At 31.9% G+C, this 53,820-nt stretch overlaps 4 protein-coding genes and 1 pseudogene across 10 annotated transcripts; 4 read left to right on the top strand and 1 right to left on the bottom strand.

Moving 5' to 3' along the window:
• The first annotated feature begins 2,948 nt into the window (after positions 1 to 2,948).
• On the top strand, positions 2,949 to 5,233 carry LOC111296466 (GDSL esterase/lipase At5g33370-like). Its single transcript, XM_022890784.2, has 5 exons — positions 2,949 to 3,302; positions 3,424 to 3,551; positions 3,660 to 3,902; positions 3,987 to 4,239; positions 4,828 to 5,233. The coding sequence occupies exons 1-5, from the start codon at positions 3,056 to 3,058 to the stop codon at positions 5,064 to 5,066; spliced, it is 1,110 nt and encodes a 369-aa protein (XP_022746519.2). The 5' UTR covers positions 2,949 to 3,055; the 3' UTR covers positions 5,067 to 5,233.
• Positions 5,234 to 18,388: 13,155 nt separating this feature from the next.
• Positions 18,389 to 34,355, top strand: PIR121 (transcription activator). Its single transcript, XM_089768969.1, has 30 exons — positions 18,389 to 18,603; positions 18,875 to 18,947; positions 19,299 to 19,363; positions 19,509 to 19,586; positions 20,113 to 20,232; positions 20,323 to 20,393; positions 20,586 to 20,678; positions 21,428 to 21,497; positions 21,603 to 21,667; positions 21,928 to 22,123; positions 22,257 to 22,415; positions 22,813 to 22,899; positions 23,016 to 23,231; positions 23,583 to 23,794; positions 24,268 to 24,415; positions 25,005 to 25,173; positions 26,259 to 26,335; positions 27,211 to 27,381; positions 27,513 to 27,589; positions 27,675 to 27,777; positions 28,582 to 28,701; positions 28,782 to 28,925; positions 29,021 to 29,170; positions 29,331 to 29,474; positions 29,760 to 29,847; positions 30,785 to 30,912; positions 31,518 to 31,722; positions 32,216 to 32,388; positions 33,329 to 33,535; positions 33,974 to 34,355. The coding sequence occupies exons 1-30, from the start codon at positions 18,547 to 18,549 to the stop codon at positions 34,166 to 34,168; spliced, it is 3,861 nt and encodes a 1,286-aa protein (XP_089625095.1). The 5' UTR covers positions 18,389 to 18,546; the 3' UTR covers positions 34,169 to 34,355.
• A 7,784-nt stretch (positions 34,356 to 42,139) lies between these two features.
• Positions 42,140 to 46,582, top strand: LOC111296173 (uncharacterized). 6 transcript variants are annotated; one of them, XM_022890293.2, is made up of 4 exons: positions 42,140 to 42,376; positions 42,621 to 42,655; positions 42,796 to 45,856; positions 46,041 to 46,582. In XM_022890293.2, exons 3-4 carry the CDS (start codon positions 42,901 to 42,903, stop codon positions 46,400 to 46,402), a joined length of 3,318 nt encoding a protein of 1,105 aa, XP_022746028.2. In that variant the 5' UTR covers positions 42,140 to 42,376; positions 42,621 to 42,655; positions 42,796 to 42,900; the 3' UTR covers positions 46,403 to 46,582. The 6 variants fall into 6 exon arrangements, with proteins under 6 accessions (XP_022746028.2, XP_022746031.2, XP_089625096.1 ...); XM_022890296.2 differs by having other exon boundaries at positions 42,809 to 45,856; XM_022890292.2 differs by having other exon boundaries at positions 42,186 to 42,376; positions 42,618 to 42,655.
• LOC149515546 (uncharacterized) lies at positions 45,803 to 48,265 on the bottom strand (annotated as a pseudogene). The gene is made up of 2 exons (XR_016346807.1): positions 47,257 to 48,265; positions 45,803 to 45,931 (listed from the first exon to the last, which is right to left on the bottom strand). The product of XR_016346807.1 is annotated as an uncharacterized LOC149515546 (transcript).
• A 2,332-nt stretch (positions 48,266 to 50,597) lies between these two features.
• Positions 50,598 to 51,556, top strand: LOC111297398 (germin-like protein subfamily 1 member 13). Its single transcript, XM_022892150.2, has 2 exons — positions 50,598 to 50,721; positions 51,006 to 51,556. Exons 1-2 carry the CDS (start codon positions 50,598 to 50,600, stop codon positions 51,554 to 51,556), a joined length of 675 nt encoding a protein of 224 aa, XP_022747885.2.
• The last annotated feature ends 2,264 nt before the right edge of the window (positions 51,557 to 53,820 follow it).

Raw genomic sequence — 53,820 nt, forward strand, 5'->3', positions numbered from 1 at the left:
ATCTAGCTAGAACATATTTGATGAAAATATTTTGCATAATATGCACTGAAACAAAAAATAATTGTGGTTGTACAGGAGTGTGAATATGGTTCAATCAAAGAGTAGGGACAAGATTTTCATACCCATGCTTTTCTGGAATTTAAGAGCCTGAAAAGCAGGTTGAGGATTAATAATAGCTGTTAAATTAGTATGAAAACTTGGGTGAAAGTGGTTAGTTGAGCCTTTTTCCAACTAAGTAAGGCTTGCATATTTTTCTAGAATAGATGGATTTTTTTTTCTTTTTGTTTAAGTATATCTAATAATTTTAGATATCACACAAAAATAATACAAATAAAAAACACATAAAAGTGATATAATTTAAAATTTTAGTAAAAATAAAAATATATATAATGTATTTGATATGTCGACATAAATTATGATACGATAATTTTCATATTTAATACAAAATAAATATAATATAAATATACAAATTATCAAATTTAATTTTGAGTAAGTCATTGATATTTTTAAAGCTTTAAAGATCTTTTAATTTATATATATATATATATCTCTTTTTGCACATTTAAGTTTTAGTGGTCCAAAAATCTATTTTTTGAACAATTGTAAGCACAATATTTTCAGATGTTTATTTGTAATAGTGGATGGAGCTATCATTTTATAATTTTTTAAGCACATTTCATTTTAGTGGTCCAATTATAGCTTTTTTAAACCAATTTTATGTTTATGGTATATAATATATATATATATATATATAGTAATAGAAGAACTATCAAAATTAAAGGAACTTTAATTAATCAACACTTTTGATTGACAAGTCTTTGATGCTATGTTTATGATTTATGAAAGAATCGACTGTTAAAATTATATTAATGCATTTTTTTCAATTGATAAATATATTATTCTATACATTATCTATTATCCACAAATTATTTACTTACTTTAAAAAAAAAAACTTTGATGAGGTTGAAATTTATATATCACATAAAAAATTTTAATTTATCTCATGAAATATAAAATAAAATATTTAAACATTTGAGATATTGGATTCATGGCTTTAATATTATTTCATTATAAAAATTAATGATAATTATTTAAAAAAAAAAAAAACCTGGCCTTTTTCCATGCATTCTTTATCATGGTTTACTTTGATCAAGACAACCATCCCTGAATTTGTATTTTTTTCCTTAATTTTCTTGCTTTTTTTTTTTTTTTTTTTGCAATTTAGAAATAAGTGAAAGTTGTTGTAATTAAGCCACAAAAAATTATTGTTAGTATTATTTTTTACATAATTGCATTTCAATTTTCCTATCAGTTCCCATTCATATTGCTCACATGACAACTTGACCCTATGTCTTATCTCTTCCTTTAACCTTCTTTTATTACCATCAAATCAAAGGACTTAAATTTATTGTATTAATCATCAATATGCCAAATGTCAAGCCTTTTTTTTTTTTTTTTTTGGTGCTAGAGGGAGTCTTTCCAATTGAAAGATCTAACAAAAAAGAAGGTCCACAGCAATAAAAACCGACAATGGCAGTCCTGTTGTGAATTTTTTTGGGGTCCAAATAAGTTTGATCAGTTGATGTACCTTTGTGGGTGAATTTCGATGAAGATCTATCCCAAAGAACTTCTGCAAGTCTTGGTCAATATGTCAATGTCACTATGAACTTATAACTCTTACATGTAGGCCCTAGAGTTTGGATAAAAATTCCAAGAATTAAACCCTATTACTTCTATTTGTTTTTTTTTTTCGAAAATTGGGTTGAACAAATGATTCTCATTTTAGATGAACATCTTTATTATTACTAGGTTAAGCCTTAAAAAAAAAAAAATTAAAATGACTAAAAATAAAAATTCAACAATGAATAAGAAACTCAATTGATTAAGTCAATTATCTTTATTATGCTACTCATTAGGTTTAGAGTTTAAATTTTAATTGTTTGCAATTATTTTTTAATTTTTAGATTGCGAATTTTTTTATAAAAAAATTTATTTTTATTTTTCCCAAATAAAATATAACACTTGCTAAAACCCTGTATATTTTAATAAATTATATAATCAATTCTCACCTATCTGAATTCTCCATTATGAGAGCTTGCCTTGTGGTGCAAAATGCCTATAGCAAATTGTTCTGTTGATAAAAAAATGCAGAAGTACTAAGAAGTAAATTGATGCCATAGGAGTTTCAGATAATAGTATTAATTAAGCAATGGATCGTAGAGGGAACAAATAAAGTAACCATGTAGTACAATGTTAGACTTTAAATTATTAAACTACTGATAAAAAGTCAGTTGGTGCCACTGCCATTTGAGCAGCTATAGTACTGAATGACTGCCCCATTTAACACCATTTCGATTATTCCATATCAAATGAACAAACATGAGTAGTTGAAACTTGAAAGTGACTAATCAAAATTTTGGAAAACAAAGTTTCAAGGATTGTAAAAGTTAAAGCACAAGGAACAAAAAATTTGTTGTGGTAATATTTTGTACTTGAGCATTTTCATGGCTTTTTTTTTTTTTTTTGTCAAAAACAAATTTAGGGTGAAGGAGGTTTTTCTATTCCAGGATTAGGGTAGATCGTAGGTGTAAGAAATGATTTATATTGTATTTACAAATCTCTTATCAAAGAAGATTGCTGACAGTGAAATTTGAATTTATGTTTTACAAGCTTATCAATTTAACAAACTTTTTTGGGGAACATTTTCATGTTCAAGAACCGTTGAAAAGGATAGATTTCAGGAGAGAAACCTACCATTTTGAAATTTATGGCAAAGCTAACCCAAATACCATTTTCAAGCTTTAAAAAATTGAATTAAAAGTAGATGATTCAATTGGAAAAGGGGAGGGGGAGAGGCGGGGGGGTCAGTGGTGAGCTCATAGCATTGTCAAACACAACTACCAGTAGTACATTGCTTTTGTTTATGTAGGCCATGTTTTTTCTCCATTGACAAGAACCCCTACCTATATAAGCACTGCCTATCCCTTCGTTCACATGCAAAGACAAAGTCTCCAATAAAGAAATAGCTTAGTGTATTATTTTCCTTCTGCTTTCCATGGCAAGTTCAGTGGTTGTAGCTTCATGGATGGTTTTGTTTTTAGGCCTTGTCATGGCAATTTCGACTACTCAAGTTGAAGCTGCCAGGGCATTTTTTGTATTTGGTGATTCTCTGGTTGACAATGGCAACAACAATTATCTGGCAACCTCTGCTAGAGCAGATGCACCTCCTTATGGCATTGATACTCCTAGTCGCCGCCCCACTGGCCGCTTCTCCAATGGCAAAAACATTCCTGATTTTATCAGTTCGGATTTCTTGCTGTTACTTTGTTTCTCCCTTGTATTTTCAAAGCTGTCTATTTCATGTTAATTGAATTGACTTAATGTGTATATATATATATATATATATATATATATATATACCAGGTGATGCACTTGGCTCAGAGCCAACTTTGCCATATTTGAGTCCAGAACTCACGGGAGATAAGCTACTTATTGGTGCCAACTTTGCTTCTGCTGGTATTGGAATCCTTAATGACACTGGAATCCAATTTGTAAGAACAAAAATTTCTTACTCAATCTTCTCAAAACCCACATTTGCTTGACATTTATACAGTTCCAAGTCAATATGACAATGTCTAATGTCCATTCTGAATTGGCAGATAAACATTATAAGAATGTACAAGCAATTGGAATACTTTGAACAATACCAGAGACGGTTGGCTGACCTTGTCGGATATGATGAAGCACAGCGGATTGTAAGCAATTCTCTAGTCCTCATCACCGTCGGTGGCAATGATTTTGTGAACAATTACTTCTTGGTGCCTTTCTCTGCAAGATCTCGCCAATTCAGGCTACCAGATTACGTTAGATATCTCATCTCCGAGTACAGAAAACTTCTAGTGGTAAATTTTTTTCACCCCTTGATATAAATTTGTGTCATGGTAACATAAAAATGCACTTCAAAACTGTCAAAAATTATGTTGCAGAGACTACATGATCTAGGAGCTCGGAGGGTTCTGGTGACCGGGACTGGACCGTTGGGTTGTGTCCCGGCGGAATTGGCCTTGAGGAGCCCAAGTGGTCATTGTGACCCTCAGCTGCAACAAGCTGCAGCATTGTATAATCCACAACTGGTTCAAATGATAAATGGACTCAATGATGAATATGGTGAAAACATTTTCATTGCTGCTAATACACAGCAACAAACCAATGATTTCGTTAATAACCCTGGAGCCCATGGTAAGTAAATCCACATTGCTTCAATGTTTGATCACTTTTTATTTGACCAAAATAATACATATTTTTGTCGCAAAAAATGAACCCTAACAATTAAGAGTAATGAATGAGGCATTAATGAGATAAGACTGGGAAGAATTGATAGAAGGCAGATTGAGAAAGAGAGATGAGAGAGGATGAAGAACTACAGAGTGTGACATTTTGTTGACCTATTTAAAAAAAAAAAAAAAAAAACCCAATTTTTATTATTAAAGCAACCTACCCCCCATGTACAATCACCATGAAATTATGATGAAAGCCACCAAAGAATTTGGATTTTGCTCCAAAATTTTCTCCTTCAAAATGGGCAATATTTATTATAAAAAATATAAAAAATTCATCTCGATTGTAAATTTAATGTACTTGTTATTTTGTGAATTTTACAAACAGAATTAATATGATAATATATATTTTATGTTATAATTAAAAATAAAAAATCAATTAAAAATATAATTGATCGATATCTTTAAAGCTCAGATTTTATCTGGATCTAATCTCCTTTCTAAACACAAATATCTTAGTGTTTTTGAGTGCTATATTTCTTCTTTGCAGGATTTACTACATCAAAGGTAGCTTGTTGTGGCCAAGGACCCTTCAATGGTCTGGGATTATGCACTATGCTATCAAATTTGTGCCCGAACCGCGACGAGTATGCTTTCTGGGATGGATTCCATCCATCAGAAAGGGCTAGTGGAATTATTGTTGACATGATCTTGAATGGTTCACCAAATCACATGAGCCCCATGAATCTCAGCACCCTCTTGGCTTTGGACACCATGACCAGGACTTAGTTATTTCATTCTAATAAGGATCAAACAGCCTTGTGTTTTACCATTGTTGTTTGATTGCCATGCATTTGATTATTATGTTGTTCTTATGGTTTGAATTGTTTTCTTAATAAATTGTAATGGAATGTTTATTTTATGAGTAAATAAGTAGTTGCCAATTTATTTTTCAATATCTCTTTACGTTTGAAATTTCAAATCACGTTAATTATTTGTTATTGTAAAAAAAAAATGAAAATTGATACTATATCTTCTAAAATATTCATTTTTAGTGTCTGTTTGATCTCAAATTAAAAAAAAAAAATTTTGCTTAAAATTACTAAAAATAAATAATTTGAATAAATATGTTAAACTTAGCATTCATTATGTGGGTGAATAACAAAATTATTTTTTATATATAAAAATATGAATTTTAAAAATATTAAAAGTGCACGACATAAATATTTTTATAATTTTTTAAATTAATAAATTTACTTTTAAATATGCATAATTTTTATTAATTTTTTTTAAAAAAATTTGATGCCATTGATTTGTGACACCAATTCAATCAAAAATATCTTTATAATTTTTTTTAAACTGTTGTTTAGCATTTATTACTTTTTTTTTGGCCAATAATCAATAAGCTAGCTTAAGGAGTCGATATCGAAATTATTTTAAGTACCAAACCAAACCAACTTATCATTTTCAAGTTTGGTTTTATTTTAAATTTTTTATTTTCCTCAAATCTATGTTTGCATTGAAAACTTGGTTTCATGAATTGGACATCAACATGATATTAATTTGGATAATTACATTTCAGACTACAACGTTCATGTCTTTATCATCACCGCTTAATTTCAAATTAAGCACCTTATATGAAATAGACTAAGCATTTAATAAATTTTAATGAAGTGTTTGGCTTAACGTGTCGAGGAAAGTGGATGACTAAATTGACTAGATGATAGAGAAACTTTTTCATTTTCAAACATTTTTTTTATTAGGAAAATAAAATTATTTTTATTTATTTTAAATTATTTCATAATTTTTTAATGAGTCCATCATCAAAATTTTTAAATTTTCCCATTAGATAAAAACTTTATAAGTTATAAATTTAAAATTTAACTCAATTAATTAATATAAGTATCTAATAAATTTTAAATTCAAATTTTAACGTTTATAACTCTTTTGATTTTATTTTCAAGTTGCGATATCTTTTATTAAAAAAAAAAAATTTTTGTAGTTTATATGGAAATTTCTATATGTTTACGTGAATGCATGAATGTTGTCAAGAATCATTGAATCAAAACTTAGCTAGCCTTTATTAGCATCCACCAACCATTATTATAATATTGAGCAATAAATAAAATGAGGGATGGATTTGATCAAATACAAAATGGCATTTGAATGGTGGGTAGAGCAGGTTGCTTGGTAGGGATGGCATTAAGCTTAGACCAGCTGGAGAAACTAGCTTAGTATTAAATGTTATTGAAACATCAATGGTCGTCCTATGGCCAGAAAGGCAAAGACAAAAAACACGATTGGGAAAATCCTTATGGCCGAGAGTTAGATGAAATAAACAACAATCACCGTTCAAACATATCTTTTTTAAAAAATAATGGACCAATGCGACGTCTCATTACTTTGGTTACTAACATTAAAGGAAGAACATGCCAATTAAACATTAACTTAAATGATATGTAAGGATGTTAAGAGATAAAGTATGGGTAGAGTCGAGTATTCTCCATTCTTATCTCCAGATTTTTGTATTGTATTCATATCGAATAGATATTTAAATTTATCTTTATTTTTATTCTCATGGATATTTAATGGGTATGGGTAATTTTCATATCTATAACTTTTAACAAAAAATAAAAAACTAAATTTTTTTTAATTTTTTAATTTTTATCTTGTATATTTAGGTCATTTTTATAAATATATATTAATATTTTTTTTCAATAAAAATATTAATATTAATTAATCTAAAATACTAATTTATATTATTAATAAAAATCCATATACTAAATATATAAAAATATATATGTAAAGTATAGATACGGGACGGATATTATATTACCTATCCTTATCCTTATCTCATTACATAATAAAAATTTAAAATCATACACATCCTCATTCTTATACTCACAATGTGATATTTATTTCCATCTTTATTCGAATAAAAAATCAAAATTTTTATTGAATATGGATAAAATTGATATTTCTAATGATATGCATGTTAGAGAGAATTTTAAAAATTGCAAGTTTGATAAAATTTAAATATGTAATGTAAATAAATGTTGGAAGACTTTTAAAAATTGCGAGCATAATGTAAATAAAGGCTGAAAGATTAAAAAGTATATTAAAAAATGAAAAAAAAAATGAACATAGGCTACTTGGTATGCAATGTGAATGGCATTTAATATTTAATGTTTTTTGTCATGAAGCTACTTGGTATGCAATGTGAATGGCATTTAATATTTAATGTTTTTCATCACTTCAATGATTCCAAACACATCATAAACAGGCCTAAGGATCAATCTTGGCCCCTTGTAATTAAATTGTAGTCATCTACTCTCCATCTTTTGCTTATTTATTATTATTATTATTATTTAAAGTTTTTCCTCTACATTTCTACTAACAGGTTTGTTAAATGAGTCGAATTTGATTATTTTGTTAGTTTAATAATTTAAATTTTAACATTTATAATTTTTTTTATTTTAACATATGATCTCCATATAAAAAAAATAAATTAAAACTTGAAAAATGATGTTCCAAAAATGTGCATTGAGCATTTTTTTTTTAGAACATATCAAATGTTAGAAGTGGAAATTTTGAGAAAATTAAAAATCAATTTAAAATCAGTTCAAATTAAATTTAAAATCAGTGTATGGTTCAATTTTGATTTTTTTATTGATTCAAATTAATATATTAAATTCGAATCGAATTTTGAATCAAAATGTGAAAAAAAAAGAGACTAAATCGAATTATATATTTTTATTAGGTTTTATATATTTTTTATATTTTTGTAAAATAAAAATAATTATTTTATATTTAAATATATTAAAAATTATATTAAAATAATATATAAAAAATTAAAATTTTAAAAACCAATGAATCAAATTAAATTGATGGAATTCAATTTGGATCATATTAATTTAAAAAAAATTAATTTGAATTCGGATTAAATTTTAAAAATTTATAATATTATACATTATAAAAAAAATTAAACCAAATCGAATTTAATTCTAATCGATATCACCCTATCAAATGCTATACCTTTATAAACCACTGATCAATCATACTTAAAAGCATGATTTATTGAGTCATTCGTGCATTTGTTCAATATTAATGTCGTCTATATTATTTACTTTAGACATCGTGGCATGGCTTATTTTGCCAAAAAATTTTCTATTATCATTTACAATTTGTGCAGTCAATAAATTGATCATTGATGATGCTAATTGATAATGCTATTCTCCATCTTGTTTGTATGAATTTTGGACATTGGCTGATGCTTTGATGATTCTAATTTAATTTCTAAAACAAAAAAAGGGCTTTCTTTGAAAACCAAGCATATTGAAGATGATGGGCTTCCCAAGATCATACTAATAGTAAGTTACTATAGTGAAAGATATATCTCTATAAAAATCAGGCCACCAGTTCGACGTTAAGCCAGGAAGGCACCAGAGTCTTGAACACCGGCTAGAATATCTTAGTTATATGTCTGATCTATGGAATACTTATGTTTGATATTATCTTGATAAGTTAACCGATCCATACGCTGTTGAAAAATAGTATCAGATAGTATTGTCACGACTCTATCACCCGGAGAGCCCGAAACTGAAGCCGTCAGTTTCCAGAGCCTTGGCACTACTACCTGCTGTCTTCCTGGCTTAACGTCGAACTGGTAGCCTAACTTTTATAGAGATATATCTTTCACTATAGTAACTTATTATTAGTATGATCTTGGTTCAGTATAACTTTTTTTAGCTGAAGGAAAGGATCAATGATTTGTTTAACAGCTTAACAAGAATTTCTGATGCAGAGGATCCATAATATTATGGCAACTGCAGAGCATACTCAACTTGTATCACTGTAAACTATGGAATAGCTTGAAGAAAACATGAAGCTAAAGCTTTAACTATGGAAGAAAAGAGAAAGAATTACCAAAAAAAAAGAGAGGTTTTTTAGCGAAATATATTTTTATAAAGAAAATTTAGGGAAAGTTAACTAAACTTGTTCGAGACTTCAAGATTTGTTTCTTCATAGAGAAGGAACTTACAATTTATACATGAAAAAAGTAAAAGAATAGTAACATAATAAGACAAAGCTAAGACAAAGTATAATTACAACTTTACAAATAATTTAACATAAAATTAAAGTAAGATGACTCATCACTTATTTGACATAAAGTAAAGATAACTCGTGACATAAAGTTGTCATGATTTGACTAGACATAAAGGTGACTTAACTTGACATAAAGTTGATGAAGACTTAACATAAAATTATCTTGATGTGAAAGCATCATTATCAATTTTTAGAGTCTTATGGAGAAACTGAAAATATTACATGTAATTATACATAATTAGACTGAAATAGGGAATCTTTTGTCTTAGAGCACCATGAGTGAGCATCATTAGTTGAGAGAACGATAAGTGTGTTTTAAAAAAAGGTTGAGGTGCGAGTTGTCTACTCCTGGTGTGAAATCATAGCCTATGGTTTCTAACCATTGATCTGGATCAAAATCTTCAAAAGGGTCTTGAAATTCTTGTCATTCCATTTGTTGTAGAACTTCAGAAGATTTTCAGTAAGGATTCCATTCTACTGGTCCTATATGGTCAAGTTCAAATCTAGTAGTTTCAGGAAGAGGTTCTATCCAAGCATCATCAAGTCTGGTTTCATAAATCTTTTTTATCAATTTTGAGTTTGTAGTTGTATTTCGAAGGATAGTTTCCCCATGAAACTTCATCTTAGAGCTCTGAACAATTTTGCTTGGGAATTTTATGATTCATTTCATAAATTTATCTCTGAAATTTAATGTATTCAGTTGGGTGATTAAAAAGAGAATCAAACGGTGAATAACTCTAGGAGCTATAAATTGTTGCATATAGTACTAGGATTTTTTTGTCAAACAACTGTAAGATCTGTGAAAGATTAAAATAATATGAGGATCAGGAATAACTTTTATATATCTCTCATAGGTTTTGATCCATTAAATTCAGATTGGAATAGGTCTAAACCAGGTGAAAAAAAATTTGAGATGTTACTGACTAAGGTCCAGCTAGTGTTTGATAGGGTTGATGGTTGACTGCTGAAAAAGGTGAAGAAGAGTTTTAAGCTTTTGCTAGGAAGATTTTTTTTTCTTTTGCTTTTTTGAAACATCATCATCATCATCCAAGAATCTTCTATATATGTTTATCTAGCATTCTTTGCATTTGTAATTTATGTCCCAATAACAATATCTTTGTGAAGATCTGTATACGTATACAAGATTTTCATTGGACTGAAAGTGTGTGACTAAAATATCAAGGAGATCAACTTGACATCTTTGCATCATGAATTATGTTGAAAAGATTGTTGGAAGAGGAACATCTTTTTCTTTGTTGTTATCAAACTTAATTGTGACAGTACCATCCTGATTTGTCTTATAGGTTGGATCAAAATGTTGAATTGGTTCATCTTGCTTTCAAATCTTTTGATAACTTATCATCCATGTCTTTGGGAGAAGGGTGGCAAGTTTTTCATTTGAGATTTACTTTGAAATGTGAACATTCTAAGAGTTCGATCTGCTGCTTCTATTTTGACAAAGACAACATCATCAGAGTGTGAAAGAGATAAGTTAATGGCATGGTCTTGAACTCTATATGCCATATGGTAATGAATGGTTGCCTGGAGTCCTTTCATCTCTATGCCTACGATTTGGACTTAAACTTTTAAAGCATCTAACGGTGTTAGATCATGAAGAGACATATTATAATTTGGAAAAACTGTGAAAAAAATAGTTTTTGCATTGAGCATTGTCTCAACTATGTCAAGGACTGCATGCTTGTATTCTTTGAATCTTGTGTCCAATAAAGCCATTTTGGTACATACAGGAATACCATTTCGATCATAGAAGGTTAAGAATATTCTGATAGTACCAAAGTAGATATAAGTGTATCCTTGTTCTGACCACCATTAAAAAAATTCTTCTGAGATCTAAAGAGTAATAAAGTACTCTTGAGGTCTTGCTGGAAGAATGTATTAATCAAAGTTTGTGGCTTGAATATACTTTTTTGGAGCTTGGTATTTTGGTTTTAAAAGAGTTTTTAAAGATCTAGTAAGAGAAGGAGAGAAGTTTGAGAAAATTGTATAAGGATTTACAAGGGGAAGAACTATTTGTTGAGTTTTTTTTTTTCTTCTGGGATATAATCTACTTCATATAAGAACTTGAACTTAAAAGAGAAAGACTTTTTAAATACAAGAGAAGGATAAAAAGACAAACTAAAAGAAAATTTAGAAGAATAGGGTTGAGAACTAAAATTACTAGTAGTTGATAAATCTATGAAAGTAAGACTCTCTTTTGACTTTTCCTATCCAACTTCAATAATCAAGAATTAAAAACATATTCTCTTCTCGTTATCTTGGCAAGCTTCAAGCTCTGATACCATTTCTATACACATACAGGTCAGAGTGAGATTGGAAGAGGGTAAAATTATCATGGAGTTCACAAAAGTAGTGGAAGAAAAAGATAACATGATAATGTTAGGGAAGATGTTTGATGGCAAAATACCAAGTATGGAGGGGTTTAAACCATTTCAAGAAAATTTTTAAATGAATATTAGCTTCATAAAGGAAATCATTATTGGCAAAAGTGACAATGACGAAATTGAGTTCAAAGGAGTTAAACTTAATGGCAATGGTGTAGAGTTGGCATAAATATCATAAAAGAACCAAAGCTTCTTTGAATAAACCTATTGTATAAGGGAGTTATTTTTTTTCTTAGGATAGATGACATAATAGTCAAACTTTCCTGAGGGTTCACCAAGGAGATCAACTTATGGGTTTCCATTCTTATATCTTTCTTTGAGTTTTTATCTAAGATGATAAGTTAGCTATGTAAGATCTGAAAGAAATTCACTCATGTAATTGACTACACTAAGAAATTGTTGTACTTGCTTTTTTTAAAGATTTTCATCAAGAAAATCTACAAGTGTCTGAGCAATATGAGGTTGAGCTATGTACTGTCTATCTTGTAGATGCATGCCTAAAAAATTAATTTTTGAGGCACCAATATCATCTTTTTCTCTGAAAGTATTATTTCATACTGTTAAACAATTTGCTAAAACTTATCCAATAGCTGTGTATGAGATATGACATCTGGAGAGAACAGGAAGATATCATCAATGTAAATTAAGACATTATCAAAAATTGGAGCAAATATCTTCGTCATTACTTTCTAGAACAGTGAATGAGTAACTTTTAATCCAAAAGGCATTACTGTCCACTAGAAATGGTGTTGAGAAATGCAAAATGTCATTTTGTATCTGTCCTGTGGATGAATACCTAATTGCCAAAATCTTGTTTTGAGGACAAACTTTGAGAAGACTTTTGCATTTACCAAATTTACAAACAAAGTTTTTCTATCTTGAAGGTCTGAATCTTCTGAAGTGCTTCTTTTTCTTGTTGTTGTAAAATCGCTGATGAGAATGTATTCTCTACAGACTTTATCATCAACTCTGTTACCCTTCAAATTTTTTCAGGCTGTCAAATAACTCAAAAGATTTTAAGATCTCCACTTCCCTAGAAAGACCTTGTTATTGGTTTTGATATCATAACTAATATACCAGGCTAAAACTTAGTGGAAAATGTATAAAATTTGAAAGTTATTTCAGACCTTGGAAAAACTTTCCCAATCTCTTCACCCTAACCATTCAACCAGATGTTTTTCAAAAATTTAGACAAAAATTCATTCACTTCTCATGTGTAGAAAATCATTCAAAATTCTTCCAAAAATATGACCACTTACTTTGGAAAAATGTTAGATTTTTTATTACCCTTCTTTTCAAAAAAGATGAAAATGTGAATCCCACAAAAGTAAGTTATTTAGGCATGAACCCATATCATTTCAAGCAGGCAATCCAAGAATGTTCACTTCTCTAGACTCAAGGATTAATTGAACAAACCTTTTCTCTATGGGCATGTGAAGCGTTTTATGTCAACAAACTTTCAGAACAAGTTTGTGAAAAATTAAGATTGGTGATTAATTACAAGCCTCTTAACAATTTTCTTACAAATGATAAGTTCTTTCTTCCAGACAAAAAAACTTTGTTTACAAATTTGACAAATGCAAAAGTCTTCTCAAAGTTTGACCTCAAAGTAAAATTTTGGCAATTAGGTATACATCCACAGGATAGATACAAAATGACGTTTTGTATTCGTCAACACCATTTTTAGTGGACAGTAATACCTTTTGGATTAAAAGTTACTCCTTCACTATTTTAAAAAGCAATAACGAAAATATTTGCTATAATTCTTGATAATGCCATAATTTACATTAATGATATCTTATTATTTTTTTCAGATGTCACGTATCATACACAGTTATTGGATAAGTTTTAACAGATTGTTTAATAGTATGAGATAATGCTCTTAGAGAAAAAGATGATCATTGGTGCCTCAAAAATTAATTTTTTAGACAAGTATCTAAAAGATGGATAATACATAGCTCAACCCTACATTGCTCAAACACGTGTAGATTTTTTTGATCAAAATCTTTCAAAAAAGTAAGTACAACAATTCTTTGGTGTAGTTAATTACATGAGTGAATTTCTCTCAGATCTTGCACAGCTAACTCATCCTCTTAGATAGATGCTCAAGAAAGAACTACCCACGTGATCTCAGAAGCAAACAAATGCAGTACAGACCTTAAAGATAAAAGCAAAGTCACTTTCAACTTTAAAGATTCTTTCAGATGAAAAAAAAGATATTGCAGACAGATGTAAGTGAGCAGTTTTGGTCAATAATTCTTTTAGAAAAAAAGATGAAACCAGATAAATCTGTGATTACAAGAGTGAAAAATTCAAAGATTCAAAACTTCATTATCACTCTACACTAAAAAAGATTTTAGCTGTAAAGTATGAAATCCAAATATTTGAATTTCACCTCATTGGATATTATTTTCTTGTGAAATTAGATATGTCAACCTTTAATCAGATGCTCAATTTTAAAAAAAAAAAGATGCCAAATGCTCAGTTACTCAGGCTATCACAGTGGTTCTCACAGTATTCCTTCACTATAGCACATATAAAAGGTAAAGATAACCTCATTTTAAACATACTTACAAGATTTTCTCTAAAACTTCCTTCAAACACCTTGTAGATAATTCCAGTTATTTTCATGATGAACCCAACACCCTCTTATTCACAAGCGTTATCCTTTAAAAGTTCTCTTTTTCCTTCTTTTCAAAAATCTCACCTTGATGATGAATTTGATTTACCTAAAGAATTTTTTAACCTTTCAATGAAAAATCTTCCTCCAGAGTTACCAAAACTTCTTACCACTAAAACTTTTGACCAAAAGGCCCCACACCTTTTGCTCAAATACTAGTTCAAAATACTCAGAAAGTTTGAAGACACCTCCATTCAATCTCTTGGTATACACCCTAAATATCCCTCCATCCATCTCTTCAAATTCTCTGACCCACTTTGTTTCCCAAAAGAAATAGTTTATTTCATATGGTACCTTTGTCACCTTTACTATATTGCTATAGAATTCCCACTCCCAAAGCTCAAAACTCTTCTTCATTTTTTCCAGCAGTCAACCATCAACCCTGCCAAACACCAGCTGGACCCCAGTTAGCAACATCTCAAGTTTTTCTTCACTTGGTTCAAACCTATTCCAATCTGGATTCAATGGATCAAAACCTATGAGAGATACACAAAAGTTTTTTCTGATCCTCATATTATTTTAATCTTTCACAGATCTTGCAACTATTTGACAAAAGAACCCCAGTACTTTTCATATGCAGCAATTTATAGCTCACAAGGTTATTCACTGTTTGATTCTCTTTTTGATCACCCAGTTGAATACACTAAATTTCAGAGATAAATTTATGAAATGAATCATAAAATTCCTAAGCAAAATTGGCCAAAGCTCTAAAATGAAGTTTCATGGAGAAACTATCTTTCGGAATACAACTACCAGCTTAAAATTGATAAAAAGATTTATGAAATCAGACTTGATGGTGTTTGGACAGAACTTTTTCCTAAAACTACTAGATTTGAACTTGACTATGCAGGACTAGAAGAATGAAATCCTTATTGAAAACCTCATAAAATTTTACAACAAATGAAACGGTAAGAATCCCAAGACCATTTTGAAGATTTTAATCTAGATCAATGATTAGAAATCATAGGCTATGATTTCACACCAGGAGTAGACAACTCACACCTCAACCTTTCTCTAGAACACACTTATCATTCTCTCAAATAATGATGCTCACTCATGGTACTTCAAGACAAAAGATTCTCTATTTTAGTCCAATTATATATAATTACGTGTGATAATTTTTAGTTTCTTCAAAAGATTCTAAAAGTTGAAAATGATGCCTCAACATCAAGATAACTTTATATCAAGTTTTATCAACTTTATGTCAAGTCAAGTCGCTTTTATGTCTGTCAAATCATGACAACTTTATGTCATGAGTCATATTTATTTTATGTCAAATAAATGATGAGTTATCTTACTTTAACTTTATGTCAAGTCGTTTATAAAATTGTAATTATGCTTTGTCCTATTAGGTTACTATTCTTTTACTTTTTTCATGTATAAATTGTAAGCTCTTTATCTAGGAAGGAACAAGTCTTGAAGTCTCGAACAAGTTAAGTTAACTTTTCCTAAGTTTTCTTTATAAAAATATGTTTGACTAAAAAGCCTCTCTTTTCTTTTGGTAATTCATTTTCCCTTCTTCCATAGTTAAAACTTTAGCTTCATGTTTTTTTAAAGCTATTTCATAGTTTGCAGTGATACAAATTGAGTATGCTCTGCAGTTATCATAATATTATGAATACTCTGCATAAAAAATTCTTGTTAAGCTATTAAACAGATCATTGATCCTTTCCCTCAGCCAAAAAAAAGTTATACTGAACTAAGATCATACTAATAGTAAGTTACTATAGTGAAAGACATATCTCCATAAAAATCAGGCCATCAGTTCAATGTTAAGCCAGGAGGGTGCCAGAGTTTTGAACACCGGTTAAAATATCTTGGTTATAGGTATAATCTATGAAACGTTTATGTTTGGTATTATCTTGACAAGTTAACCAATCTGCACACTATCAAAAAATAGTATAAGATAGTATTATCATGATTCTACCACCCGAAGAGCCCGAAACTGAAGCCATTAGTTGTCAGAGCCTTGGCACTACTACTTGCCGCTGTGTATAGAAATGGTATCAGAGTAAAGGAAATGATGTTACTCTTCCAACAATCTTTCCAACATAATTCATTTTGATCTCTTTGATGTTTCAGTCACATACTTTCAGTCTAATAAAAATCTCGTATATGCATACAGATCTCCACAAGGACATTGTTATTGGGACATAAATTACAAATGCAAAGAATGCGAGATAGACGAATATAAAAGCTTCATGGATGATGATGATGATGTTCCAAAAAAGCAAAAGAATAAAAAGTCTTCCCAGTAAAAGTTCAAAGAAAGATATGAGAATGGAGACCCTAAAGTTGATCTTCACATGATTATTATAAAAAAAAAAGAGCAAAAATACCTAACGTGTACAATTCACGTTATCTAAACTTATAATTTAAAATATGATATAATAATATGATAAAAATACAATACGAATATAAAATACGATTTAAAATTTTAACAATAATTATATCTAAATTTAACAAAAACAAATAAATATATTTTATGTTTTCATATTGATATGAATTATAACATGTGATTTTCATATAAAACATAATATAAATATACAAATTTTATTATTTTATAGGTAACGAATATACGAATCACCAAATCTAATAAGAACTCGCATAAGTAATTCACATAATTAAAAACTTATCAAAAATTAATAATTTAATAGTGATTTTGTAATTTTGTTAAATTTTGAAAATGATATTTTATATTTGGAAAAATACACGGACTAAATTTTTTTAAAAGTTATTATATATTTAAATAAGTATAGAAATTAATCTCATAATTTTTTAAATATTTAGAGGTAAATTTGATAATATAAAACACGATATAAATACGATACGAAAATAAAAAATAAACATGATATAATTTAAAATTTTAACAATAACTATATACAAATTTAATAAAATTAAAAAATATATTTCATATTATTATGTCTATATAAATTATAACATATAATTTTTATATAAAATATAATATAAATATAAAAATTTTAATATCTTATATAAACATTTTCAATGGTACAAAATTTAGGGTTCTTTAGGAAGAACCCTAAATTTTTTAAAATATTTTGTTAATAATAGTACACTAATTTCAATCCAAGCAAATATTCATGATTTGTAAATGTACATTTAAATCGTGGTCTCAGCTAACTCTAAAAAGTCAACAAGGTTGTTATTAGTTAGACTTAATTCAATAAAAGAAAAAGTACATGTAGAAAACATTTTAAAAATGTATTATTTTTTTTATTTTGTTAAATCATTTGTTTTTGCTTCAATTACACACCTACTCAATTAGTGGCAGCTCAGTTTTCTTTGTTTTTGATTTGATCCATGCTTGACCTCAAAGCTAGCTAAAATCAAATAAAATTGTTCCTAAAGTTAAAAAAAAAAAAAAAAGAAAGTAAGAAAAGAATGAAAGAAAGTGCGTGACTGTGAAGTTAGTATTATGTTAGTATATAATACTATAAAAATAAATAAAATAAAATTTCATTTAATTAATTAAAATAATTATTTATAAAAAAAAAAATTAAATTGCAACATATATAATTTATTTTTTAATTTTCACAAAATATTTGTATCAAAAATAAAATAAAATATACTCTTTACCATAAAAATAAAAATAAAATAAGCCTACCAAATCCTAACTACTCTTCTAGAGCACCATGGTTGGTTTTTTTATTTTTTAATTTTAATATTGACTAAAAATGAAAAATATAAAAGAGTAAAATTGTTGCAAATAAATGCATGTAATTTCCTTTTTCTTTTTTCTATTAATTTATAATATATTCTTTTAATAATAAAAATAAAAAAGAAAAACAATTAATATTTTTAATGGCATTCACGTAATTTAACAAATACAACATGTCCAATCTAGTAAAAACAACCTAACGCTGCTAGCTCTACCAAACGTTGAAGACTCGACTCATCAACTCAATCTCCGACACTTTTTCCCGATTCCGACTCGCTGGGGTTCGATTTTTCTAACCTTCAAAAATAAAAAATCAGTTAAAAAAAATGTTGTTTTGAAAAGGCAAAAAGGCTGAAATATTTCAACAGATTTTTGGGAAATTTTCAATCAATTTCTTTGAAAATGGCAGCAGTTCCAGTTGAAGAAGCCATTGCAGCTTTATCCACATTCTCTCTAGAGGTAATTTATTACTTAAAATGTAACTATTTTTCTTTCATTTTTAGCTCTGCTTTGATTAATTTGCTTCTAAAGATGTTAAATTTAATTTCTGAAGATTTGTGTCCAAAATGGGTTTTCTCTGGAAACATAAAGAATCCATTTTAGAAGCAAATTTGAAGAAATTAAATTTAACTTCTTTGCTAGCAAATTAATGAAGAAAATTACATTTAATGCTTTTTTCCAATAAACCCATAATTTTCATGGCTCAAATTTGTTTTTTTTTTTTTTAAAGGATGAGCAACCAGAAGTACAAGGACCGGCAGTGTTGGTGTCAACTGAAAGAGGAGCAACTATCAGTCCCATTGGTATTCCTCTCTCTTAGATTTAAGGTTTTTTTTTTTTTTTTTTTTTAATGATGAGTGGTTTTAATTTTTAGTTAAAGAATGAAAATCTATGTTCATTACAATGCTTGAACTTCAAGTTTTGGAATTTTGATTTGTATGAAATATTAACTTGTGAATTTCTTTTGGGATTAGTAAAGAGGATGGGCTTGGAATAGATGCAATGCCTAAGGAGAGTGGTTGTTCAGTGATTCTTTTTTATTGGTTTTTGTGGTATTGAAGTTGCTTGATTTCTCTTTTATTGTTTTTTTCCCTCCATAGTTGTGTTCTCTTTCCATTCCTCATGCATAACTGATGAAATTTTTGTTTTTTCAGAGTATAGTGATGTTTCTGCTTATCGTCTGTCTCTTTCAGAGGACACGAAAGCTCTTAATCAGCTTGTATGTTGATTTTGTTTGCTACTTTTGGCTTTTCTCATAAATATTTTTGCCTGAGCTATTTGGAGTCTAAAGTTATTTGAAATATTTTGATAATTTTGTAATGTTTTCTTTTTGTATCTGAATTTATATTTTGATGGTATGCCAGAACACACTTATCCATGAAGGGAAGGAGATGGCATCGGTACTTTATACATATCGCAGTTGTGTCAAAGCACTTCCTCAGGTACTTTGGCATTGGTTAAGGATCCAAAGGAAAAGAAAAAAAATACTTTTGAGTATATCATCATGACCATCATCATAACAATTATCATCATATGGGAGAATATTCCTTTAATAAGAAAGACTAAAGGGTCAAAAGAACCCTTGAACAAAAAATTAATAAGCATCTTAGCCCCTATCATTTTATTGCAATCAATTAAGCCCTCAAACATCTATTTTCACCAATTGAGCCCTTATTAGAAGAAAATAAGGTTAACTTTCAACACCGATTTCCATCTAATCTTTGGCTTAATTGGGTGAAAATAGATGTTTAACTGTTCAATTGGGTGAAAATAGATGTTTAAGGGTTCAACTGATTCGAAATAAAAAGTTCAAGGCTTGATTGATTGTAATAAAATATTAGGGCTTAAATAATTATTGAATTTTTGTTTGAGGGCTCCTTTTACCCTTCTGCCAATAAGAAAACCTCATTACTTTTGAAATTTGGTTCTCTTTTGCAATTGTGTCACTTATTGTGTATGATGTCACAGCTTCCTGATTCTATGAAGCATAGTCAAGCTGACTTATATCTCGAAACATATCAAGTTCTGGACTTGGAGATGAGTCGATTGCGTGAAATTCAGCGATGGCAAGCATCAGCTGCATCTAAAGTATATATCCCGTTACTCCATTTTAATACTCTGTTTTTTCTTAATGTTGCAGTCTTGTCACTTATTCATGACTGTTAATTTGTAACTCAGCTAGCAGCTGATATGCAACGTTTTTCTAGGCCTGAGAGACGCATTAATGGCCCTACAATAACTCACCTTTGGTATGTTGTGATGGTTCCTTTTTTTTCCTTTAAGAAGCATGTCTTGTTTTCTTTTTCTGTAACTACCTATTGGACTGCTGAATATTTTAATATGCAAACTTCTCATCAAAATTTAAATGCTGATATTAGAATAAGTTCTTCTCATAAGATGCCTTACTTATGCTTAGTATATTATTTTCTTTTTGTGTCTAGGTCTATGTTGAAGTTGCTCGATGTTTTAGTGCAACTTGATCATCTCAAAAATGCTAAAGCAAGCATACCTAATGACTTCTCTTGGTACAAGAGGTAAGAATTATTTTTAGTTATTGCATATTGCTTGATTTGGGTTGTGTTTCTCTCTTAGCTTGCAACATAGATTTGGATTTGGTTGTAGGCTGTGTAATTTGAGTAGGATCTTAAAAAATGCAGCAAGTTATTATCAGGTTTGATGCTGAATGGGTTATCATCAATCAGATTTTGGGGAATGTAATTGCATATTTAAGTTGTTTATCAAGGGCTTTAGGAGTGGTTCGGTTTAAACAGCAGATTAAATTTGTCTACAAAGGTACCATAAAGGTGAGGACAATGATAAATAGAGAGGATTAGGGATAAGAACTTAGGTTGCTTAAATGTCTCATTCACTCTCTTTTTGGTTTCAGCTGATTCATATCTGTTGCAAATAAATGAGTACTTATAGATAGACTGTTGTAGTAATGCAGCTAATGATATATGGAAAAAAAAAAAAAACTTTTATGCAATCAATGTGTTTCAGATGCATACTTGAGTGACAAACAATAACTGGTGAATCAAAACCTGGAGAAAGAGAAAGCTAAAAAACAAGCAGAAAACCAGTAATTAAGGTCTGAGAATTTTGAAAGTTCAAACTTACCAGTTGATCATCAAAGTTCAAATTCAGTATTTAATGGTTTTAAAATTTGATATTGTTGGTATTCAAGAAATCAGTAGAATTGAGTTTAGTCTTGGGCAATCTCCTTCAAAGAGATTTTTAACAAAGTTTAACATCATTCTCTTTTGACCTATTCCCACTTCGACAGGACATTCACGCAAGTGAGTGTTCAATGGCCAGATACAGATTCTATGAGGGAGGAATTGGATGATTTACAGGTGTGTCTTTGTGATCTGCTAGGATGATGCTTTCCTTTCACTTGAATTTTTGCTTACTATTTTTGTTGTGATAACTAATACTTTTTTTATTGTTTTCTGTTACAGATTTTCTTAAGCACAAGGTGGGCTATCTTACTGAACTTGCACGTGGAAATGTTCCGCGTGAACAAGTATCCTGTCTAATACATGTTTGTGGTGAATGCAGTATCTATTAATGCATCACCTGCATGATACCTTAAAAGAACAATTATACTATTTTGTATTCAAGTTGAACCTTGTTCGACAAATGTTTGGTATGTTGCCAGGTCTTAGAGGAAAGTATTATGCCTTTTACTATTCTTGCCTCATTTAGAATCCATGATAAAATCTTTTTTATTTGTTTTTTGGACAATTCTTTTCAATGCTTATTGAGGACCTTGACTGAATATAGTGTGGAAGACATTCTTCAAGTTCTTATAGTCTTTGCCGTTGAGTCTTTGGAATTGGATTTTGCCCTTCTGTTTCCTGAGCGGCACATTCTTCTCCGAGTATTGCCTGTTCTTGTTGTCATGGCAACATCATCAGAGAAAGATAGTGAATCACTCTACAAGAGGGTGAAAATCAACAGACTAATCAATATGTTTAAGGTATTGTGTCTCAGTGCTGGTTTACAATGCCATATGGGAAGCAAAACTATTGATTATATATTTTCTTTCTGCTTGAATTTTTTGACAACAAGTTGGCATAATTAAATTAATAGCTTTCTATTTCTTGGTGTAGAATGATCCAGTAATTCCTGCATTCCCAGATCTTCATCTTTCTCCTGCTGCAATTTTGAAAGAATTGACAGTGTACTTCCCAAAATTTTCCAGCCAAACTCGTCTTCTCGCTCTTCCAGCACCTCATGAACTCCCACCCCGGGAAGCACAAGAATATCCTGTGGACTTTTCTGAAACATTGTTATGTTTTGCTTAATGCTTATCACAATTTTTTTTTTTGTTTTGGTCTAGTGAACTTTTTTTAGATCTTTACATGATATAAGAAATGAACTAAAAATGGTTGTGATGATCTCTGCTTTTAGATGCATATTAAGTAATTATTTTAACTGACAGCAAACAGGATGAATGGCTTAGGTCCAAGAGTAAGACAATGATGTTAAACCCTAAACATTGAGTTTTGGTTATTAAGCTATGTGGTCCTCGATATCACATTAATATTTCTTGTGTGTCTATTGTTCAAAACCCTTATGAAATGTCTTGTGACATATCTATCAGTTTGTTCTGTGCAAATATATTTGCTCTTTCCTTGGTAAAACCTTGACATAATCACTTATCAGAGGCATTATCTGATTGTCAATCACATTGGAGCTATCCGTGCTGAGCATGATGATTTTGCTATCCGTTTTGCTTCATCAATGAATCAGGTGCTTTTCCAATCTCAGTTCCTTAGTTTCCCTTTCATCATTTGCAGACATATTTCTGTCACTGCTATATAAATTACTAAACCATTGTTACTCTTTCCTCAAAATTGTTCGTGCAGCTTTTGCTGCTAAAATCAACTGATGGTGCAGATATTGAGTGGTGCAAAGAAGTGAAAGGAAACATGTATGATATGGTTATTGAGGGTTTCCAGTTATTGAGTAGATGGACTGCACGTGTATGGGAACAATGTGCATGGAAATTTTCTCGCCCATGCAAGGATGCTGGTCCCTCAGAATCACAAGAGATATTGGCATCTTATTCTGACTATGAAAAGGTACTTTATTTGGGGTAAAATGCACCTACTTGGCTAATACTGTTAGTCCCTAAGCTTTTCTTGAAGTCTTGTTTTTGTCTGTGCCTCTTAGTTGTTCCGTTTAAGTTGCAAACCTCTTTAACCCGTTGCTTTAACAGTCACATTTGTGGTTGGCTGGCCATGTGTTTTGAGATGCTAAAGCTCATTGCAGCTGTGCTCGCTTGAGATGGTATCTTTGAAGTGAAATTGAAGGAAGAATCCTTATGAACTAGAACTAACTCGAATAGATTCAATGTTTAAGTTGCCTGCCGGTTCTTGTACTATTCATATTTTGCTTGATAGAGTTTTTATGAAACTTGAATTATTTTGTAGGTTGTACGATATAATTATAGTGCAGAAGAAAGGAAAGCACTTGTTGAACTTGTTAGCTACATAAAGAGTGTTGGATCAATGATGCAGCGGTCTGATACGTTGGTAGCTGATGCTTTATGGGAAACAATACATGCAGAGGTCCAAGATTTTGTTCAAAATACATTAGCCACGATGTTGCGTACTACATTTAGAAAGAAAAAAGATCTATCAAGGTGCACATTTTAAATTAGTATCGTGATATTCAAAATTTATGGTTTATGTGGTTTTTATAAATATGATGGCCCAAGTATATTGTTATTTTTGTTACTGTACCATTCCTAGGCTTATTTCATCTTCATCATTAGAGAAAAATGTACTATATCTGTAAGTTTCATACATGACTAGAAATTATTTATTGTTTGCTCTCAACTAACTTATGTTTTCATAATGTTTGTAGTATTAAATATAAACCTATCTTACGACATTTGCCTTCTAAAATTGAGGTGCAGTATGTTACCCTGCTATGGGAACGATAATCTTCACAAGAGCAAGATTTATTCATGCTTTTCTGAACTGTGTTCTATCAGAGCACTTGTGGAAATTATGAGTTTGTTCACTAAGATAAATCTGCTTATAAACCACTGTACATTTTCCAATTAAATCTTTGCAACTGCTTATATCATTTATTCAATTGCTAATTTTCCAGGATTCTTTCTGATATGCGGACCCTTTCGGCTGACTGGATGGCAAACACAAGCAAGCCTGAATCTGAATTTCAGTCTTTACAACATGGAGGTGATGAAAGTAGAGCAAATTTCTTTTATCCAAGGCCAGTGGCACCGACAGCAGCCCAGGTTTGTCCCCTGTCCAAGTTATTTTATGCATGGTGTGATGTTTGGTTTTGCTTGGCCTCTGCTCCTGACTGTTTATAGCATTTATACTTCTTAGTATATATAATTTCACCACACCAATGGAGAGAAACAACTCAATACCCTTGTATAAGCATAAAGGTCTCTCATGCACGTCAAAATTCAAAGTGCCAACACATGTTAGCATGGGGACGTTAGAGTAATGTAAAGAATCAAATGTAAGCTGAACTCATATTTTCATCCTCTTTAGAAGCATACTTTCCTTTGTCGGGGAATCTAATTCCTCTTGCAAATTTCCAACTAGTGACTTATCAATTGCAGCAATGCTATAGAAAGCGAATGGCTCAGTGTGAATACATGCCTCAATATCCAAAGCTTTTATATTGTTGTTCTTTTTTGGTTTAAGTGAATTTTTCTATGGAAGTGGCTTTTGGAATTAAATTGAGGATATATCTTGCAGCATATTATATAAATGGTTGATTTAAACTTTGTAGAAAGTGTAGTGTATGATTTGAAGTTTGTCATTTTGGCTACTCCTACAAGTGTAGGTGACAAACTTTTTTTTCCATTTCAGGTTCATTGCTTGCAGTTTCTGATATATGAGGTGGTGTCTGGTGGTAATCTTAGGAAGCCTGGGGGGCTCTTTGGTAATAGTGGGTCTGAGATTCCTGTTAATGACTTAAAGCAGTTGGAATCCTTCTTTTACAAGCTTAGCTTCTTCCTGCACATATTGGATTATTCAGGTATCTTCTTACCTTATCTGCATTCATCTTTTTTACCTAGAAGTCTCCTTTCTGTCTCTATTTCTAGTAATAGAAAAAGCGAATGTTTTCAAGTATTAGATAACTGGCTTTTATCAATGCTAATTGCTTCACTTTTGTGCGACAAATTGGACTAAAGATGATTGTAAGTGGTTAGGGGGTAGGGTTTGTTTTAGATATCTCTTGAAGTGATACTTGTATGTGCACATATAAGGAGGCAGACATGTTTGTATATAACATTCATGCATACGTTTTACAGTTTTGGAAGCTGGTTTATTTGAGGGAAAATAGCAAGTTAATAACCAATCCACTGGAAACTACTGTGAAGCTAGTTTTTGCTACAGGTCCATTTTGAATTGTTGATAGCACCACAAATATCAAGTTGAATTGTTTATCTTGACTATGGATTGCAATGGATCGGGTCGGAGCGGGTTTTTGCTCGGCCCAAACCCGACCCGACCCTATAAACATAAAACCTAAACCTGACCCGATATTAAAATATTATTTTTCATACCGACCCAACCTGCATATGTTTAAACCCGCAACCGATTAGACCCGAAATTAATAAAATATTAATTTTTAATATAAAATATTATTTTTAAATATAAATATAAAAAATTAAATAAATATATAAATATATAATATAAAATTAAATAAATAATAAAAAATATATACAGGTCGGGTCAGCAAACCCGATCTAGCTTTTCTTTAAAAATAACCGACCCGACCCGAAACCCTTAAAAAAAAAAAACCCTATAGGGTCTGGTCGAAACTTGTCGGGTACGGGTTAGATTGCCAACCCTATTTTACAGGCATAGGTTACCAACTTTTATATTATTGTTTTTAATCAGAGCTTTTACAAGAGCAAGAATTTCTTGTAACTGATGCTACTATTTGATGCCTATGCATATGTAACTGATGTTGCCATTTCTTGTAGGTCCTTGTAAAGTTTTGTGCTACTCTCATGTTCCATAATCCTAATCAAGAAGGAAAATGGTGCTTGAATAAAAGATCTAGCAAAGTAGAAAATGGTTAATTCTAATCTTGGTGTGATGGTTTTTCTGCAGCAACTATTGCAAGTTTGACAGATCTTGGTTTCTTATGGTTTAGAGAATTTTACTTGGAGTCTTCTCGTGTTATTCAGGTAAGAAAGATAATAATACAATTTGTATTACATAATCTGTCCAATTTCTTTCTGAATTTATTCTAGTGTATGATGCTTTTGTTTAAGCAGGGAGGACCAGTCTAGCTTGTCAAAATACTGTTCTGCTGGTTGTTTTTGGCATCTTAAGTTTTTTTTCCTGGAAGGATGAGTAAATAAATTTTCAATTTGAGAGTAAATCAAAGAACAGAATATATGGGAACTCTCAGCAGGAGCCTATTTGGTCTCAATGCAATAGATTTCCTCTTTTTGCTGGGATCAGCTTTATTGCTTTTTTTTTTTTTGGGTGGGGGTTTCAATCCATTTGGTAATTAAGGGCTAAACATGGTATAGGGGTGACTAATAATTGGTTCCAGATATTCTTGTAGGGCCATGAGTATTCAACAGGCATAAAACATCAAATAAGATGAGACCTTACCTGGTTAAACGTGACTTTGATTTCTGCTGTTGGGAGGCTATAAAACATCTTGCAAATGTATTGATCACTAAGTGCATTATTCCATTGTCAAATTTCCTATTCTAGAGCTGCTGTGAGAACACAGCATTTTGTGCCCTAACAAGGCCGCCTTTTTTTGTATTGGCTGGAATGGTGCCAGATCTATTGATATGAAGTTGCAAAACTTGTTACAATTGCAAGAGCTTCAATTTGCCACCGTCATCTCTCCTGTGTTAGTAACATGCTTTAAGTGGGCACACTTGTTGTTTGCCTATTAGTTTTCTTTAGGCTTGTGAGGGCTTCAGACTAATTATATCTTTACAAGTATAGTTTTGCTTTAATGTTTTTCCTTTACTTTATAGTTCTTATTTCGATGATTCTTTTGCTTGTTAATGGCAACTTGTTTCTTATCCATTTACAGTTTCCGATAGAATGCTCCCTTCCCTGGATGCTTGTGGATCATGTGCTCGAGTCCCAAAGTGCTGGTCTTCTTGAAAGTGTATTGATGCCATTTGACATTTATAATGATTCGGCACAGCATGCACTGGCTGTGCTGAAGCAGCGCTTTCTCTATGATGAAATTGAGGCTGAGGTAAAAATGACTTCTGACTTATCCTCTGGAACATGGATGTTTAAATCTTTCTGCAGATGTCAACTTTATCTATCAAGAACAAATAAAAGATCAACTCAACAATCCTTTGGGATCTTTTGTTGATTTTATAGGTGGACCATTGTTTTGATATATTTGTTTCTAAACTCTGTGAAGCTATTTTCACATATTACAAGAGCTGGTCTGCTAGGTACGTCCTTTGCCTCTGATAAATTTGCATGTGCTAATTGAATATGAAACTAAAGCTAACCTGATGTTGTTTCCACGTTCTTTAGTGAATTGCTTGATCCATCATTCCTCTTTGCCTTGGATAATGGAGAAAAGTATTCTATCCAGCCTATGCGGTTCACTTCACTTCTAAAGATGACTAGAGTGAAGGTGAATATGTACTTTACATTTTACTAATAGATGCCTTGCCATTAAAAAAAAATATATCTTGTCTAATTATGGTGACTTGTAAGTTATTTTATCTTGATGTTCCCCAAATTACTTGGTTGTTTGTGGAAATGATGCGTATTCTCTCAAATGCAAACTTATTTCTCAGGTCTTTTAATTATCTACCTTCAGATTTCATCTTATTTAACCTCAATATTCAAACTATATTCCTGTTAATTGGTTTAGGGTCATATTGTAGGACGTAATACACTTATGGGTCAAGTATTATTCTGATTTTTTTAATTGGATGTATTTGTGGTTTACCTGTATATTTAATGTCCTTGGTTAGCATCTTATGCATTTTTCTATTTTGGGATTGGATTGTTTGTTCTTTTCTATTAACAACATAACATTGTCATAGTATGTTATGTAGTTTAGATTTATGATAGCATTTCCTCACCAGTTCACCACTAGTACCATCCATAGAGATTGGATTTATACACTTTGAACTTCTCCCATCATTTTGGATGGCATCCTTCCATCCCTATTTACTTGCATGTCTCTGAGCATTTCTTTCTTTTCCTCATCTTTTATCTTCATTGCAACTTGTGAGATATTCATGCTATAATATCTTAAAACATATATTGCATCATAAAATTTTCTAGTTCCTTGTGTTATATTTTGGGTTATTTTGTACATTGCATGTATGTTACTTCTGTCTTTTTTTGTTTATGTCAAAAAAATATACTTGTTTAGTGTGGATGTTAGATGGTACTCTCAATTGATGTCAACTTTTCTGATGTATAGTTACTTGGGAGGACCATTGATTTAAGAAGTCTGATTGCTGAACGGATGAACAAAGTCTTTAGGGAGAATCTTGAGTTTTTTTTTGACCGTTTTGAGTCTCAGGATCTATGTGCCATAGTGGTAAGTGGTTACATCCTTTTTCTTTTTTTTTTTTAATCTATGTTTTATAATCCAATGGCAAATATGATGTCTTGTTGCAGGAATTAGAAAAGCTTCTAGATATATTAAAGCATTCCCATGAATTGCTTTCGAAAGATCTTTCAATAGACTCATTCAATCTCATGTTGAATGAGATGCAGGAGAACATTTCTCTTGTGTCATTTTCTAGTCGACTGGCTTCTCAGGTTCAAGAAAACATTCCACCTTTGGGTGTAACTTTAGCTTACAACTTTTGGATCATTGTGTCATTGAATGCTTGGTTTTCACTTCTGTCTGTTAGATTTGGTCTGAGATGCAAAGTGATTTCTTGCCAAACTTTATCCTTTGCAATACTACTCAGCGTTTCATCCGATCTTCAAAAGTTCCTCTTGTTCCTGTTCAAAAGCCATCAGTTCCACATGCCAAGCCAAATTTCTACTGTGGTACTCCAGTAAGAAGCTATGGTTGATCACTGTTTTGTTGGTTCTACAATTTCAATCTTTGTGACAATTGTTGCAAAGAAATTTCTCTTTGCTGGTGTGCCAACTGATGTCAATGAATAGGGTGCCAAAAGTTTTATATGTACTTTTTCCCTTTTATGGTCATTGCAGGATTTAAATTCTGCACATCAAAGTTTTGCCCGTTTGCATAGTGGATTTTTTGGGATCCCACACATGATTTCCGTTGTTAAACTTCTAGGATCTAGGTCATTGCCATGGCTTATCCGAGCACTACTGGATCATATATCAAACAAGGTATGCATGCCTTATTGACTCTAGTTATACACTTCTTCTATAGTAACTAGAGTGTAAATTTCCAGACAATTAAAGTTTAGACAATTTAGTTGACTTGCATGTTGGTGTATACCCATTCCTTTATCTGAATTTTTGTTCTTCACATTTAAAGCATTATTTATTGTCAAGAGCTGTCATGATAATTTACTTGCATCACATAATCTTGAGCCTTAGTTGCCAAATACATCATACCCGGGCTACACTAGTGGAAGTTCAATCTGACATATGGTTCACTGTATGTTATAGGTTGCCACACTGGAGACTATGATTACAGGCTTGCAAGAAGCACTGCCGAAATCTATTGGACTTCTTCCTTTTGATGGTGGTGTGACAGGTACAAGTTGGTGTTATTGGTTTTTTCTTCAAGTTTTCTTACTTTTTGTTCCTAAATACATCAGTTGTATGCAAACAGTTTTGAAAGATATAGTGCTCTTTTTTTATCTCCTTTTCCCCCTTGCAATAGCTTAGGATCCTCCTTTTATGCAGTATTAAAATGCAAAACTTCAGTTGATATAAGAATTATAGCCTTTCATCTGATTGCAGTAAAGTTATGGATGTCTGAGAGCCGTGTTTGGGATTTAAGACATGCTATATTTTATGTGTTCATTCAATTACAAACATACACACATATTATATATTTCAGAACATTTTTAGAAAGTCAAAGCAATTTATGAATGTGTGATTTTCTGAAATGGCTGTTGATGCCAAGCATAGAAACTTTCCGAGAAGGTGCATCACAAGATATGCATCTCCATTAATTTTTAATGTGCAATTATAAGAGTTTTTACCATTCACAGAGCAAGTAAACAATGTGATTGTAGTGACCTTTACCGAGTTCCAACAAATGATTTGGCTGACTATCCTTTATTCATATTTCTGGACTTTAGTGCTAAGCCAGAATACTGGTGGGAAATATTTGGTGTGTAAATTGTTAAGGGAACAAAACTCTGTGCGTGTTAAAAGTACATTTGCTTTTATGTCACTGTCATTCGCAGCCTAATGACTTATGGTCACTGTGAACATCATACCATACACTACTAGCTATTCTTGGTTGGATTGAACACTGTGAATATCATAATGACTTAGGCTGTAAATGAAAATTTGAGGTTGAAATCTAATCGTGAGTTTTGTTTGGGATTGAATTGATAATACATTATCATTATCCTTGGTGACTCTTTTTCTTTTATCCTTCTTGTTCTTGGGTGGAAAGAACGGTGTAGGCAGTATCTGAATCTTATCTTCCACTTGTATACTGATTTCTCTATATGCAGGATGTATGAGGCTTGTTAAAGAGCAGCTTAGCTGGGGAACAAAATCAGAGCTCAAAGCAGAAGTTCTTTGCGGAATAAAGGAGATTGGAAGCATATTATATTGGATGGGGCTCCTTGATATTGTTTTGGTTAGTATCTAGAATTCTTCATTTAGTGGTGCTACTCCTACTACTCATGGGGAACACATGACCTGGAAATGTTTGAATGATACAGCTAACTCTTTTGCATGTAAGGATGTGATTAAAAGTAATACTGTTAGGAATCCAGCTTAAAATAAATTGGTGATAGTTGCAAAAACCCAATCTGAATATAAGGCCACAACATACTTGAAACTTAACTAATGTAAGATAACAACAAAGAACATGATTGTATTTAATCGTGCATGCAATTTATTTGTGAATATATTAACAGATTTCTTGCTTCATGATAATTCACTCTTCATTTCCTATCATTTAGGTCAACTATGATACATTTATTTGAAAATAGTATTCATGCACTAAAAAATCAAGGTTTCCTGCCCTTCCTAGAATGGACAAGAAAACAAATTAATGAGTACAATCAAGAATGTTTGGCTGTACTTAAGGGGTAGTGAGGTCTTTTTCCCTCTTATCTGTTGGATCTTATCACAAGCCTGTTGGACAATTCTAATTATTAACGCATTGCATCAATTTCTGATTTGATTTTAATAATCCATGTTGTTTCTGCTTCTAACTTGTGCAAGCTTGCTTTATAGAGAGAGTTGGATACCACACATTTCATGCAAACAGCACCTTGGTTGGGCTTGCTTCCTAGTGCAGATGGGCAAACATTACATTCACAAAATGGAGATAGCCCTGTTGTCAACCTCTTCAAATCTGCTACTGCTGCAATTGTGTCAAACCCTAGGTGCCCAAATCCAACCTCTTTTTACATGATGTCAAAGCAGGCAGAAGCTGCAGGTGTGTAATTGCAAATAATTTATTATTCCTACGATTCATTGAGGCTGCTTACCATTCACTAAACAGCAGAAATTTGTCAATTTTCAACTTGAAGAATCCATAAATGTCACTGTGAATCTAGTAACAATTTTTGCCCTTGTCTCCTAGAAATAGGAAAGCATGCTAAAACTGTAAGATTAAGAACCACTCCAGAAAAATGTTTTTAACACCATTCAAGGGAAACCAAGGAAAATGAAAATCAACAAAAATGTTTTTAAAACAAGTCCAGACCTCAAAATATTCAAGGGAAAAGGTTATTAAGGGCAACCAAGGTGGAATGAGTGGTCAAACGGTAACATAGCTTGATGCAGTAATAATTAATATTTTCACTATAGAATAAGCACTAGCCACTATCTCAATGTAGCCTGTAGATGTTAGTGCCTTATTCCAGGTTTGTGTACTTTTCTTTGTGCTTCTCTGTTCTAAAAGTTCTTGTGTCTTCCTTGTGTTGCAGATCTCTTGTACAAGGCTAATTTGAATACTGGAAGTGTTTTGGAATATGCCCTTGCATTTACAAGTGCAGCGTTGGATAAATATTGCAGTAAGTGGAGTGCTGCTCCAAAGACTGGGTTCATTGACATCACAACTTCGAAGGATTTCTATCGTATATATAGTGGCCTCCAAATTGTAAGGAACAACCTTCTGTAACCCTTAACATAAATACTTCTTTATCTTTCATACTGGATCTTGACATAAATTTATATTCTTGTAATGTCTGAATCTTTCAAGAGGGATCTATGTTAAATGCTTATAAATCTGTTGATAATTATTTTTTTCCCCACTTGAGTTACATTTAATTGGAGCAAAAGAGGAAAGTTTGCTGCTCTATCGCTATTGTAGTTCAACCTGTTGGAGAAAAATAGACAGCCAATGATCTCATAATTTTTGTTAAGTGATGATGCATCTGATGTTGCTGCTCCCTGAACTAGTAACAATTATACCTCCAAGATACTGCTGAATTTTGCCTGAAACTGTAGATAACATATAAGCTTCATGCATGTTTTTACTTTTTTAATAAAATATTCTTCTAAATGATCATTGAACAGAACCACTACCACTTTAATATATTGCATTAATAGAAAAAATGTCATTACTATAGCTGTGATTTGATGTCTTAAGAACAAAAATATTGCTTTTATATATCTTCTGGCTCTAGGGTTTGCCTGCTATATTGCCTCTAATTCTAGATTTATGGCGCATCTTTTCATCCAATATAAAGTCTATAGATGGGATAATATAGAAATCACTTTTTTTTTTGTGTTATTATATTGATTGGTAGCTGCTACAATCACTGTAATGATAGATCTCATTATCAATGCTTCCATGTTTTCCTGCATTTTAAGCTGTGAGCTTTGACTTTTAGTTTGGAAGCTGTATTATTTAATTATATCTATTTAAGTAACCATATAATTTAACAGCTTGACCAAAATGTTTGATATGCTATTTCAGAATGGTTCACCTATCCTGACAGAGTTGCATGAAATCTTAACTCTACGCTTTTTCACCCTGGAATGGGTGGTTTTAGTATCTTCTGCAACCACTGATTTTTTCTGCTCTTGAACCATAGGGATTTCTGGAACAGTCTGTGCAGTTACAGCCAAACAATCACGATGTGCTGGGTGACTCGGTTGCTTGGGGTGGTTGTACCATAATATACTTGCTTGGGCAACAGCTGCATTTTGAGCTATTTGATTTTTCATATCAAATCCTAAACGTTGCAGAAGTTGAAGCCACATCAGTCACACAAACACATAAAAATCCTCATTTTGGCCAGGTTCAGAATTTCTACATTTGTTTCTGCAGGAATTTAAAAAAAAAAAAACCAAAGGTTTATTTGTCAATGCATATAGAAAACCAAGTTCATAATTTTCTTCCCTTCTGCTTATTACTCACTCTTCTTAAAATGAAGTTTGATTTGAGGTTTGGGATCCTACGACTAAGCTAAATAGCTAGTTCAGAATCAGAATGAGTGTATGACATTTCACTATCGATACAGTGTTGTTTCGAGACATAATATAATGAGGCTTGTATAGCCAAAATAACCATAAAATATTTCCTCACACGTGTTGTATTCTTCATATATTAGACTATTTTTGGCCCCAAAAAGTTGACAAAGCTATAAAATAAAATTAAAAATCCTTTGTGATTTTCTTTCAGTATGTTAGTTGCCTTTGTATTTGGTCTATTGCTGACTGCATTAATATTTTAAAAGGGATGGGATCCCCTGTTAGAAGCAATGAAGAAAGCAAGAAGGTTGAACAATCATGTATTTTCAATGCTGAAATCCCGTTGCCCTCTCGAAGACAAAACTGCTTGTGCTATCAAGCAAAGTGGTGCTCCTCTACATCGGATCAAGTTCGAGAATACTGTTTCTGCATTCGAAACCCTGCCCCAGAAGGGTACCTGACTGAGTTCTTCTGTCTTCTGGTCATGTGATATGTAGGTATTTGAAGTTTCTGAAGTTATGTGCTCGGTAAGGAAGAAAATGTACATGCCTCCAAATGCTTATATATGATGTGAAAAATCAATGAGCTCATGTATAACACTTATCCACATGCACAATGAATTCAATTTTATAACCTTTTCTTCTGCCATTGTCTTTTTATATATTTTTTTATTTTTTAATTCTTGAGGCTGGGAACCTTTTTTTTTTGTAATCTTTGCTGCCTTAAATCCTTAATTCATCAAATGCACTGCCAACATTTGTTTTGCAATTTGCATGACTCTCAAAAAGATCATTCTCTTTCCTCTCCTTCTCTCCATTCCTTTGTCTCCATAACTGAAACTTAATTTAACTGATCAAAGAACTGTTGATAACATTGAATTACTAGCCATGTCAATGAAGCTATCTAGGAAACATATGATAACATCAAAGGTGAGAGAACTTTGAGCTCAGAATTTAGCTTAGTTAACTCATGTAGTCATCTTTAAGATGTGGCATTTAGTAAGCTTGGGATTAAAATTTCAACATATGAAATCTTTTCTTCTATTTTTGGATTGAGGAAACATATGATAACATTAAAAAGTTCATCCTCTTTCCTCTCATTCCATGCTTGAAACTTGAAGTTAAATGATCAAAGATCTGTTGATAACATTGAATTTCTTGCCATGTCAATGAAGCTTTCTAGGAAATATATGATAACATCAAAGGTGAGAACTTTGAATTCAGAATTTAGTTCAAGTAACTTATTCAATCACTTTTAAAAAATAATATTCAGTAAGTTTGAGATTCAAATTTTAACACTTATAATTTTTTTTTCTTTTTTTGGGATTATAATCTTTTTTGTTAAAAAAAGAAAGCGAGTTTTTGAAAATTCATTACGGTATAAAAGAGATAAAATATGAAGGCATTTGTAGTTTATTCTTGCCAATTTAAACCTAAAGAAAGCAGCAGAAGGATTCAATGTAAAGCAAAAAAGAAATGCAAAGTGACCTAAAGAAAAGGGTCAATGTGCCATAAAAAAATTGAAAAGTGCACCAGAGAAAAGGGTCAAGGAAGATTATAAAATCTACTCACCAACATTTCTTTGGAACAAACTAGACCTACCAACTTTTGAAGGATAAGTTCAACCTGCCTAATGTATTATAGAATTCCTCATGGATGGAGATAACATAAAATATATATATATATATATATATATATAATTTAATTATAAGTAGGAATGATTGCTTGTTATGTGATTCTAAAGCATATCTTGCCTTGCTAATTATATGATAAAAGTACCTGTCCTTTTGTGCCTTCATGGGCTGTGTTTGTCATCTTAGAAAAAAAAAATCAAACAGATTAAACTATATAATATATTACTACTTGACTGAGTTATGACATCTCATAATTCCCTATTATATCAATTTTTTTTAAAAAAAATTTAATAAAATTTTTTTCTTTTTGGTAATTTTGCATTGAATTAGCAAGAACAATAAAAATATTTTGAAGAGATATCTTAATGATTGAAAATTTTTGAGTTCAAATATTGAGATAAATAGAATAAACTTTATGATATAAAAATGATTATCTCTCATTATGTATCGTAATTCGAACATATAATATCACATCTAAAAAGAAAGATGAGAACAACAAAAATAATAATACATGGAACAATTATTGATGCCTAACAATTGAGCTTAAAGTAGCTTGCAAGCAAAAAACTTGAATTTGCAAAAAGGACGAAAATAGGGAAAATGTAAAATCACATTGAAAATCAAAGCCTACAAAATATGGCAGGTTTTGCCCTAGCTGAGCCAAAGGGATGGTCCACAAATATTTCAACATCGAAGCATGGAATCCACTTTGGGTTAAATCTATCACAGGAAAAAAAAAATAAAAAAGGACCCATGAGAGCAAACTCGGTGGTTTGCTTGCTTTGACTCAAAAATTTCCATTTCAACACACTCATAATTCACCCATGTTCCTTTTTGTTTTTGTTTTTTTTTTCCTAATCAATCAACTGTTTAGTTTCAATTGACTCATAAATAAGATATATAGGAAAAACCTATATTATTAGTTTGGTGATATTTAAGTTGGCTTCAGAATAGATAATTTTAAATTAAGATCGTAATTTAAAAATTTTTAGATATAAATTGATATAAATTGTATAAATTTTGTTGAGAATAAGATGAGAAAATGATTAATTAGAGGGAAGCCATTTTTATTTTGTTTTATCTAACTTTTAGTTAAATCCTTTAAAAATGGAATAGACTTGATCAAATTGTAGCTTGTTTAATTAACAACTATCATTAATATATAGGCTATCTCTGCTGTTTTGGAGAGAATAAATTTGATTCAATACTTCAACAACTTTTTTTTTCTTTAAAATGGTTATCTTCTATATATATATCCACTTTTTTATTAAAATAATTATTAATTATTTAAAATGGGAACATACTTGATCAATTACTAGCTTGGTACATAACAACAACTAATCAATTATTTTGAAAGAATTTTTTAATAAGTATATTTCAACAAACTAATTTGGGCTTTTTTATTTTTTATTTTTTATTTTAATTTTTGGAAAAGAAGCTGCAGCTTTAAAACAAATGAGATGATTGTAAGTTTTAAGAATTGATTTCAAATCAGTTCGATATCATCTTTTAACTGTATAAATTAATTAAGTTAAGTCTTGAATTTTTTAATATATAAATATATATAATTAATAATTATTTTAAAATCAATATGGATTTTTGCTTGAGATACCCAAATCCATCTTTAATGTGCTTAGCTCAGGACACATTAAAAAAATCCCAACAAATAATAAAAGAGAAATCCCAAAGATATATAGACAACAACAAAAATAAGTTGTATCCAATTTGATAAGAAAGAACTTTGCAAAGTGGAGATTGAAATCTTGACAACCACTTTGGGGAGGACCACAGCATCTGTATCCAATAAGTTTAAAAAAATTTTAAACAATCTTTTCTTTCGCTTTTTGCCCAACATTTCTTTCATATAAAATTTGGCACATATAAAAGAGTAAATAGTGTTATAGACATGTGATTGCTAGGACAAATTTAATGTTATTTTAAACAAAAAAAAATTGATGTTTGAGGGAAATCATCAGCAATGACAAAGCATTTGGAAAGATAGAAAAAAATAAATTAAAAAAAATTCATGGTGTTATATAAGTGGAAATCATAGGTGTAAAATGGTGATGTAGCTTTAACTATGTCAAAAATGGCAAATCATTTCATTATTGACAAAGGTAGGGGGGGAAGGGAAATGGAGTTTTATCCAAAGTTATCATTGTGAGAAAGACCAAATGGGTTTCTGGTTTTTGCCCATTTCATTGAGGGTGGTAAGGAATGAATGAATATGGAAAAGTACTTGGCTTTTGGTGAAATAATGCTAATTGACCAACTAGTGCTTACTATATAATGATTATGGATGAAGAAAATAAGGTTTATGTAACACATTTTTTTTTGGGGCCTTTTCATAGCATAACATATCTTATTGGCCTTTTGTTTTACTTCTTAGAATCTATTGTCTAGATTTTGAGATTTTTTAAAAAATATTTTTAAGAAAAAATGGATCCACTATTGGGATGACAAGTTAACATGGATTGAATAAAACTGATATTTTTTTTTTATATACAAAGAAGTTCGAGATTACAAATATTAAAATTTAGATTTTAAATCTATTGAATGTCATATTTTAATTATAAAAATATTATAAATAATCTAAATAATTAAGTTTTAACTTAATATTTTATGTTAATTATCTGGTACTATTATTTAAAAGAAATAGAATGGTAATTTTTAAGGATGAATTTTATTCAATAAATTTGGAAATTTGACCTTGACAATAATGCTTTTAAAACTCTTTAGATATAGAAGAAAATTGATTGAAGTACATGAGCAAATTCCAAATAACTAGAAATTGACTTGATGTAAAGATTTTATACATACAAGAACTTAGAGAGGAGACAAGGAGAATTAATAATTTTTTGACATGAGAGGGGAGGGAATAAAGGAGATGGTTTCTTGGCTCAAAGTATAGGTTAATTGTTTCGTACTATCATTTTATATATTTGATATTCAAATTTTAATATTTATAATTATTTATTTTATTATTAAATTATGATATTTTGTAAAAAAGAAAATGAAATAGTTCCCCCATTTTAATGACAGGAGAGGATGGAGAACAAAATGATGTTCCCTTTATTCTATTCTAATGAGTGTCAAGTCATATTTTATTAATATCCAAAGAATCTATAGCTAAGACTCTAGCAACTCACAACTTGAAATATATATATATATATATATATATTATCATTTTAATAACCTCTTTAATTGGAGTTTTGGTTCATATAACAAAATGGAAGGATTTAATTGTTATTTTACAACTTGCAATTTCATGAATTTATTGTTGATGATGAACTTAATAATAGTTTTTCCTTCTAAGTCTTGTTGAATTTAAAATGAAGTCTTCAAAAAATATATGAATTAGTTTCAAGGCGTGTTATAAATATCACTTTTTTTTAGATTTATTTTTTTTATACTATTTATGATATATAAAGAGGTTGTATTGAATAATCTTCAAGATATAATAAAATTTAAGTTTGATATACTTTGTACTAGAAAAATTAAATCATTAAAAACCCTTTGATGATAGACGAAAATACTTTATTTTTAATAAAGTTTCTTGCAATTAAAATAATGGCAAAGAAACAAGCCATCTATTCGAGAAAAAATGAGAGAAGAAAGAGAGTTTTTGTGTTATTAATTCTATTAAACATCTTCAAATGAACACTCATAATATTTATTTACAGAGATTTGATTTTAATGTTGTGATATTTTTATTGTATTATTTCAATCAAAGATCATCTTTTTAATAAAAAAATATTTTTTTGAATAATTAAAGTTATATTAATTTATTTTAATAATCGCTCTTTTCATTCTAATAAAAATAATTTTTCATATTTTAAAAAATTATAAAATTTCAACTAGAGCTGTTGATTGCTCTCTGAAAATAGTTGACCGCCTCTTTGTATTTTCTATTTCTAGAATGTCCCACAAAGCATCACGGTCGACTACTACTTAGCCCTTAATTTTAGAATATTTAAAACTTAAAATAATCGATAATGCAATTGATTCTAGCTATAGTAGTCGATTGCCTATGGTATGCAGTCGATTGTTCCTTGATAAGTTTTGTATCAAGACCCTTGTTTCTTTCTAAAATGCATAACAATCGACTCTTTTAGTGTAAGTAGTCGACTCCTTTTTAGTTAGTACATGACAGTCGATTACTCTTATTTAAGCAATTGATTGATCTTATAGTAAATCTTCTTGTATTAATTTTTTAAGTTTAGAATCAATTATATTATTCATGAAACATTATCTTAAACTATTAAATAATTTAATATAATTTTTTGTTACGTATTTACTTAATCATATTATTTTCGTAGTTTAAAAATATTTTCAACATTAAATTGCCATGCAAATTTGTAAAATTTAATTACCTCACGTAATGTTACATGTATATGTTAATTTCCGTTTCACTAAATTAATTTGCTTACCATAGAAACCTATTCATGCATTTAATTAAAGAAGAGTATTATGACTTTTTCTTTTTTTACAAAGGATATTACAATTTGAGAATGGAAATAAAATTATAGGTGCCAAGATTTGAATACTAAATTTGTTGGATATTATTTTTTAAAGATAATTATTATAAAGTATATATCTATGAACTTATAACTCAACAAAAATTTTAAAAATCATCATCAATCTTTTTTATTTAAGTGCGATTGGTTATCAAATTGAATCTGTTACATTTTAAAGAAAAATTCTAAGCTTGACTTGAGTATCTTTAAAAGGTAAATTTTAGTTCACGAAATCAGATTTATGTTTGAAAGTATAATTACGTGTAAGGAAGGTTATAACACTTTCATAACGCTTATTTAAAGGATAATATCAGTTTGATTTTGTGTTATCCAAGCCTTAAAATGTGTTTATAATTTTTCAAGTAAATTTGATATTAAAAGTTGGTTTTAAAATGACTCCAATTGTTTGGTGATAATTTAAAACAATTTTTTATCTCAAGAGTATTAATGAAAACTTGTGTCCCACTTTGAAAAAGTTTCATCGTTGAATTTATTAATATTTTTTCGATCTTGAAAACAAATAATAAAATCTTTCAATCGCTTGATATGATTTTATTTTGATACATATTCTTCAATCGTTTTGTGATATATTTTATTTAAAAAACTCTTTATGAAAATTTTTTTTAAAAGGTCATTAAATTTTTCAATAGTTTGATAAGATTTAATTAAAAAATTTAAATCTTCTAATCGTTTGATATGATAAAAAAAATTATTTTGTTAAAGAAGATTCATCAATTGCCCTAATCGTTTAGTAATACTTAATTTGAGGCTTGAATCTTTTAATAATTTGATAAAATTCATTTGTTTATTCAAATTTTTTTTTTAAAATATCAATTAAAACAAATAAAATTTTCGTAACAAAAATAAATAAATATATTAAAAAAATAACAATATAATCAATTATAAAAAAAAGAAGTTAAATAAATAAATAACAAAGCAGATAAAATACCTAATAAGGACGGCTTGGCTTAGCTAGGCTGGAATCGCGGCTTGGCTGCAGGAATGAAATACGGCTTGAAGGATCGGCTCAACTCAATTGGCTCAGGAGGGATGCGGGCTCCCAGGTCATGTGCTTGGACTCGGGTCGGGCTGATGGAAACACATGGATCCTAGCCCTTTGTATTATCCAAAACGGCATCGTTTAATTGGCTATAAAAGCCAAAGTTTAATTTTATATTTTTAGACCTCACCTTGCTCTCTTTCACTTATTTCCTTTTCTTTGTTTTTTTTTTTTTTTAAATTGGATTCTGAAAAATGATATCGAAAATGTTCATCTAAAAATTCAAGTTTCGCTAGAACTTTCACTGAAAATTGGAAAAATGTGTCAGAAACTGGGAAAGTAGCCGGAATAATTGTGGAAAAATGAAAATTTCATCAAAAAATTTAAACAAATTATGAAAAATAAAAAAAAACCCAAAAAATCACCTATTTGACCCTTCAATCTTCCAGAATCCTCCTAAACTACTTTTTCAGCCTAATCAAACTCACAATTACACAAAACCTCCCCAAAATTCTCTAACAGAAACTTTGTTTTTCCTTTCGAATTTTTTATATACTCACTGACTGCTTTTTACTCTGGAAAGTTGTCTTGAATTGAGAGAAAAACATTCCAAAACGAAATCTTCCCAGAACAAAAAACACTCAATTTGCTACCAACTCTTTTTCTATATTTTTTCTTGTGATTCCTGTTGTCAATGCCTTCATTGTTTCTCTGGTTGTTCCCTCTTACGTGAAACTATGATGCTGGGAATTTATAAGATTATTTTAAATTCAATAGAAATCCTGATCTAAAAGAGTTTCAACTCCATTTTAATTCAAGTTTCACACTTTGATTTCAACCAAAACTTTTATAATCCAAGAGAGCTCCAATTCGGAACCCATTCCGTTTTACTTGAACTTTTTTTTTTAAATAATAATAACTCTAATCTAAATATAATATCAAAAATAAAAAAATAAAAAAATCAAAGTCTAATATTAAAATGTGAATTAATTCTAGACTAAATGAAGTGTTTAGAATGATTAGGTAAATGAACTCAGATCCATGATTAAAATACCAACAATTTAAGTCATTGGTTTAGTACATAGTACCTTTTTTTCTAATGTAAGCAAGTGGATGGCTTAAAAATTCAATTTCTAGGCTTTAAACCAGATCCTAAGCACCTAGATATAGTAAAAAATACTTATTAAGCCTTTTTTTTTATTAAGTGAACAGAGAATATAAAGAAGATAATGAAAAAATGAAAATTGGTTGGCTAAAAGCCTGGAAGGGCACTGAAATCCATGAAAAAAAAACTTTTTAGTTGTGACAAATGGAATGGAAGTTTTAAAACCGTGAGAGAAAAACTTGAAAAATAAACACTGTCCAGCTAACTTTTTTGAAGCACTAAAATATATAATGCAAAGATATAATGCAAAGAGATGAAGGAGTGAGAGCGAAGAGAAAAGATGAGCATGGTCATGCTTTGTCGGCCATCTCTTTCTTACATCTCCTTCACAACCACACCAAGCAAAAAGAAAAGGTCTTAAAATCACTCTGTTGCATAGACATATTGAAAAACACTTAGCCTTTTTGTTAGTTTCTTTTAGCATAATCCTACAAAAGAAAAGAAAAAAAAAGGTTGTTTAGTTTATTGAACTTTGAGTCCATTGAAAAGCAGTTCATTTTTAATGCACCCCACTTCATGTTTTCAATCGAAGTTTGAGCCAGTGAGGTTTCCTTGTATACAAATTTTCTTGCAAACTGAGAAACTTTTCCTGCAGCAGGTTGCCTTGGAAGGAGCAATTGTTTTCCTTGGAAGGTATGTCAAAGTCTTTCTTTTTGATTATATACAGGTTAAGTTGTATACAGTTGTTTCCTGTTTATTCTATGCTTTTGATTCTATTCATCTTATATTTTATGTATATAATGATAGTTTGAAATTCTCCTTTCTAACTTCAGGTTGGGTTTTCAGGGAACCAGACGACCATGGGAGTAGATTGATATAGTTCATGTTTCTGGTTGGTTTGAGTCATTTCAGCCTTAAAATTTCTATTATTCATGTGAATGCAACCTTTGGATATGGAGAGATCATCATTATGTAGTCTGTTCACTGTTTTTATTTTTATTCATGTCCTTTTGGTTCATCAATCCAAAGGGCTGAACTCTGAGGGTCAATATCTTTTTGACATTAAGAATAATCTTGTTGACAAGTTTAATCATCTGGGCAACTGGAACCCCAATGATCCAAGTCCTTGTGGATGGAAAGGTGTGAATTGCACCATCACTGATTATTACAACCCTGTACCTGTAGTCCAGTCTCTTAATTTGAGTTCAATGACCCTTTCTGGTATTTTGTCTCCAAGCATTGGTGAATTGGTTCATCTGACTTCCCTTGATCTTTCTTTCAATAGGTTGACTCGGAACATTCCAAAAGAGATTGGAAATTGTTCGAGTTTGGAGGTTCTCAATCTCAATGACAATGAATTTGAAGCTCAAATTCCCAAAGAACTAGGCAGCCTTTCTAATTTGACAACTCTAAATATACAAAACAATAGGTTATCAGGACCTTTCCCTGATGAGATTGGAAATCTTTCATCTTTGTCACAATTGTTTGCATATAGCAACAATATCAGTGGATCATTGCCGAGTTCTCTAGGGAACCTCAAGATTCTAAAATGGTTTCGAGCGGGGCAGAATTTGTTGACAGGAAGTTTACCTTCACATATAGGTTCATGTGAAAGCTTGCAGTATCTTGGTCTGGCACAAAATAAATTGACAGGCGAGATACCAAAAGAGATTGGAATGCTAAAGAACTTGAAAGAGTTAATCCTTTGGGATAATCAGCTCTCAAGGTTGATTCCAGAGGAACTTGGCAATTGTACAAATTTGAGTACTCTTGCTCTCTATGACAACAAGCTTGTTGGAAGGGTGCCCAAGGAGCTTGGGAACCTTATAAATCTCAAGGCGTTGTACCTTTACAGAAACCAATTGAATGAAACAATTCCAAGGGAGATTGGGAATCTTTCTTCGGCAGAACAAATTGATTTTTCGGAGAATTCGTTGACCGGAGAGATACCAGTTGAGTTAAGTAAGATAAAAGGGTTGCGTTTGCTTTATCTTTTTGAGAACCACCTTAGTGGTGTTATTCCTGTTGAGTTTACCACTTTGAATAATTTGTCAAAGCTTGATCTCTCCATAAATTCTCTCACCGGTCCTATTCCTATGGGATTCCAGTATTTGACACAATTGCTTATGTTTCAGCTCTTTGACAATTCACTGAGTGGAAGCATTCCCCGAAAACTTGGGGCTTATAGCGCACTTTGGGTAGTTGATTTATCAGACAATCAACTAGAAGGAAGGATCCCTCCTCCACTTTGTGGAAACTCTAACCTGATCTTTCTGAACCTTGGGTTGAACAGGCTCACTGGAAACATCCCATCTGGTGTTACAAACTGCAAATCACTAGTTCAACTTCTTTTAGTTGGAAACAGCCTCACAGGAAGTCTTCCATCCAATCTGTGCAAATTGGTAAACTTGTCTGCTGTTGAACTAGGTCAGAACAAGTTCAGTGGGCCAATTCCTCCAGAGATTGGAAACTGCAAAACTCTGCAAAGGCTACACCTTTCATATAACTACTTTACATCAGAGTTGCCAAGAGAGATAGGTAATCTTTCCCGGTTGGCCAGCTTTAACATCTCATCAAACTCTTTCACTGGAAGGATACCACCAGAAATTTTTAATTGCAAAATGCTTCAACGACTTGATCTCAGCCGGAATAGATTGACGGGGAATTTACCTGGTGAGGTGGGAACACTTTCTCAGTTGGAGCTTCTCAAGCTTTCAGATAATAATCTGTCTGGGATAATACATCCAGCACTAGGAAATCTATTGCGTTTGACTGAGTTACAAATGGGGGGCAACTCATTCTATGGCAATATACCGGCTGAATTAGGTGCCCTCTCCAGCTTGCAAATTGCATTGAATCTCAGCTATAACAATCTCTCTGGAGTGATCCCTCCTGAGCTTGGGAATCTTGTTTTACTGGAATACCTTATGCTTAATAACAACCATTTGACTGGTGAAATCCCAGGTTCTTTTGCGAATCTATCAAGCTTACTTGGATGCAACTTTTCCTATAATGACTTAACAGGGCCTATACCTTCTCTACCACCCCTCAACAACATGGCCATCGGCAGCTTTATTGAGAACAAAGGTCTCTGTGGTGGACCTCTTGGTGGTTGTAATCCAGCACCATCTTCATTCTCCCTTCTGCCGGATACAAAAGATAAAGGTTCCAGGTTAGGTAAAGTTGTGGCTATAGTTGCAGCAGCCATTGGTGGAGTCTCCCTTATTTTAATAGTAGTTATTATATATTTCATGAGACGCCCTGTTGAAACAGTTGCTCCTTTGCAAGAAAAACCTTCTGCTGCTCGAGTTTCAGACATTTACTTTTCCCCTAAGGAAGGATTCACTTTCCAGAACTTAGTTGCAGCCACTGACAATTTTGATGAGAGCTTTGTTGTTGGTAGGGGAGCTTGTGGAACCGTATATAAAGCTGTCTTACCAAGTGGTCATGTCATTGCTGTTAAGAAGCTTGCATCCAACAGGGAAGGCAATAATAACGTTGACAACAGCTTCCGTGCTGAAATTCTAACCTTGGGGAATATCAGGCACCGGAATATTGTGAAGCTTTATGGTTTCTGCTACCACCAAGGTTCCAATCTTCTTCTTTATGAATACATGTCAAGGGGCAGTTTGGGAGAGCTGCTTCATGGAGCATCTTGCAATGTTGATTGGAGGACAAGATTCCTGATTGCCTTGGGGGCTGCTCAAGGTCTTGCTTATTTGCATCACGATTGCAAGCCTAGAATCTTTCACCGTGATATAAAGTCCAATAACATATTGCTTGATGACAAGTTTGAAGCTCATGTCGGAGACTTTGGATTAGCCAAAGTCATTGACATGCCACAATCCAAGTCAATGTCTGCAATTGCAGGTTCTTATGGCTACATTGCTCCAGGTAAGTGGTCTCTTGTTTGAATCAACAATGCTGAAAATTTTTGTTCAAAATATTGACATTCATCACTTCCATACTCTGCCACCAAGTTTTACTCCATTAGAATGTTGCTATCATTTAGACTTCTATCAAACTTTAGCATACATCAAATTGGTTTTAGCTGACGAGTATGATCATTTAAATGCAGAATATGCATACACCATGAAAGTCACAGAAAAAAGTGACACCTATAGCTATGGAGTTGTCCTATTGGAGTTGCTGACTGGAAGAACACCAGTTCAACCTCTAGACCAAGGTGGTGACCTTGTAACATGGGTGAGAAATTTCATTAGAGATCAGTCATTGTCACCCGGAATACTTGATGCTCGATTGAATCAACGAGATGAGAGTACTGTCTCTCACATGTTAACAGTCTTGAAAATTGCTTTGATATGCACAAGCTTGTCTCCTTCTGATAGACCAACAATGCGGGAAGTTGTTTTGATGCTTATCGAGTCCAATAGGCGCGAATGCCACTTCGATACCTCCCCTGGTCATGACAATGATTGATTTGGATGAACCTGATATTGTAGCTATAATAATTTTGATTAACCATGATATTTTTTTTTACAGTTTTACTTGTAGAAAATATAGCAGACTGCCTTGTATATTCCCTCATGGAACATCATCACTCTTATAACAGTCTTACTCCTCTTATTTTGCCTATAAAATTTTGTCAACTTTCATGCCATTTCAGCAGTAACGTGACTTAATTTTACAAGCAAGTAGTAACAGATGCATGGGAATGTGATAAATGTTGACCTTGCAATATTCTAGAGGCAGTGCACTTGCCTTGGCTTTAGATTTGGTTTCAAAACCAGGGATTTACAAAGTATTGGTTAAATTCATAGGTCCTTTTGCATTCAAATTCAATGCAAAGTTTGGGAAGAATATTTTTTTTAGCACTAAGAGATTCCTACTCTTCATCCAGTATATTTTTTCTTCGGATTAGTCAAAGCAGGCTTATCTATGCAGAACCTAGTGAATTCATGAGAAACCACTTTCCCAAAGTCTACCAGAAAATTCACACTCGAGACAGCCAAAATATTAATTAGGAGCATCACAACTGGTAAAAAGCGAAATAACATTAACTCTTAGTTCCACTAAAACATATTCCATGAAAATACTTCGATACTGCACTGGCATTAACATTCGTCAAACAGGTAATAATGGCAATAGCGCTGCTAGACATTGCTCTAAACTCCTATGAATTGCTAGGCAAGAATGACTTGACATATTTTTTCTTCAAAGTAAACATGGTTGAAGCTTATTGAGTGAAGTGCGAGAAATTCAGTTAAGGAACTAATTCTCAGTGAGACTTTTGTGTGGAAATACTTAAAATGAATCTTGGAAAAGGAACTCACCTTTCAGAGGTTAGTGGCAGCATTGAGCTGTCAAGTATTGTGACAGCATGATATGGTATAATCTTCAATTCTCCATTGCAGCATTAAACATCTCGAAGGGAAAGCTCCAACCGCTCTATCCTCTTAGCCAAATCATGCTTCCCCCAATTCTTTAAAACATCGGTGACCATATCAAAGCACCTCGAAATTGGTGCTAGTCCCAGCTCAGTCATCTCCACCTACTAATTTTCTGCCTCTATAAACCTGCCTCCATGCCCACACATTGTGTAGATGGCCTGTTTGGAGAATGACCCTTGATCTTCATCTCACTGAAAGTGCTAAATGCATCATCAAACTGCCCTTTCCTACACAATCCTTTGATTATAGATGCATACACACTAGGGAATGGACTATAGCCTTGTTCAATTGAATTATTTAAAAGTCTAAAAGCCTAATCAATCCTACCTTCCTTTGAAGCTGCAGGTATCAAAATTTTATATGCATCTATATCTGGAAAAAGCCCCAATTTACAAACACTATGATACATATCAATACAAAAATCAACCTCCCCAGTTTTACAAATTGTTGCCACCAAAGAATTAAATGTTCCAATGTCAGGCACAAAGCCCTCCTTTGTCATTCTCCTTACCATTTTCTTGGCTGATTCAAGATAACCTGCATTCAACAAACCTTCAATTAACAAATCTCCACCTACAACTGGAGGATTAAACCCCTTCTTGCTCATGTCCTACAAGACGTTTTGTGCCTCCCTCATCTTCCCAGCAGAACACAACCCATTCACCAGAATCGCATATATCCTCTTATCCGGTACCTCGTCTTTCCTGATCATCCTCTTGATTAATGCATATGCTCCATGGAACATCTTCACCTCACAAAGTGCAAAGAGCAATGAATTGTTTGCAACCTAAACAAGTGCTTTTATTGAAAACCTCCACAGCGTGATCTACGAGGCTTTTCTTCCCATACTCCTCAATGATAAAAGAAAGGCACAAGAAAGGCTAGGCTTCTGTTTTTGCATTTGTTGAATGGTTTTCTACATGGTTTCATACTTTCTATTTAGAATGAGGATCTTGACTAGCTCCTCAAATTCAGCAGAGGTGGGGATGTAGTGGGAACGGGCCCAGGAGAAGAAGCGAAGAGATTATGTAGGGGAGTTGGAACAGGAAAGAAGAGAATCTGTATGCTATATAAGAAAGAAGATATAGAAAATACCTAAAACGTGTACAGGAAAGAAAAGGAAGCAAGTCAAGATGATTCAAATCAATGGCAAAGCAGATCACTGTCATATATAATACAGTAACATAAAAGAGTAAAGCAAAATATAACCATTTTAAGTTCACTTATATGAATCCTTGGTTTTACAATTTCTTCTGCTTTAGACATAGCCCTCTAGGAGAAGAGAAATCTAAGAAAAGAATCCATGCTACAGGTACTGCCAGGTGTAGACTACCATAGAATCAGGATTTTTGACATAGATAAGGACAGTGGAGGGACCATTGTCCCCCACACCAAACGCAAAAGACATAAAAAGGTGCACTTAGCTTCAGAAAATGGTAATACTTAATAGCATTTTACATGAAAAACTTCTTTTATATCCAATATTTTATGGTGTATCCAATCTAAAAATTTCTTATTCCACTCTTATGTTCGTTGAAATGGAACATATTTCCAAGCTTTCAGCAACAAGGCATAATAGGTAACCCATTGAAAAAGAATAACAAAAGAAGAAAAGAAACCAAATAACATAAAACAAAGAGTGTCATAACATGCATACATAGTTTAAGAACTGGATGCAGTTGAAAATAACGGAATCCAGTTTGGGAAAGCAAAGTTCAATACTTGCTAATTGATATGACGGTTTCCAGGAAAAGCACTTAATTTTATCCATTAAAAGCTAATACCCATGATTAAATTCATCACCTTTAAGTCTTAACCCATAAACGTAACTTTCAATATCAAAGAAGAGACTGAAAATCTAAAGAAAATGGAACAGAGGCTTAAAGGGAGGGACTTTGAATAAACCCATTAAATATTTACAAGCTTGGAAATTAGCATATAAGATAGGAAAGAAGGAAAAGGCAAGGAGTGAATGGAAATATATGAAAATATCCACACACAACCTTGTTGGCTGCTAGCAACTGGGAAGGTTCCAAGTGCCGCTTTTCATTCAAATATAAAATTTTGCATGTTTTACAGTTATTCTTTCATTAACATGCTGGAATGGCTTTATAATTAAGTTGGAAATCATGGCCTTCATGTTTGACTTGATCAACATTTTTCAGGCATGCAATTAAGAGTATGAACTTATACACCGTTAAACTTTACGGTGCAGGCTCTATCATCTTTCTGATTCGTGCTGTTCAAATATAATAATGACAGTATAGGGGCTTGAAAATTGTTTGTGATTTTAATCTGATCAGGGCTAACAAGTTTCTTAGTTAAAATGTTAAAAGAGACTTTCATTGTGGGTTTATCTTTCACTTTCACTTTAGAGTAATTAATTTTTTTTTTATATTTGAAAGTGTATATGAATCGTATCATTAAAATTAAGAGTGCAATAACCTATTACAGACCAAGCAATTGTTTGAAACTTTTAGTATGATTTTTTTTCATCATTTTATTATTCTTGTTCACTATTTTAATTATGAGAACCATTGCAAGGAATTGTTGCTGCAGGCCGGCTAATTGACCATCCGTTCAAATAAATTCATTAATTTCAAATGGATAACATGCTTGAGAAGCTGTCATGCAAGAAATGCTGTAGAAAGATTCAATGCTGTTGTTTTATATATTTGGATAGATTACATTATCTTATTTGGCACAGTTCAATCAGGGATATGCATGGACACTCAAATACAAATCTTGTGATAATATCTATGCCTGATTAGGACATGTTCAGATATTGACCAATTAATTATGCAAATAATGAATTCCTTTGAACAGATCACCAGATTCATGTAAATACAGATTCATGTATAAATAACAATTCCAGGCTCTTCTCAGTTTCACTATGAACTATGTGATTGGGAGGTGAAGGCAATAGAGTAGTTAAATAAACAAAAAAAGAAACATTTGGTATGTAAAAATTGACCACTTCCATTGCAAAATTAAGTAGCAGAAGGATGATCCGTCCATATTTCTTTAAACACTAATCACTGCAGACTTGGTAAAATCTTTCATCTGTTATTAATTTTTTCAAAAAAAAAAAAATGACGAATGAAAAATAGACCTGTTCATTGACTGCTATCTATAAATAGGCATGCTTTCAAGCCAGATATTCTCACCCCTCACCAAGCAACAAAACTTAAAAGAATTTACAGCAAGACAGCCACTTTACAACAATGAAAGGTGTTCATTTACTTGTAGCTTTTTCCCTGTTGGCTCTGGCTTCCACACTAGCCTCTGCCTCTGACCCCAGCCATCTTCAGGACTTCTGTATAGCAAACAATGATACCACAAATGGTGGTATGTTCTTCAATTCTTCTTCTGTTTTCTTTGGAATGCGTTCATGTCAACATCTAAACTGAAGACATTTAGCACAGAAAATTATTTGAGAAATATTCTCATTTTTTGTATGGGATGGTAGCTATCAAAGTAATAACATTTTTTGAACTCGAAGCTTAATTAAGTTGATTTATGCATTTAATATATCTAAAATTTAAATCTCAAAACTTGTAATTCTTTTGCCTATTATCATACTGTGACCACCTGGTACAAAAAATAATAATATTTTTCTTTCCGTTGTGCAGTTTTTGTTAATGGCAAGTTCTGCAAGGACCCAAAGCTTGCCAACCCAGAAGACTTCTTCTTTTCGGGGCTCAACATTCCAGGGAACACATCAAATCAACTAGGATCAAAAGTCACTCTAATCAATGCGGACAAAATACCAGGACTTAACACACTTGGCATATCTCTTGTCCGAGTAGACTATGCACCCCATGGCCTAAACCCACCTCACACTCACCCTCGTGCCACGGAAATCCTAACTGTTGTGGAGGGCACACTCTACGTTGGCTTCGTTACATCCAACCTGGATAACCGTTTCATCACCAAAGTCCTATACCCTGGAGATGTCTTCGTTTTTCCAATCGGTCTCATTCACTTCCAGTTCAACATAGGGAACACCAATGCTGTTGCATTTTCTAGTCTTAGCAGCCAAAACCCAGGGATTATCACCATTGGAAAAGCAGTCTTTGGCTCAAAACCTGCCATCAATCCTGATGTTCTTGTTAAGGCCATCCAGCTGGATAAGAATATCGTTAACCAACTTCAGTCCCTGTTCTGGCCGTTAAACAACTAGAGGACTATATCTATACCCATGAAATTTATGTAGTAAATTGTTGTGGATAATGTTTGATTTGTTTACATCGTTGAAAGAGGTTGCTTATGTAAACTATTTTAATTTGATCACGTAGTAATCTGGAGTAGAGAAATTTTTCTGTGTTTTGGACCCACCCCTACTTCACCTAGGAAAATGAAATTGTTTTTTTTTTTTTTTCCTTCTTGGGGTTATTGGAATTTGACATTGCATTCCCTCATTGGCTTGTCAGTTACAAAAACTGTCACACAATCAAGATTCAAGAATAATCCGTACACCCCTAAAATTCTCTATATAAACCCTCATCAGGTTCTCCTGCATGTCACACCCGAAACACGATCTCTCCAATATAGGTTGAAAAACTTGAAGCATCGACAAAGACAAAGGCAGAATCAATGGGTGAAAATGAAAGGAACTAAGAATCAGACTTCGAAGTTCCAAACCAACAAGAAGATGATCTTCTAACTCCAGGAATCCATAAACCTATCCCTTCTCCACCTTGACAGCTTAAAGAGCACCCACCAAAATCGCCATCGGTGCACCACCTGTGCCCGCATTGTCACCGCTTCCAACCCAATGAAACGTCCTTCTCCTGAACCAATCTCTGAACCCAAGTCCAAAAAGCCTTTACTTGACAACCACAACAACTCTCTCTCTGGCTTCGCCAAGCTCCCTCTTCCACAGCTTCACCGCTCTGCTTCTGACCCTTATAGCCCACCAAAAGCTAAGCTTTCAGAGAATGCAAAGGCCTTGGAATATAACCCATTGTGAAAAGGAAGTGCTTCTTGTTCTGCATTGCCGCCAAAGGGCCCTGCTTTAAGCAGTTCAAGATCTGATCCCATTTTATCTCCTGTTTAAGTCCTTCCCAAGGTCTTCAAGCTCCAATGAGATGGGATGGAATTGATCAAGAAAGAGAGTTCCATGCCAAGGTTGGTTTTTCCTTTCATTTGAAACTGAAGGATTTAGAGCAGAGGAAGAACAAAAAACATAAGAAACTAATCTGTCACTTGAAGTAAATTGGCTCATTAGATCATGAGCTTCATTTCATTAATTTATAGGCTTCAAAAATACAAAAGTTTGTTTAACTACTACAAAAGTTATTTGCCTAACAGTATGGATCACCATGCACAGATCCATCATGTTACCTAAACTGATCAGATGACAGAATCTGTTACAAAAGTGCCAGTAGAAATGCCATACCTAGTTGCTTCAACTACTAACACACTAACACTACTCCTTGGCATTTCTGCTGGAAACACCAAGACTTTTCCTTAATGTTTCAAACCTTGCCTTTGGTAAGGCCTTGGTCAGAATATTTGCAATTTGATCTTCTGACTTGCAATGCACCAGTTTCACTTCACTCTCAGCTTCAACTTCTCTAATAAAATGATACTTGATCTTAATATGCTTAGTTCTTCCATGAAACACAGGGTTCTTGACCATTGCAACTGTTGACTGATTATCACAAAAAATTTCTATTGGATCATCTTGCTTTTGACTCAAATCCATCAAAATTTTCTTTAGCCAAATTGCTTGATTAACAGCAGCTGCAGCAACTATATACTCTACTTCTGCTGTTGATTGAGCTACAGTTCCTTGTTTCTTTGAATTCCAACTGAACACATTTAATCCAATGAAAAACACATAGCCTGAAGTGCTTTCCATGTCTTCATAAAAGCCATCCCAGTCACTGTCTGTGAATCCAACCAATCTTGAACTTTCATTCTTCTTGAACCAAATTCCAAGTTCATTGGTTCCTTTGACATATCTCAACACTCTTTTTGCAGCCTTAAAACTAACTCACTAGGATTTTGCATGAACCTAGAGAGTAAATTTGCAGCATACATGATGTCTGGCCTTGTTGCTGTCAAATACAATAAGCAACCAACCAAGCTTCTATAAATAGAACCATCAACTTTGTTAGCTCCATCTTCCTTAATAAGTTTCTCATTTTGAGCCAAAGAAGTGTTGACTGGTTTGTAATTTTTCATCCCAAACTTATTCAAGATTTAATTTGCATATTTTCTTTGACAAATGAAGATTCTTTGCTGGTTTTGATGAATCTCCATTCCAAGAAAATAAGACATTTCTCTCATATCTATCATCTCAAAAATTTCCTGCATTTGGAGCTTAAAATCTTCCACAAGAGCTGATTTGCTACCTGTCACCAAAAGATCATCAACATACAAAAAAATAATCAATAGATCATTACTGTTAAAAACTTTAATATACAATGTTGCTTCACT

Source organism: Durio zibethinus, chromosome 12 (assembly GCF_047325235.1).
Source record: "Durio zibethinus cultivar Kanyao isolate XHJ-2024 chromosome 12, ASM4732523v1, whole genome shotgun sequence".
Taxonomy (NCBI): domain Eukaryota; kingdom Viridiplantae; phylum Streptophyta; class Magnoliopsida; order Malvales; family Malvaceae; genus Durio; species Durio zibethinus.

Excerpts from the sequence above, each read along its gene's own strand:
- PIR121 (XM_089768969.1), top strand. The coding sequence starts at position 18,547 with ATGGCAGCAGTTCCAGTTGAAGAAGCCATTGCAGCTTTATCCACATTC. Across the intron at positions 19,587-20,112 it reads GTGTCAAAGCACTTCCTCAG|CTTCCTGATTCTATGAAGCA; the intron begins GTACTTTGGCAT and ends ATGATGTCACAG. Across the intron at positions 21,668-21,927 it reads GAAATGTTCCGCGTGAACAA|TGTGGAAGACATTCTTCAAG; the intron begins GTATCCTGTCTA and ends GACTGAATATAG.
- LOC111297398 (XM_022892150.2), top strand. The coding sequence starts at position 50,598 with ATGAAAGGTGTTCATTTACTTGTAGCTTTTTCCCTGTTGGCTCTGGCT. Across the intron at positions 50,722-51,005 it reads CAATGATACCACAAATGGTG|TTTTTGTTAATGGCAAGTTC; the intron begins GTATGTTCTTCA and ends TCCGTTGTGCAG.
- LOC111296173 (XM_089768970.1), top strand. The coding sequence starts at position 42,901 with ATGCAACCTTTGGATATGGAGAGATCATCATTATGTAGTCTGTTCACT. Across the intron at positions 45,857-46,040 it reads TTATGGCTACATTGCTCCAG|AATATGCATACACCATGAAA; the intron begins GTAAGTGGTCTC and ends ATTTAAATGCAG.
- LOC111296466 (XM_022890784.2), top strand. The coding sequence starts at position 3,056 with ATGGCAAGTTCAGTGGTTGTAGCTTCATGGATGGTTTTGTTTTTAGGC. Across the intron at positions 3,303-3,423 it reads AAACATTCCTGATTTTATCA|GTGATGCACTTGGCTCAGAG; the intron begins GTTCGGATTTCT and ends TATATATACCAG. Across the intron at positions 3,552-3,659 it reads ATGACACTGGAATCCAATTT|ATAAACATTATAAGAATGTA; the intron begins GTAAGAACAAAA and ends CTGAATTGGCAG.